This window comes from Pteronotus mesoamericanus, unplaced genomic scaffold (assembly GCF_021234165.1).
Source record: "Pteronotus mesoamericanus isolate MK-2021 breed Mesoamerican mustached bat unplaced genomic scaffold, CSHL_Meso_final scaffold_36, whole genome shotgun sequence".
In the NCBI taxonomy this organism is placed as follows: domain Eukaryota; kingdom Metazoa; phylum Chordata; class Mammalia; order Chiroptera; family Mormoopidae; genus Pteronotus; species Pteronotus mesoamericanus.
The window spans coordinates 15,705,632-15,777,720 of record NW_026555313.1 but is presented as its reverse complement, the minus strand read 5'-3'; the positions used below and the strand labels follow the sequence as shown (position 1 = coordinate 15,777,720).

The following is a 72,089-nucleotide window of genomic DNA, read 5'->3' as shown; positions in this document are numbered from 1 at the left end:
GTAGCAGCAATCTTCAGAGTGCATGTGTATGTGACAGACACGTGGAGTACAGGGCCAGTGGCGAGAGAAAGGCAACTGATGCTAATCAAACACTAGCCATTTGCAAATCACAGAATAAAACCCAGTGCTGGACACCATGGGGGAATTCTAGGAAGCCTTTGTCCTGTCCACAAGAAACTAACAATGGAATTATGGAAATAAACAAGAACACTGAAATGTTCATTGAAAATTCAAACAGTGTGTCACTATCAAAAAGTGAGGATGAAAAAGTCAACACTCTAAAAGGAGTACTAGGAGAAGTAGCTTCATGGAAGATGTGGGTCTTGGGCAAGGCTTTGAAGGATCCTGGGAAGCGGGTAGACAGACAGGCATGGGGAGGACAGCGTGGGGGGCAGGGCGGGGTCTGAGCAGCGGGCATTGTGGTGGGATCTGCATTTGTGGTTTGCATTTGTCCTGATTTTCAGGGAAAGTCGACTGAACCTCAGATGTAACAGAAGAAAGGACAGTAGCTTTTAGCAAAGAATAGAGGAGCAGTAAGTTTTTCCATCTTAATCAGTGGTTGCCTTTCTGCCGCACCCTCTGGAACTGCAGCAGAGGAGGAGCATGTGTGTTGACTTGGCTGGAAAGGCCTGTAGGGTTGATTTGGAAGACTTGAGGCGGGTGGGCAGAGGGGGGCCCTGGCACTGCCTCAGGGGAGTTCAATGGGTCTTCTGTAATTACTGGTCATGCCAGAATTCAGCAAGCTCTGGTTTTTAGAACATTATCTAGCGCCAAGGCAACTTTGAGAAGTTACATACAACAGAAGGGACCATTTCTAAAGTCACATTTACCAGGAGCCCCAACTCTGCCCCTTGGCACTGAGACAATCTGCTTGTGCAGAAGTTCAATTGTTTTGAAGGGTAGGCTTGGCTCTGAACTGCTCTCAAGTCCCAGGTACAAGTTGCCACTTGACAGCCACCGGCCACCACCCTGGGAAGCAGGTGGGGAGGGGAGTAAAGGGCAGAATGACTGAAACTGGACCCTGTAACTGCAACATCAGGTCTGGGCCAGACTCAGAGAAGACAGGCATAATCTGGCCGGAAAACAGTGGTTTGCAAGATGAACTGAACTGGGAATGTCATGGGCAGAGCATTTCTAACTGCTGGTGTTCTCTGGAGATGCTTGTGGGGCTGCCTGGATGGAGGGCCAGAGACTTGGAAGATAGCCTATGTGCCCCTCCCTGCTTTCACTGGAGTTGGTCCTCTTTTATCTGTTCTATATTTTGGGGGATCTACTTAATAATCATTTCAGAAAAAGGATTCTGATGGCAGAAATGAGTCGAAAATCTTTGTCAATAGAATGGCCTTTTCACAACATGCTGTGTTGGTCCCTGCTTGAGGAATTGTCCCCAAAATAGGGAAGAGACTTGTTGAGCACCCCGACTGTGTGACACCCACTGGGGTGGCAGCACTGAGCCCCAGGACCTCAGCATGTGCCAACCAGGTGGGGCTCTGCGGCAGGCGCCGGGGCCAGGGACGGGGAGCAAGAGCTCCAGAGATGCCAGTGCGGGAAGAACAATGGACTAGTGTGAGTGCTGCCTGAGGGGCCCAGCAGAGGCGACAGTCCACCAGGGCTGTGTGGCATGTTTGTCCAGGCAGGAAGTGACAGGGGATCCCAAGTCATCTTCCCCTGGCACACGTCCTGACTGCACCTGCAGCGGAGCCCCTGGGTACCTGGGAGATGGCTGGAGCAGTTGCTGGGAACCCTGTCCCAAACCACCTGTCCCAAGCCAGGCTAATTCTTTCCTTATTTCCTGGTTGTGTTTGAGGACTGTCCCCCTTCCCCCACCCCAGACGCAGCTCCTGGAAGGATTCTCCATTCTGTTCTGGTTGCTCAGCCTTCTCCCTTTGCCACTCATGGCCTCACTATCCAGACATCCCTTGAGCCGGCGGGATTAAGGCCTAATGAAACAACTTCCAGGGGGAAGGGTCCAATGGGGACAGGACACCTCACAGGCTCTCACTGACATTTTTGTGAAGTAAATAATTTTATGAGTGCTTCTTTCTGCAACCCTGCCCAGCTATCCCCCAAAGGTGGGAGTGACTAATGAGGCAATTCTAGGAGTCTAGTGGTGCATCCAATATTTAGAGCTAAAGTAGAAGATCTCCAAATATACAGTTCTCTAGGTGGCTGGTGTCCAGGGACCCACACTCAGGTACTTCTTGGTTTCAGCCATGGGGACTGAGATTCAGTTCACTGCTGATGTTGCCGAAGGCATTTGGAAGGTTGGGCAGGAGCAGGTGTTCAAAAGTTTGATATCTGTCATTTGCTTTAGTCAATCTAATCAGTCCAAGCTGGCATCACAGCCTCTGACAGGTGGGAGAATATAGCTGCCTAGATTAGATTATTTTACTCCCTGTTATTTATAAACGATGATTTAGTAACCTGGTTCTTGGGAAGTAACAGGAGAGCGCCGTGATAATGTGGACTTAGAGGAATCCTGGAGAGATGGAGATAGCACCAGCCCACAGCTATCTCTCTGCTCTAGCAATCTTTGTACTCGTGTATGAATTTAGATGACTATATTATGTAATCTATAATGACTCTGCCACTGTTCTCATATCTCTCTGGTCCAGACAGTACCACAGGACTTCCCTGAGGCCCAGGCACGAGCCAGTCCATGATATTATAATAGTAAAAGGTATCCCTTTTATATGCTATTTTCCAGGCACTGTTGTAGTGTTTCATATATATTAACAAATCTAATCCTTACAAAAATTTTATAATATATGCACTCTAACTTGCCCAAAGTTGATGGAGGCAGGATCAAACTCAGGCATTGTAGATCAGTCACCCAGCTATATAACATTACACTAGCTGGAATAGGCTGAAGTACTTATTCTCCCCAAATTTCAGAGCCAAGCGATGGGGTATAAAAGAGACAGGCCAGGCTCTGCTTCCTGAAAATGAAGCCTAGGTGTGGTGGAGGGAGGACTGGATGAGGTGGGAGTTCTCAAATGTGACCACCAGACCAGCGGTATCTGCGCCACCTCAGAACTTGTTACATATGCAAATTCTTCAGCCCAATCTCAGACCTACCAAGACAGAAATTCTGGGCGTCCTGATTCTGATGCATGATAAAGCTTGCAAATTGCTGGAATAGGGAATCAGGTAGCCAGGTTTTAGGCCTGTCTCTGTCCTGGCCTAAGTAGGTGACCATGCACAGGTAATTATATTTCTCTGATCCTGGTTTCCTAGCTCAAAAATGAAGGGCTGACACCAGGTTCATTCACTTTCCCTTAATCCAGCTAACATTCTTGAGTACTTACCATGTGACAGATCCTGAGAATAAAGACCCACTATGCCTTCTAAATGGAACACACTAATAGCCAGGTGGCTCAGTCATCCATGGTCACCACTTGAGGTTCTAGCCCTAATTCTTCCTGGGGTGGTTGTTAGAAAAACTCTCTCTCTACCACCTCTTTCTCCAAACTCCTGTTTCCAAAGCCACATGTAAGAGAAACATGACTCTGACCTTGTTGCTCCTCATTTAAAACCTTCCAATGCCTCCCTGTTGTGTGTGTTTTCCAAATGGAACACAGTGAAGGCGTAGCCTGCTTCTGATCCTTGGAAACGGCAGAGGCCTCAGACACAGCTCTGCTCACAGGCCTGTAGGATGGTTGGAAGGGAGGAGTTCTGGCCAGCAGAGGTCCTAGGTTCTGCAGAACATGAATCAGTGGCTGATAAAAGAAAACAGAGTAAGATTCTTGCGCAACATTAGGCAAAGTTCTACTCTTCCTTGGGGCTCGTGTGACATTTCCCTGGAAAAACCTGGTTAAATCTCCTGCTTGTATTTCAAAACCTACAAAAAGTTTGGACCAACAGAAAATGGATGTGTTAGCAAAGCTTGAGTCTGAGTCTATTGTGGTACTTGGAGCCATTATACACATCAGTTAGCATCCTGAATAATGTCGCTGGGGCTTAGTGACTGCAGTTAACCTGGATGGGCTAGGGAACTTGCTCCCAACTTCAGGTGCAGTCACTGATGTCTACATGGTTGTCTCACCCTGGAGAAAAAAAAAATAAGTGCCAGTCATTAATGGATCCATGAGACTTCATGGAGTCCATACACTGCAATTGGCATTGTGTCAAATTTTCTGGACATAAAAGAAACACGAGGTGCTTCCCTAAGGAACTCGCACCTCTTGCACCAGAAGAGGCCATCTGTCAATGTTTCTGCATTCTATGGCTTGGCATCATCTGTACATTGGACAATCCATACTCAAGCTGAGGTGGGTCTGAGACCACTTAACAATTACCTGGAACTTCCCTCTGGAGTCTGTGCATCTTCCTGTGGAGGCCACCTCTTTGGTGCAAAACAGTTGCTTCGTTTCAGAGAGTAAGTGGTCTAAGTTGAATCCTAAGCTATGCATACAAGACTGGAATCCTTTGGGAAAAGAGGGAAGGCAAGGATGTTCAGACTCCTATTTAGACTCTTAGCTTCTGTGCTCAGAGAACACCCAGATTGCCCAGGGTGGATCCCTGGGTGTTCTGATGAGTAAATGGTTAATGAGTAAATGGTTAAAAACCTCCTAGGCATCTGTGGCATAGTGAGAAGTCCACCAGAACCCTGGTCCCCATTTCCCACTATCTGAGTGGGCTGGGCCTCTCTGAGCTCAGTGTTTACTTTGCCAACACAGGGACAGTGGCTGATACTCAGCTGACGTTTGTTGAATTTATTAAATGTAGAATATCTAGGTTTAATGTCATTGATGGTTTTTATATTTTCCTTAGCTGCGGTTTTAGAAATGTTTTCCTGAATGTGCTCTGTGGAAATATAATATAAGGCTGGAGGCCTTGAGATGTTTATTTGGAGAGATATTTTTGATCCACTGCTTTTCTTCTTTTAGTGGAAAGGTGTTTGTGCTAGATGTCTTTCCTCCATTCCCTCACCCTGGCTCCCATTAGAATGTGAGCTCTTTGAAGTCAGGGACCTTACTTTGATTGTTCATTGCTATATTTTCAGTGCCAGAATCAGATAGTAGGATAATTGTCAACAAATATTTGCTGAGTGAATGGATAGATGAATGAATGAAATTAATGAGTAAATGGGCAAATGAATGAATGGCTGGATGGATAAAGAGATGAGTGGGGGCATGGATGGATGAATGATGGTGTGAAACTAACTCTCTTTTGGTGAGGTAGTGTTATATAGTGATAAGAGCTGTTCTTATTACAAGAAAAAAAATGTTAACTATGTGTGGTGATGGATGTTAACTACAGTTATTGTAGTGATCATTTGATATATATGATATACATACCAATTATTGTGTTGCACACCTGAAAATAATAAAATATGTCAATTATATCTCAATTAAAATTTTCAAAAAAGAAGAGAAAGAGCTTTACAATCAGATTGCCCAGGGTGGATCCCTGGGTGTTCTTAGGACCTATGTGTTTCAGACAAGTTTCTTAGCCTTGTTCTGTCTGTTTCCTCATCTATAAAATGAAGCTACTACTACATTGTTATAAGGATTAAATAAAATAATATGCACAAGTATTTAGAAGAGATTTTGGCATATAGTAATTGGCCAGAAATCTTGGCTATCATTGACTTTGCAAATGGGAGATGCCTGTGAAACTCCTGAAGTTGTTTGATCTCCACCTCCCTTCCCTCACTTCTTTTTTCCCCCGTGGTTTGACTGTGTCTCTCTGTGGAACATGCTAACTAATGGAGGTTTTGTTTTGTTTTGTTTTGTTTTGTTTTGTTTAGAAACAAGTACTCATGCCATTAATTTATACTTACTGTGTGTCTGTTACATCTCTGATCTGGTTTTTACATTTTTGGGATATTTTTTCCTATAGAGCACAGTAGTGACACTGGGTTCAAGTGTAAAGCTTTCATATTCCTTGTTAATAACAATAATGGCTACCATTTATAGAGTCTTTACTATGTACTGGGCATTTTATACGTTGGTGGCTAAGTCATTGCCTGGACCAGGAGATCATGGATACTCAGGTATTGATTGACTATTAGCGTCTGACTTTGTCTCTGGACTCACTGAAGCCAGGCTTAGCTCACTAGTCTCTCCCCGGTGTTACTGGGGTCACACGTATGTCACAGAGAGTTACTGCTTGATTGAATTAACTGCTTTGTCTTTGGAGGCAGATCTTCTTTTCTTTGAACCTTCAACATGTCTAGAATTCTGAGTGGTCTTTCTCCCTCTCTTGCCGTTGTCTTCTTCCTCCACTTACATTTCTATCTCCTTTTCATCTTCTCCATCTCTTCACTCATTCATTCAAGTTGCTCTCCCACTAAATTAGAGAAGTGGCAGTTCAAAAAAAGCAGCACAGCTGCCTGCCCAGCAGCTCCACCCGTGACTGAAACCTGCCCAGGAGCAGGGCACACATGCAAATAGACTTGTCTTGACGTGCTAGAGCTTTTCCCTTTTTGCAGTAAACTAAACTTTTGATTCATAAGGAAAAGGACTTTGACTTTATTGAAATACCTATTTCCATAGTGTTTGGAAAATCATGAACTCACCTGGTGAAAAACCTGAGTCACTGGAGGACTTTGTGTTTCAGAAAGAGGAAGAGGAGGAGGTTCTTTGTTGCATTTTCAAAAGGAAGGATGACTGACATGCATCACCTCAATCATTGTACAAACTCCCCTCACTGTACTTCTTAGAGCCTGTAGCTCAAGTGCAATAGGGACTGACAGCATCCTTGATATCTATTGCTTTGGTGGCTCTGGTCTCTTGGGGGTCTTTTAATGCTACAGAGAGAAGCAGTGAGGCTGAGTCATGGGCATGTAGAGTGGGTGCCAGGTCACAGAGTCCCCTGATCACCAAGGGTGGAGCGGGAAGACTACAGGAAAAGGATTGTGTCTGGGTGCAGAGCACTCACTGTGCTAAGCTCCTTTCTGTGTAGGGGGAGAAAATGGTTATGTGCTTAGCTAGACAAGAGATCTTTCACGCTACACTGAAGCTGGAGATTATTTTTCTTCTTAATCAGGGCTTTCTAGGAGCATTCCAAAGGATAAGAGTTTAAAGAAAATAAACAGAAAAGGAGATACTGAGAAAAAAAGAGATGACTAGTTTTTGATTGCCTGGGTTAGTGCTTCCTAAACCTCAAAGTGATGTTACCTGAAGTTTTTCTTTTTCTAATTTTTTTATTAAATTTACTAAAAACCGACCAACCACCCAAGTCTTGGGTTACTCCAGACCAACTGATTCAAGTTTTTTGAGAATAAGACTCAGGAATATTTCTTTATAATAATTATCTTGTGTAATTTGGATTGCAACTACTCTCTAGAAATTCCTGTGGGACTTTTTGTTAATTAAATAATTCACATCTTTCCTACCAGGATTGTGTCTTCCTCACCTCGGCATCCCTAACATCTAACTTAATTCCCAGCATTGAGCATTTGTAGATATACCATGGAATGTACTTCTCAAAGGTGGCCATCAACTGTGAAGGCTGTAGGGGAAGGTACTATTGGCAACATGAAGGTAAAACTATCAAATTAAGTCTATTATTCAGGGTGTGGTGCTAAATAATGGTAAAGCAAGAAAAGAGAAATTAAAAAAAAAAGCAAAAAAAAAAACCCCTTAAAATCCTTTTTGCCTCTTTGCCTTAGAAGGACTACATTGTGGATAAAATAGCCTAGAAATACTTTCTTTTGCAAAGGCTGTTTTCCAAAGCTCCATGGTGACAAGGGCACCAAAAGTAAAAACCATTAAGTTTTTTTTAAACTATTTTTCAGAATTATTTATGGAAGTTTTAGGCCATAGATAATAATTAAAGACACCTGGTCCTTGGTTTTCTCATCAGTCAAATAGGGGCATGGATGCTTCCAGCTGCCTGTGTCAAAGGGAGGTGGTCAGTGTGACTAGACTTTATCTGTCTAGTATCAGATGGCATTCAAAGATTGCCATAAAGAGAGGTGGGCATCCTCCAGCCAGCCCTAGGGGCCAGGCGGTTACATACAATAAAGCCCTAGCTTCTGAGCACTAGTGCCCATCCAGGCCACTCTGGCTTGGGTCTGTACAATCTCTAATTCATCAGAATAATGGGACTTCTTTTTTAATTGTTCCTAGTCATGACCTCTGAGGAAGATACAATAAAGCTGAAAATCTCAACCATTATGTCCATTCCTAATGGGGGAAAAATGGGAACAACTGTAACTGAACAACAGTAAAAAAAAGAAAGATAAATAAAAACAGGTAAGGTAGTTTAAAAAAAAAGAGTTGTGCAGTAATTATGTCATATCATTTGGAAGTAAAATTTATGCTGATATGTGTCGTGTTCAAATATAAATATTGAAAATGGTTTGTAACCAAAACACATACTTCTATAGTTCTTAACATCATCATGGCTTTTACACTAATCATGCTAATTCCCATAATTACTTGCTGTTCATTCTATGTGTTCAATGTGAGGGGTAACTTTTGAACAATAAATTCTTCCTCAATTCCCCCCAAAATGTCTATTCCTAGGTTAGGACCTGCCATGCAGCCATTAGCCATATTCGCAGACAGTGGTTGGGGACTGCAGATGGTGAGCTGTGGTCAGAGTCCTACCACTTCTTTGACAGGGGCAGCAAGACCTGCCCTTCTCTCCGAAAAGTACAAATTGACAAAGCTTGAAGGGGTAGGGACACTTGTGCCTGAATTTTGAGAAGAAAAACATGAAAGGGAATTTAGTTATGTACTTTCTTGGAGGAATGAAACAATGAAAATTAGTGTATGTAGAGGACTCTACACTAGACTATTGCATTTAATCATTGCAACAAGAGCAATAACAACAACTATTATTACTATTATTATTAAGTTTAAAATTTTTTTTTTATTGTTCAAATACATTTGTCTCCATTTTCCTGCCACCACTTTCTCTGTCCCACCCACCCCCACCTCCCACCCTCAATCCTTCCCCACTTTGGCTTTGTCCATGGGTCCTTTATACATGTTCCTTGATTTGACCCTTCCCATTATTATTACTGTTATTATTATTATTATTATTTTGATTTGGAAAAGGAGGAGACTAAAACTAGAAGAGTTTAAACAACTTATCCAAGATCACAGTGTTAGCAGGGCAGCCAGATTCCACACCAGGTTCTCTGACTCTAATCTAAGTAACCTCTTCACTATGCCCTGCTGCCTTGTCCAGAGGCAAATTCTAAAGAAGAATGAAATGATATTCATTTACTGGAGAGATGAGAAATGGGCTTAGATGACATAGTATGTGAAAGAAACATGGGAGATTGCCTGCAGGCAGTAGGAGAGTTTGATATTCTACCCACATTACTGGAAGCCTATTATTCCAGCAGTAATCATTTGTAAACATCTCATATAATTTATGTAAAAATTTGATATCATAGTATTTCTCTAAAATAAACAGTGGTTCTTAACCTTGAAATTCTCATGAACTCTGTGGACTATCTGCCAAGGAAAATGTGTATGTGCACACAGGACCCCACTTTAAAATTACCCAGGTTCTTCCCTCCTTCCTACCCCTCATCTCTGGCAAAGAAATCTTTCTCTAGATACTCTTCAAATTGCTCCAAATTTATGAGCCAGAGATAATTTTTGTAGTCTAGTGGTTGTTCAACCTGTAGGCCATCAATTTTTCTATGCTCTAGTCTGCCCATATCTGCATTTATGATAAATCATTCATGAAAAGGTCATATAGATTTTGTATCTACCGACATTGAATATTTGGCTATATCGATTGCCAACAATTTTTGTTTTTGTTTTATTTTTGTTGTATCCCTAAAGCCTAGAACTGAACTTGGCATAACTACATGATATAATCTATATGTTTTATTTTTTGTGTTTAATAAACGTTTCTGAAAATTATTGTGTGAAAAATGTTTAGAATTTAATCATATAAATGCAATAGAACAATTTGTTCTTAAAGGGAACTTATCTATAATTTCCCTATAATATACATCACTGTAGATTTTTGGTATATAAACTTTACCGAGCTAGAAAGTTTCCTTCCAGTCCTCTAATTTCCTAAGAGGTATTTTTTTTTAAATTACAAATAGTTGTTGGACTTTATCAAGTGTTTAAACATTGAGATAATTTCATAATTTCTCTCCTAGAGTTTAATATGGTGAATTGATAAAATTTCTAAGAATAAACCATCCCTTTATTCCTGGGTTAAATCTTACTTTATTGTAATGTATTGTTATTATTATTATTATATCATCTGATATTTTTTTCATGCAAATTATTTTATTTATTTTTTCTTTTCTTTTGATCATAGCTATTATAATGAGTATGAAGTGGTAAGTTTTGCATTTTTTATTGTTATTCAAGTACAGTTGTCTCCATTTTCCTGCCACCACTTTCCCCTGCCCCACCCACCCCTACCTCTCACCCTCAGTCCTTCCCCCTTTGGCTTTTTCCATTGGTCCTTTATACATGTTCCTTGAAGACTTTTCCCCTTCCTCTCCCCTATTTTCCGCCTCCCACCTCCCCTCTGATTACTGTCAGTTTGTTCTTTATTTCAATGTCGCTTGCTTGCTTGTTTTGTTGATTAGGTTCTACCTACTGGGGAGATCATATGGTATTTGTCTTTCACAACCTGGCTTATTTCACTTAGCATAATGCTCTATTATTTCCTTCCTTCTACTTGCTCTGGGCTTTGTTTGTTGTTGTTTCTCCAGTTCTTGTAGATGTAGGGTCAGGTTGCTTATTTGAAATGTTTCTATCTTTTTTAGGTAGATGTATATCACTATGAAATTCCCTCCCAGGACTTCTTTCTCTGTGTCCCATACGTTTTGGACTGCTGTGTGTTCATTTTCATTTTTCCAGGAATGTTTTGATTTCTTCCTTAATCTCATTACTGATCCTTGATCTCTTTCATTGTTTAATAGCATGCTATTCAGGCTCCATGAGTTTGAATGTTTTTGAGTTTTTTCCTTGAGGTTGGTTTCTACTTTCAAGCCCTTGTGGTCCCAGAAAATGTTTGCCGTGATTTCAATTTTCTTGAATTTGTTGAGGCTTGTTTTATGTCCTATCATGTGGCCTATCTTTGAAAATGTCCCATGTGCATTTGAAAAGAATGTATATTTTGCTTCTTTGGGATGAAAGTTTCTATATATGTATATCAGTTAGGTCCATTTGATCTAATGCATCATTCAGGTCCACAATATCCTTGTTGATATTTTGTTTGGAAGATCTATCGATAGTTGACAGTGGGGTTAAAATCCTCTACTATGATTGTGTTGCTGTCTATATCTTTCTTGAAGTCCTCCAAGATTTTCCTCATATATTTGGGTGCTCCTATGTTGGGTGCTTATAGGTTTACCATGTTTGTCTTCTTGATGGATTCTTCTTTTAAGTATTATATAGTGTCCTTCTGTGTTTCTTTTTATGGCCTTTGTTTTGAAGTCTGTTTTGTCTGATAAAAGTATTACTACCCAGGTGCTTCTTTTCCTGTCCATTTGCTTGAAACATTTTTTCCATCTCTTTACTTTCAGTCTGTATAGGTCTTTTGTTCTGAGGTGGGTCTCTTATAGGCAGCATATGCGCAGGTCATGTATTCTTATCCACTCAACTACCCTATGTCTTTTGATTCGAGCATTTAATCCATTTACATTTAAAGTTATTATTGATAGGTACTTATTCATTTTTCTCCCTTTGTACCTGTGATCCTCTCTCACTCTCTCTCACTCTTTTTCTTCATCTTCTTAAAGCAGTCCCTTTAGCATATTTTGCAATGCTGGTTGGATGGAGGTGTATTCTTTTAGCCTTCTTTTGTCTGGGAAACTCCTTATTTCACTTTCCATTTTAATTGAGAGCCTTGCTGGGGAGAGCAGTCTTGGTTGCCAGCCTTTGCTTTTCATTACTTGGAATATTTCTTGCCATTCCCTTCTGGCTTGTAGTGTTTCTGTTGAGAAGTCAGTTTCTAGCCTTATCAGAGCTCCCTTATATGTTACTAGCTGTTTCTCCCTTGCTGCCTTTAAGATTCTCTCTTTGTCTTTGAAATTTGCCATTTTAATTATGATGTGCCTTGGAGTGGGTTCCTCTTGATTGGGACCCTCTGTGCTTCCTAGACTTGTGTGACTTTTTCTCTCCTCAAATGAGGGAGGTTTTCCATCATTACTTTTTCAAATGAGTTTTCTATCCCTTGCTGCAGTTCTCTTTCTGGTATCCCTATTATAAGGATATTATTACATTTCATGTCATCCTGTATATCCCTTAACCCCTCTTCATTCTTTTTTAGTCTCTTTTCATCTTCTTGCTCTTTCTAATAGCTTTTTACCACCTTGTCCTCCAGCTTGGTGATTTGACCCTCTGCTTCACTAGCCTGCTTTTGATACCTCCTACTGTGTTCTTCAATTCAGAAATTGTATTCTTCATTTCCTCTTGCCTCTTATTGATAGTTTCTATGTTCTTTTTCATGCTGATATAGTTTGCAGTAAGTTTTTCGTGGTTTCCTTGTAGTTTTTGGTAATTCTCACTTAGCTCATTGAGCTTCCTTATAACCATTGTTTTAGACTCAGTATCTGATAGTTTACTTGCCTCTATTTCATTTTGCACTCTGAGGATTCTTCCTTTACTTTTGATTGGGGGTTGTTTCTTTGTCTTCTTATTATTTGTGAGACTTTTTTTTTGCTCCTGCTTCTTAAATTGTTCAGTTTTGACTCCCTGACTTTGTGGTGTGAACTTCTATGGTAGAAGACCTGTGAGATTCAGTGGTGCAGTCTCCTTGATCTACTAAACTTGACGCTCTTGGGATGTCTTTTATGCCATTTATGTTGGCTCGCTGGAAGCAATTGGGTTTTGATTGTTGTTTGATCATTCTTGGTGGGTCCTTCCCTCCAGCTGGTTGACTGAGGGTCACTCTGCCCACCACATTTTGTGTGTTGTTGTGCAGGTGCTGTCAGAACAAAACCACAAAGCCCAGGAAACAAACCCACATTCGCAGAAATAACTCCCCTCTGTAATCCCACTATCAACAGCAAATGAACCAGTATTAATAAGGCTGTAAAGAGATTAAGAGTATTATAAGAAAGGAGAGAAATAAACTATAGTATAAAATCTAGTGGCTTAATATGCACAAACTTGATGGACAAGAAACGAATGTTAAGAAGCTATGCAGGAAAAAAATATCACAAATAATGTAGAAGACTGCAGTGGATTTTGTTCTGATGGACTCTAGTATTTACCACTGTTTTTTCTTTCTGGATCTGCTTCTGATGATGTCAGATGTTGACCCTGTCTGACCTTAGGCAGTCTGTTGGAGACTTCCAGGAATCTACTGTTTGTGGCTTTCTTGTTCAGTTGTTAATCTAGTCACTCTGCCCTCAGCAGTCAGGCTTAACAGTGGGATAGAATCCCTCCTGGGGTTGGAGCTATTGTTTCCTCTCAGGCTGCTGCTGCTTGGAGAATAGTGATCTGCCAGAGCAGGATGGCTGCTGTCTATGGGGGATGACTCAGCACCAGGATCCTGGTGGCTACTCCCTCACTTTTCTCCCCAAAGCCTCCTTCCCCAGTCTCTCCTCAGGCGTCTCTAGCCCACTCTGTCCCTGCCTTTGCTGCAGCCCAGGGTAAATGGCTGCAAATGAAAATGTATGCGTTGGCCCTTCAAATGGCTCTTTGCATCTCCAGCCCCCCGTCTCTGGCAGAGAGCAACCCTGTCACTTTTCACAGCTGGCTGTTATGTGTGTACTTTTTGGACCCTGGCGCTGTAGGCTAGGGGTCTCTGTTTATGGTTTAGACTTCATTCTTCTCAAGGGGATCCAACTGGCTGTTTCAATATCCCTCAGGCACTGCCACCTGTGAGTGCCCAGCTCTCCTTCTCAAGTCTCTACTGCACTGCTTACCAGTCAGGTAGTGCTAAAGCTGATTCTTCTGCCTGTCCGAAGTTATAAGGCTCCTCTCTCACTATTGTTCAGTTGTTTGTTCCAGGTGATTTCTCCACAATTTAGTTGTAGTTCCAGGTTGGTTCTAGGAGGAGGTCAGTGTGACTTCCATTCACACCTCCAACATCTTGCTAATCTATCTGACAATTTTTTTAATACACCATTGATTTCAGCAAACTAATATTTTCTTCAGGATTTTTGAATCTATGTTCACAAATTAAATGGGCCTGAGATTTTCTTTTCTTGTGTTGACCTTATCTAGTTTTGAAATCAAGGATTATATTAGCCTTTTATTTGAAAATTGCCTGAAGGTTGTTTTTTGTTTGTTTGTTTGTTTGTTTTAACTCTATCTAAGAGTCAACATATTGTTGGAGCTTTTAAAAAATTTAAATTTAATCTAAGTATCTCTCAATTTGTAATTTTAAACTTTTTATGTTCATTATAGTTACAGAACTATTAAAACTTATCCAGTTATCTCATTTCTATTTTCCATTTATTATGTATTTTTTTAATACACCTTTACTGTTTCTCTATAGAAAGATCCAGTTTTCTTCAGCTGGTTTAAAAATTAAACATTCTATTTCTGTGCTTATTCTAAGAACAAAAGTGGCAGTTGCTCCTTACCTCATTCTTACATTTATTTTTCCCTATTTTGTTCTTAAATTTATCAACAGCTATGTTTCCCACTTATAAAACAAAAACCATTGCTATATTTTAATTTTCTTTGATCTTTTTAGGGCCACACATTACATGTCTGCAAAAAATAAAATAAAATAAAATAAAATAAAATAAAATAAAATAAAATGTGAAAGGTGTCCCTGGACTTGTGAAATCAATATTGATATTTTCTATACATTTAGTTATGAGTTCTTATACATTTATTTTCTCTTTTTTTCTTGTTTAAGAAAATTCATATAATAAACTTTATCCAGGTATTTGACCATCTTTTGTTCCCATATTTTTTGTAACATCCTTTCAAATGCCTTTTTTATTTGAGAGCTTCCTTCAAGAGCAATTTTACTGTGAGAATGTATATGTTTGAGAATAATTTTATTATGTTACAGTATTTAAATGACAGTTTTGCTGTACTTAAAATTATAGGGTCAGTGTTCTTGAGTACTTTCAAAACATTTCCTCATTGTCCGTTTACCTCTAGTTTAGCTATTGAGAAGAATATTATCAATGTGATTCTGTTCCTCAGCTATTATTAATATGCTTTCTTTCTCAATAAACTTTTAGAATTTCCTCTTTGTATTAGTTATTATTAAATTGCATTATAATATGTCCAGATGTTAGCTTTCTTTACCTCTATTGTTTGATTATTTATGAGCAGTTTTAATTTTATGTATTTCATATTTAAAAAAAATTTAGGTATTTATAATCATTGTATCTTCAAGACAAGGACAAGGCAAAATAACCACTATCATTATTGCAGGTGACTGGCAAAAACTGTAAGGAAAAGAAAGAAATAGAGGTGTAAGATTAGAAGGGAAAAGATAAAACTGCCATTGTTTTCCTAAGAGATATTCGTCTACCTAGAAAGACTATCATAACCAATAGACAGACCATTAGAACTAATAATAGAGTTCAACAAGTTTGCCAAAAAAGTAAGATACACTCACAAATATTAGAAATTTTCAATGCTGAGATCAAGATGGTGGAGGAGTGAGTGGAAGTCACACTGACCTCCTCCCAGGACCAACCTGGAATTACAACTAAATTGTGGAGAAACCTGGAACAAACAACTGAGCAATAGTGAGAGAGGAGCCTTGGAATCTTGGAGACAGAAGAATTAGCTTTAGTGCAATCTAACTGGTAAGGAGTGTGGTACAGACCCGAGAAGGCGGGTGGGGTGCCCATGGGCGGCAGCACCAGAAGGATATTGAAACGGCCAGTTGGATACCCCTGAGAAGAGCAGGTCTAAACCAAAAGCGGGGATCTCTAGCCCACAGCACCAGAGCCCAAAGAGTACACAGAAAACAGACAGCTGCGAAAAGCGGCAGGGTTGCTCTTTGTCAGAGACAGGCGGCTGGAGACACAAAGAGCCTACTAAAGGGCCAACGCAAAATTTTTATTTGCAGCCACTTACCCTGATCTCTGCAAAGGAAGGGGCAGAGTGGGCTAAAGACGCCTGAGGAGAGACTAGGGAAAGAGGCTTTGGGGAGAGAACTGAGAGAGTAGCTGGTGGGAACTCGGTGCTGACTCATCCCCCATGCGGCAGCAACAATTTTGCTCAGGAAGAGACCACTCCTCCTGAGTGGTTCCAGCGTCAAAGGACTCAATAGCCCTGCCCCCAGGTGGGATTCCACACTGCCCTGTGCTGTCTATGCCACTTGCTGAGTGCAGAGTGGCAGCCACAGACAGCAGAGCCCTGGCCAAAGGGGGTGCAGAGAGGTTTGGCAACACTTGAGGAGAGACTGGGGACGGAGGCTTTGGGGAGGGAATGGAGAGAGTAGCCAGTGGGATCCCAGTGTGGACTCCTCCCCTATATGGCAGCAGCGTGAGGAGACCCAATAACCCTGTCCCCAGGAGGGACTCTACCCTGCCCTGGGCTGTCTAGGGCACCCTGCTGAGTGCAGAGTGAATAGATTAACAGCTGAACGAGACAGCCACAAACAGTAGATTCCTGGAAGTCTCGAACAGACTGTCTAAGGTCAGACAGGGTCAACATCTGACATCATCAGAGGCAGATCCAGAAAGTAAAAACAGTGATCTCCAACCATAGAAGTTCACACCACAAGGTCAGGAGATCAAGACAGATCAACTTAAGAATCAGAAGCAAAAGAGAAGAGTCTCACAAATAATGGGAAGACAAAGAAATATGCCCCACTCTAAGGAAAAGGAGGAATCCCCAGAAAGAGAACTAAATGAAACAGGCAAGTAAACTATCAGATATTGAATTTCAAACAACGGTCCTAAGGAAGCTAAGTGAGCTCAGTGAGCTCAGAGAAAATTACCAAAAACTACAGGGAAACTACGAGGAACTTACTGAAAACTACATCAGCATGAAAGAGACATAGAAACTATCAATAAGAGACAAGAGGAAATGCGGAATATGATTTCTGAATTGAAGAACACAGTAGAAGGAATCAAAAGCAGGCTAGATGACACTGAGGACTGAATCAGCAAGCTGGAGGACAAGGTAGAAAAAAAGCTCCTAGAAAGAGCAAGAAAATGAAAAAAGACTCCAAAAGAATGAAGAGGCATTGAAGGAAAGGCAGGACAACCTGAAACTTAATAATATCCTTATAATAGGGATACCAGGAGCAGAAGAGGATGGGGAAGGGATAGAGAACTTGTTTGAAAAGGTAATGATGGAAAACTTCCCTAATTGGAGGAGAGAAAAAGTCACATAAATTCAGGTAGCACAGAGGATCCCATTCAAGAGGAACCCAATGAGGCCCACTCCAAGACACATCACCATTAAAATGGCAAATATCAAAGACAGAGAATCCTAAAGCAAGCAAGGGAGAAAGTGGTAGTAACATATAAGGGAGCCCCAATAGGCTAGCAGCTGACTTCTCAGCAGAAACACTGCAAGCCAGGAGGGAATGGCAAGCAATGTTCCAAGTCATGAAAAGCAAAGGCCTGCAACCAAGACTGCTCTACCCAGCAAGGCTCTCCATTAAAATGGAAGGCAAAATAAGGAGTTTTCCAGACAAAAAAAAGGCTAAAAGAATACACCTCCACCCAACCAGCGCTGCAAAGTATGCTAAAGGGATTGCTTTAAGATGCAGAAAAAGTTTCTATGAATACCCAGTTCTTTTCAGAGTTGGCAATACTTGATATTACCAATATTTTTAATACTCATTAATCTGATTGTGACAACTATGTTATTTTAATTGTTCCTTTACTATTTGTTGAAAGTAAACCTGTTTTAGTATATCTTGCCTATTTCTATTATTTTTCAAAAAAAGCTTTAAATGACTTTTTGGTATTCTTTATCCATGTATTGATTAAAGGTTTGTAGAACTTTTTTCCCTAAGAAAAAACAAAACAAAACTATTAACCATGTTTTAGATGTGTTGCAAATACTTTCCTATTCTATTCCTTGTCCTTTAACTTTTTAAATATGTATATTACTATATAGTTAAATGTTTAATGTAGTCATATTGTCAATATTTACTTTATAGCTTCTGGGTTTGAATATTTTACTTCAGGTCATGAAAAATATTAGTTCTATTTTCTTCTAAAACTCCTTAGATTCTACATGTTGATTTTTAACTCACCTGAATGTTTCTTGTGTAATGTGTGAAATAGGGCTCTATATTTGTTTTATTTCAAGTAATAGTGGTTCATGCACCTTATTTGTTAAATAAGCCTTATTTTACCCATTGATTTGAAATTTCAACTTAATCATATATTATATTGTTAGACAGATATATACATTTGTCTCTAAAATGCTCATTATATTTCATTGATCTATTTGATTATTTCTGTGCTGGTGTCATGTTGGTTTAATTGCTGAGACTTTATAATGGTTTTAAATTTTAAAAATTATTTTATAGTTAACTTTGACATTTAAAAAATAAATAAAATCAATCTGCATTTAAGAAAGAAAGAAAGAGAGATGGAACTCCTACCTTTTGTGACAACATGGATGGAACTGGAGACTATTAAGCTAAGTGAAAAAAGCCAGTTGATGAAAGACAAATACCATATGATTTCATGTATAAGTGGACTCTATTCAACAAAATAAACCACAGGCGCAGAAACATGGAGCAGACTGAAAGTGACCAGAGGGGAGGGGGAAAGAGGACAATGGTGGGAAGAAGGGGAAGGGACTAGATAAAGAACATGTATGAATGACCCATGGACATGGACAACAGAGTGGGAATTGACTGTCGGGGATGGTGGCAGGGTGGGATGGGTGGAGGAGGGCAAAGGGGGAAAAACAGACAACTGTAATAGAATAAACATGATTTATAAATTAAAAAAGAAATTTTCTATGCCAACAATAACCGACTAGAAAACACAATAAAAATGAGGTGCTATTCACAATGTCAGAAGAAACTATAAAGCAATTAAGAATTAACTTATCTAAGAATACACTAGACTTCTATGGAGATAATTTTTAAACTCATGATAAAGAAAAAGAATATTATCTCAATGGATGGAGAGCTATCCCATGCTTAAATGGGCCAAATTACTCTTATAATGATATTAACCCTCGTTAGAGCAATCAATGAGTTAAATGAAAACCAATCAAAATTCCAGTTGGATATTTTTGAGGAACTAGATTAATTTATTCTAAAATTTTAAGATACACTATAATAAATAATAATGAAACCTCTAAAGTGTTAGTAAAAAAACAGACAATGAGATCAATGAAGTAAAATAGAGTTCAAAGGCAGGCCCATATATAGAAAACATAAGTATATCTACTAAAAAAAAAGACACCATGAATTAAATTAACAGATGACAGATTAGGAGAAGAACTTTGCATTGAGTAAAACTGATACTATCTAGAATTTTACATGTAGAATATACGAAAATTCCTTCTAACCTAGAAGAAAAACACAGCAACCCCAGTTGTGAAGACATTAGGATATTGTCTACACAATGTAGACAAAGTAGACACATTGGCAAAGGAATGAACAGGAATTTTAGAGAAGAGGAAATTCAGATGGTTAGCAGATATGTGAAGCGATGCTCAAATTTATTGCTATTAGTAATGTAAAATGAAACCACAGTGAACTATCACTGCATCTATTAGGTTGGCAAAAATTAGAAAGCTGAATGATGCAAAGTCTGGTGGTGAGGGAAGCCTCATGAACTGCTGCAGGGAGCCTGGAGAGCAATGTGGTTGTATTTAGCCAACTCAAGTATATACCTCTGGGCATATAACCCCAAGAAATTTTCACATGCCTCTGTACAAGGATACATATTGGAATGTTTAGATGCTTGTTTTGTGAAGGGAGAGGTGGAAACAGTCTGGTTATTTTATGAGAACAGGCTGCAGATGTGTTTTATTTACAAAAAAATATCGACATCAACCGCATGAGAATAACTGCTTTAATTGGAACTATGTGACTGTTGTAGGTGAGTGGGGGCAGGAAAAAGAATATGCATAGAAGGAGGGGAGGAAAGTGAATGAATGAATCAATGATGAATGAACAAAAGAATGAATGAATAAATAGGTAACAGAGGGACCTTTTGTAGACCGATGATGATGGAGTGCCATGGATAAAGAATTAATACCCAAATGAAAAGAGAAAAATAAGGCCTAATATAGATGATAACACATAATGAGTATTTAATAAATATTTGTTGAATGAAGGAAGAAATGAAGTCTGTGGAGAATCCTCTTTGCAAAGCTAAGAATTCTGTTTACAATATAGATCAGTGCTCTTTACCAAATTATTTTAGGAACTTTAATTTTGGTATATAAAATTTTTTTAAAATGTGAAGACAACTATATTTGGAGACATCTGGATGGCATTAACAGAATCCTTTCTCTCTTCCTCTGCTTTCTCAGTTATTGCAGAAATATGAACACCTGCCCTCTTTTGAACTATGCTATGTAGTTTGATTTTTGATTCTGATTCACAGAAAATGTCTCTTCAGCAAGTATTTGCCATTTTGATCAAATCTTGTTTCCCAAATATCTGCCCATATGTGGTCATTGATATCCAGGGTCTTTGCTGGAAGCACTGAGCTGAAATCTGTTTTCTGAGTTTTAAGATTGTCAGAGGTGGCAGGGTTTATAGCTGGTCTTGATGGTGGACTTGCCAACTGACACTTTTTTCTCTGCCACTCCACAAGATTTGATTTGTCAGAGCACAGCTGAGTTTGTCCTCCTCCTCCTGTTTCTCCAGAGGACAAGGATTTATCCCAGGGGCTATAAACTTCTCTTGATCTGCTCCAGGTTTTAATATCAGTGATCCTGTACTACTATAATAAACATGGCTACCATTTGGCATTCATTGATTTCAACTTAGTGAATTAGTGTAGTTATTTAAAGCTCTGGCTCTAGTCCTATGAACTTGGGTCTGACACTCAGCCCACCTGTATCACTGGGTAAATCTAATTTCCTAAACTTATATTTTTTTTCTCTGATCTATAAGGACAGAAGTTTCTTTAAAGTTGCGATAACTAGATAATGTAGTTAAGGCTTAAACATGGAGCTTGGTGCATAGTAAGTAGTTTATTATTATTACTTCATGGAAATCATTATGCTATCTAGGCCTGTGAAGAGAAACAAAGATGAATTATTGAAAGTTTTTAATTTTATGGAACTTGGGGAGAATAAGATGCCAAAAATATAGAGCAATGTGAGGGGACCCATGAGGTCACATACCCTCCTAAGTATCTGGTAAAACGTTCTGAGAACTGCTTCTTCATTTGATAAACAAGGAAACTGAGACTCAGAAGAGTTACCTGGCTTGGTTAAGGGGGCACAGCCAATGAGTGGAAAAGCCTTGATGAGGGGGACCAGCATCTCTTATGACTGAGCCAGGCCTGATGGATGTGTCTATGTCTAGTGGACTCCTCTCAGGGTGGCCCAAGGCCTTATGACACTGCTACCTGCCAGGCTGCTGCCAGCATGGGGCCCTCCATGTTCTCAGGTCCAAAGGCTTTGGGGTGAGGGCTCAGAACTCAACCAGGAGATAGACTTCTCTGTTTTTGAGTGAGCTATATATGTGGACAACATTTTTCAAGATCTGCCCTCAAACCAACCCATTAGCAACAGTAATTTATTAAATCCATTACTTTATTAAATGAACATTTATGGAGGGTCACTTATGCCTCGGATCCTATGTGAGGCACTGAGGAGACAAAGATGAAACCTCCTTGAGGGACCCACAGAGCTATGAAACAATTTGCTGTCAGATAATGAACAGAGCGCTCCAAGAGCTAAGGAAAGAGGGACTAGTATTTTCTGTGCCAGGTGGTGTGGTGGGCCAGAACATTTTTCACCCAAAATGTTGCTATTTGAGCTGGATCTTGAAAAGTCAAGAGGTGATTTTCAGATAGGAACTGGGGGAAGAAGGAACCTGGCAAGAGACGATAGCAAGGCCAAAGGCGGGGAATTGCATGGGTGTGCAGAGTGGAGCTTAGAAGTCACTGGGGACCAGTGGCAGGGGCGGGCAGGTGATGGTGTTGGAAAGATAGACAAGGGCCAGTTCTGTGGCTGAAGGGAGTAGGTGAAAGCTTTTTAAGCTGGAGAATGGCATGATTCAATCTAGGTTGTATAAGATGGCTTTGGGGGGCAGCTGTGGGACAGATCGGCAAGGTCTGCCCTAGGGGCATCCTCGCTGGGTGGACATGACCCCAAACTGTGGGTCACTGGGGCCTGAGCACGTGGACTTCACACACACAGCGGCAGAAGGCTTCCAAATGGGGAGAGAGTCCGTAGCGTAACACCCCAAACAGTATCTGATGATGAATCCCATTATTTTCCCTTGAGAAGCTTCATGCTAACAGGTAGATGGGCACTGGGAGAGAGGCCCTGTTCATTTGTGCCTGAAAGTTCCCTCTGAGTAACCATCTCCAGTTAAAGAGCATGGGTGTCTTGTCCTTTCGTGAGTCAGTTGGCCTCTTTCTCCGTGGGCATATGGACCATCAAAACCAGTGCCCCCCATATTTAAGCATGATTAACCTTGCCATTTTGGTGGTGGCTGGGGGGCAAGGGGAGGGGCTATTGTGTTTTAAAATGGAATAAACAGAAAAGCAATATTTAAAAAAATGAGGAGGTTGCTTAGTGAGGCTTGAAGAGACTACAGGTGTTTCCTCCTGCAAGTGAGAACCAGTGACCCCTGGGAATAGCATTTCCCGTTGAGCAGGGCCCATGGCGGACTGAGTCCTGCTGACATCCTGGTGGTGCAGAAGCCTGAACTAGGACTACAGAAAACCCAATTTTCCACTGGACCTTTTGGATCTCATCGTTTGTGTGAGGAGGTACAAAACTTGACACACACGCTCACACAGTTCCCACTCAGACACACTTTCACGCTCATCCTACATCACATCACACTCTGTGGCCACGTTTGAAGGACCACGGCTTTGTGTGCTGTGTTGTTGTTCAGATCCAGCGAGCTGGCTCCTGGAGTGAAGTGGTCTGTAGCTGCTGGGTCTCTGAGGCTGAGGGTGTGCACGCTGGATGACAGGCAGCCTGCTGAAGACAAAGTGCGCGGGTGCCTGAGGTGGGAGGATGTGACGCCGCAGTGCCCTTGCGCAGCGGGAACTTGGGCCTTTAAAAAGCTGAGGAAACTGCCTCTGAGCAAGCAGTGGCTACACTGGAGGCAAGCACACCCAGGTCTCACATTAAAGAAGCCAAACTGTCTGCTTCAAAGAAAAAAGGCAACATCCTGTCACAGGCCATGCTCTGGCAAAAATGTAAGTGATTTGGCCGTGGCTGTCAGAACCGTACCTGCATGGGTAGGGGCTGGGAGCTCACCAGTGTGCCTGTCATTAGAGATGTGGTGGTGGTGACGGGGGCTACAGGAGTCTGTGTTCCCAGGTAGGAGAACAGGGAGGAGTGAGGTGAGTGAGACAGAGCCTCGTGGAGAAACCAGCCTGTCAGGGGTGATGCTGATTTTCCAGGTTGGAGGGGAACGAACTAGTGTTCCAAGGAGGGACAGCTCATTGTAACTTCGCTGCTGTGCATGAATCACTGTGGTGAAGAAAGGGCAACTTATGATTCACAAACAAAAGTCAAATGTGATATAGGTTTGGGGTTGGGAGGGGAAAGCCGTGTAGTTCTTTTTATGACTTTAGTTTATAAACAGCTACTTTTCAGCCCCTGGTTCAATTCCTTGGGTATGTTTCTCTCTGAGTTACTGAACTTTCTCTTTTTTCTTTCTTAATTCTCACTTGAGAACTTGCTCATTGATTTTAGGAGAGGAGAAGGGAGGGAGAGAGAGAGAGAAAATCGATGTGAGAGAGAAATAGTGATCGGTTGCCCCTTCTAAGCACCCTGACCAGGGACCGAACCCGCAACCTAGGCATATGCCCTGACCAGGGATGGAACTGCAACCTCTCAGTTTATGGGGTGATGTTGAGTTACTTTCTGCCTGCCAAAGATGTGATTTGTTTCAGATGGAACAATTTGGAAAGTTATCTTTGTCAAGGATGTCTTTACCTGCTTCAGTGTCTTGCCTCTTGTCAGTGTTCTCATTCTGTGGCAAAGCTTGTATGTTCCAGTGCAAAAGGGCAGCATGTTTATCTTGAATCTTAATGTTTATTCCTGGATTAGATGGAACAACTGTGAACTTTATTTTCCATTATGTGGGACTGAACAGAAACTCCTGTTATTAATAATTGAAATCATACAGAGATTATCTACAACAATCCTTTCTCAAAATAACAAAGTTGACTCAGTGGCTTCATGATTGTTGAACCTTATTGGGGCTCAGTTCTGTACTTCCTCAAAAAAAGAAATATTACCAAAAAATTGCTCTATCGGTCTTTTTAAAGTTGCTTAGGTCTTTAAAATGCCTTTTAATGAATTCAGATACGCCCTACATCAAGCAAACTTAATATAAGAGAATCTAGATTTACAGAAAAAGATAGGTTAGGGAGTGTATTTATTTTACAAAAAGATATTTTATTGGAGCCTTAAAGTTCTAAAAATATACTTTCATTGATTAAAACATAACTTACAGTCACTTTATCACCAATTCATTGTTTCTTTATTTCTTGTGTAAACTCTCTGGAATTGAGCTGGTTAATGTGTAATATGAGGAATGATTTCAAAATTTCTCAGATTGTGAAGTCTCATCATGTTGGCAAGATGCAATTTTTAAAAAAATAAAAAAATGAATTGTAACTTTGATTTGAGAGTTATGGAATCCTTCCAAGATAATCCTTCTAGTGTGGGTGGTGTGCAACTGCAACCTGAAGGAACAAAGAGCAGAACCCTAATTTTTGGGGACAAAGGAACCCAGCTCCGTGGGGACTGCCATGTGGCCAAGGGCAAGTGGGCATCTATATCTTTACTGGGAGCTGCTATGTGTTTCTATGCCATTGCACTTAGCACTGAATCAGTGGGTTTTATGTGAGCTCCTGAAGGGATTTCTGCTTTGGTTCCTATCTACTCAGAGCAAGTCACTCTCCTTTTACTCTTAATTTTTATGTTTCTCACATGTAAAATGGAGTAAAGATAATACCCATTCTGCAGAGCTGTCCTCAGGACACTGAGATACCACCAAAATAATGTTGATTGCTCTGGTTTTGCTTCAGTATCTGAGACAGGGGTTGCTTCCGTGTGTTCACATTCTCTCCCCTTGGTTACACACTACATTTTCCTTCTCTAATTTCTCCTAAGAGACTAGAAATTTTATAAAAGGGGATGCTGGAGGAATGTTTCCTGCTCATACCCTGAAGGTCAAATCAGGGGCCACAAAACTTCATCCTTACGAAGACCACACTGAAAACTTGTCAGTGGAATAACTGAGTGAACATTCTCAGTGTCAGATGCACACAATTAAAATGCTCCTAAATTGTCCTTTGGAACCTCAAAGGACCTTAAGAAGGGTCCTGGGCACTGGACCCCTCCTCTTACCCTGGATGCAAGTAAGGCCCTTGTCTAGGGCACCGAGGGCACCTGGGTGACTAAACCCTGTGTGAAAACCAGTAAAAACAGGGCACCATTTGTCAGCCCACTTAGAATCACCTGATGAAAGGGCAGGGTTTGAAATCAGACACCAAGAGTGCTGAAAGGGCACTTTCTTTTTTCAGAAAACACCCTCGAGGCATGAGCTGAAATGACTGTACTATGAGGTTCTGGAAAGGGTTAAGAAAACATTCACTTTGTAATTGTTGCGTCCTCCCTAACTGGCCCATGGCCCTCGTATATGAACTAAATGTGAACCTGAGCTTTCGTTCAGATCAGCTCAGAACTGCTGGCACACAGAAGTGGAAATCTTCAAGCCCCATCCATGGACTTAAGATTTGCTTGGCTCATCAATTAGATAAAGAAAATCACTCCACTTGCAAATTCTCCCCCTGGCTTTTGCACTTGGTCCTGCAGATCTCTCTCGGATGTGAAGCAGTAACATCCACCCCAACAAGAAACCCTTGTAAGACTGCCAACTGACAGTGCAGCAGAGACAGCAGGAGTGGCAGAGAGAGAGGAGTCTGGGTTTGAAAGTTGGCTCTGCAACTGAAATATTTAGTCTTATATTCTTAAAAACCTAGAAAATGGGGGGATCTAATCCCTTCTTTACAAGGTTTTTATCAGAGCTAAATTAGAGTATGTAGAGAGAGTCATCAGGTCTCCTGATAGGTAATAATAGTGACGAGAGAGCATCTCTCCCCTGCAACACCTCCCAGGGGGATGAGTGATCAGGGTTATGGCAAATTCCTTCATGTCTATCCTTTCCACACTTTGATTAGAATAGTTCAAAATGCACAGTCAGAATATCCTTGAATGATAGGCTCTTACAAACTGTTTTCCAAGGGCCTATCTAAATTGGGGGTCTGCACACAATGGCCGGGGTGCCAAATCAGTCTTGATACCTGGTTTTGTAAATACAATTTTACAGAAGCACAGATGCGTCTATTCATTTATGTCTTATCTGGGGCTGTTTTTTGCTGTAACAGGAGAGTAGTCGCCACAGAGACCCTAAGGCCTGCAAAGCCTAAAATATTTACTATCTAGCCCTTTACAGAAAAGGTTTGCTGACCTGGGGTCTACACTGATTTGGGTAGTTGCTTTGGTATTCATTTCCTTAGGTCACTCGGTATCCTGGGATTGCACAATACCCACATGAATGGAGATAAAACTTGCAGTCAATTGAGTAAATGATTTGCACAATGCCTAAATTGGATTTGGTTGACTTCTTCTTTAAAAGCAATGAAACTGTGTATAATGAACTCAATACCACCAGTTAGAAAATGAACAGTTTTTTCTTGTTGTTACTTCTGTTAGGGAAAGGTCTACGTGATGACGAAAGGGAGGCCTGACTGATCTTCTCTTAATTGGCTGGTTGTCTTGATGCCACACTCTTAGCCTTGGCATTTCTTTGCTGTACTGCCCAAGGAGAGACCTTAGGAACAGAGAATAGTTATTATCAAATTGTTATGGTATGGATGTACCTGTGCTTTCAGACAGCTTGAACAGGGCAGAGGTTGACCAGGTAGGTAAATTAGGGTCTCAAAATTTTCATTAACCCAGACCTCTGGATTTACTCCAGGATTCCACTAAATGACCAACTAATTTGAGGCAGTTGAAAATGCAGTGAAAGATAAGGAAAACCTGTAATATATATATACAATTTTTGGAACTCTATCTCCTGCATAAATTCAGGCAACTGTACAAATAGAAGTAATTTAAGTCAGTGGCGTGCTGCTTAATATTTCTATTCTGTTACCACCTTTGCTTACTTAAGAAGTCTAGTAAGTGCCTTTATTTCTTACCAAGTGTATTTCTTGATTCAGTGGTTTTTGTTGATAAGGAAAAGTAGGATCCAAAAGACACACAGGGATTCCCAGGCACAGAAGGAGGTAATATAAGTGACACACATCTACTAAGCACACAGATTAATTGGTAAAAGAGCAGACGATTTTCAAGGTGGGTACTTTACTTCCTTTTCCCTATTATTTACTAGAGAAAAATGCCAGCTTTGTCTCCTTCTACCCCCAGAAATTTCCTGAGTCAGAGATTTTGAAATCTCTCTTTAAGTTCAAAGCTACCAATCTGCTCTGTTGTGAGGAACAAAAAGAACCAAGGTCATCTACAATTGTTAGCTAAATAGCTGAACTCTTAATTCACATCATTAGAAGCCCTGTAAATTTTTGCTTTTAAACTTTTTCAAAGTAAAGGTATTAGGTTTTATTTTTTCCCTCTGACTTATTACTAAAGTTTAGGTTTCTGTAAAATAAGGGTGTCCATCAATTTTTCACTTTGAACCAACCAAACCAAAGTTGGCCAATTAATTATGTCATTAACATAATTTTCACCTTTATGAAATATTTAGCAACACCTCAGCTTTCTCACTTTTGTTGAACAACAGCTTGAGAAGAGTGGGTCTGCCTGGGATGGAGAGGCCTTCTCTGAAACCCTGTGGGCCTGTTTTGCGAGGCTATGGACAAAGCATTGTCCCTGTAGGCAGAACACATGGATTGTACTTTCCAGTTGTATGAGTCATAGGCAAACCACCTAATTGCTCTGGGTTTCAAGTGTTCTCCCAGTAAAATGGAACTTGCCTTTTCCTGGCTCAGGGCAAGGAGACTACACTTCACTGAACTTCTTTACCAGCTCAAACTACTGAGCTTTCATGAGTGCTTATAAAAAATAAATACATGTTTTCAAACACAAGTCCTTAGTTTGACAAAAGTGATTTTTGCATGTGCTTAGAGCACTACTTTTCAACCTTGGCCACCTATTGGAATGCTCTGGGACATTTAAGAAGTGCTGATGCCCAGGTCCCAACCCAGAGGTTCTCTTTAAATTCCCCTGGGCATTAAATTTGCAAATGCTTCCCAGGTGATTGTACTGTGTAGTCACTGTGAGGACTTCTGACTTGGAGGTTGAAGTAGATGGCTTCTAATACACTTTTGAACATTGTGCTACTGTGAGCAGAAAATGTTCAATCCTCTTCATAGGGTTACATACCAGCTACCGGGCATTGAGTACTTCTTTGATGCTGTGCAGTGTATCAAATATTCTTTTGGATCAGTCTGGATTATATTTGGTTGCTAGTGAAGAGACTGGAAACAACATGGATTTAAATAAGACTGTGATATACCTTCTCTCATAAAAAGAATTTTGTAGTAGGCTGTGAGGGACTGTATGGAGTCTCCATAGTGCCCACAACATTCCAGGCTACTTATGCCTTTCTGGTCTGCTGTTCTTGGCATGTGGCTTTTGTCCTCAGGGTTGCTTCATAGTTGCCACTGTAGCTCCACCCATCACATCTGTATTTCGGACAACTGAGAAGAAGAAGAGGGAAAGGCAAAAAGATCAGGCCTCTCCATCACTGCCTCTTCCCCCAACATGCCACTTCTGCTGACATCTAATGGCCCGTTCTATCTGCGAGGGAGAATAGTGTAATATTTTAGCTGGACACATTGCCACCCTCCACAATGCAGTGGTTGTTAGTAAAGAAGGGGAGGGCTGATGTTGGGTGTAGCAACTGTTGGTTTTTGCCACACTTTGAATGCATTATCTCATTTAAACCTAATAAAAACTCTATGAGGTAGGTTCTGTTTTAAGCCCCATTTCGAGATGAGAAAACTGAAGCTTAAAGATTGGGTTAGTAATTCACTCATACAGCTAAAACCATCTGAACCAGACCACGAATATTGTCTTGCTAAGCTGCCCTGACTCCCTGCCACAGTTTCTGACTCACATGCAGGGTTCAGGAGGGTGGTTTTGGTAAAAGTGCAGGCTTTCCATGTTAGATAAGAAACCAATGACAAAAGAAAATGCATCAGCTGACTGATGTCCGTTCATACCTTAAAAACATTATTTTGGGGTGGGGGAAGATGTTTTCATTATACATAAACAAAAAAAGAGCTGCTATCAAGATATGTAAAGAACTTTTTCAAATCAATGAGAAATTTAGGTTACAATCAATTATGAATCAGTAAGATGATTAATAAAACAACTGCAAGAAATTTGAAAAAGAACATAAAATGGACAATAATTATATAAAGTCATATTAGTATCAGTAAAATAGAAAATAAAACAATAGTGGGATGCCACTTCACATTCACCAAAATGTTTAAAAATAAAAATTTTGATAAATTTAGTAAGAATGTGGATCAAAATATTGCTTCAAACATTTTAGAACACATGTTGGCATTATTAACTAAATTTGAACACAACATATATCTGCAATATCTAGCAGAATTGCAATATCTAGCAGAATTCTTAGTGTATATAAGAATATTTATAGCATTATTAATCACAACAGCTACAAACCAGTAGCCACACACCAATAGCTATCTACTCCAAATAATAAATCAATGAAGTACTATACAACAATGAAAATATTGTACTACAACTATGTGTAAAAAGATAAATGAATCCAACGATTGCAGCCAAATAACAAAAATATAAGAATTACTTACTGGATTATTCTCTTTATGTAAAATTTAAAAATCAAAATGTCAGAAGCCATTATACATGTAAACTTTGGAGAAGGGAGAGAGGAATGTTTGAGAGGGAATGTGAGAGAAACTTCTGGGGTTTTCAATATTCTGTTCCTTGAATTATTTAGCTAATTAATAATAATTTATTGAACTCCATATATATTTTGATGTACTCTTCTGTGTATATGTTTATATTAATATGATACAAATGTAAAAGGATATTTGATGTTGTTTAGAATAAAGAAAATGGAAACAGATGTAAATGCCCCTCAGTGTACTGAACACTTATTTTTGATGCGTGTGTTTCAGTTCACTTACTGAAGGAGATAAGATCATTCCCCTGCTGCTACACCTCCTCTATGGGGCTCTTTGCAGATGTCGTGGCTGCAATGCAGGGACCAAGTCGGAGAGAGGGACCTAGAATCTCCCCAAAATAACCCAGTTCACCTGTTTTCTGGGCAGCACGAAAGGAGAGTCTTGTGTGGCAGCTTGTGCTGGGAGCCAAGGCTTCTGTCTCCTTGGCACTTCCTTCCTTCCTAAACTGCCTAGACTTCAGAAGAGTCAGGCTATCCCTTTGTGTCTGTGTTTGCACACATGTGTGCGTGCGTGTGGAAGAGGGGGTATGGAAAGCAAGGTGTAGAGAATAGGATTTAACTCTGAATGAGATAGTGACATCTCTATTCTTTGCCTTTAGTGGTTTAAAGTTAGCCTCTGGGACAGGCAGACCTACCTGAGTTTGAATCCTAGGTTTATGCCTCACCGATTGTATGATGCTGGCAAGTCCATTGACCTCACTCTGCTGCCATTTCCTTATATGTACAATGGGAATGCAGTTCTTTACAGGATTGTGGTAGGTGTTTTAATGTGCTCGGCATTAAGTCAATACTCAATAAATATTAATTAGTATTGTTATTTTCCCATTCTTTCTCACTTTTACCTCTGAGAACAAAGGTTATGCAGCTAATTCTAGATTATAATTTGTGTGGCTTCTGAATTCCGTGTTTCTTGTGCAATAGCAGGAAACATATTTCCTGTCTTGTAATTTGGGGTGAGGCTAGTGATCAGGGCTCATGCTGACAGTTAAACTGGTCATTCTGTGACTAAGCTTGGAACTTGGGCCACAGTGTCCTACCAGCCTCATAAGGAGCGATGGCAGAAGGCTCGTATTGATTGGCACCTTTGTATGTTTTTTTAATTTTATGAGACCGAACTGAGGTGTTTATAATCTATCTGCGAGGAGTAGGACACTTGAGTATGCAAAAAATAGCACAGATGATACCGAAAACTGAAACAGCAATGTGCTGGCTCTTTTCTTAGTAATTGTTTCATTAGTATCACTTTCTGGGAAGAGCAAGTAGCCAAAACATTATAAACCTGAGTCATTCTCACACCAGGTGTTGGGACCAGAAAGGATTTGACCACACTTAAGAGAAGCCAAATTACCTTTTAATCCTCTGGAAAGAACCATACATTTAACTGAAGGGAGAAAGAGTCCAAAGAATGTTATAATTTTCCAGAACTGAGAAATGCTGGGGCGAGAGGAAAGGAAGTAAAAAAGAGAGGCAAGAGGGTTGAAAATAGGAGCAAGTTTCAATGCTGAATGAAAGCAACACCAATTCAAGAAAGAAAGGCATACAAGGAAAATCAACCATCCATTTATCTGCATGCACGCATCCACCCGGTAACAGAGTTACCTTCAATAGGAGGGAAGCAAAGATGGAATTAAGGAAAGTGTCCTAGAGCATATGGCACTGGATATAACGCCTCAAGAATAAATGATAATCAGGCTTTTTGCATAGATACTGGGAGTGAAGAGACACCTTAGGACATAAAATATGAGTGCTGGGAAGAAAATACAAGGATAACTAGGTTAACATCTACTATATATTTGTCATAAATTGCTTTATTCAAACAATATCTACTGCAGAGCTCACACACAAAAATAAAAATGGAGCGGTTTTGGGGCCATATCAGAGCTTGAGTTGCTCATTCACTCCTCTGTTTTCTTTTCTTTATTGGCAACTGCAGGCACATTTGCTGTATTCCCAGTTTCTTTAGGTTACACAGATTGACAGCCCTGACTTGGACCAATCCTCCATTCCTTCAGCAAGATCCCTAACAGCTAGTTACAGGTCCTTGGTTACCTCTAGGGTAAGGACCTCATTCCTAGAGAAAAGTGAGTCACTGTGAAGCATGTTAAATTGATCTCCATGGAGCTTTGAGGTTGTGGAGATCATGTTTTCAGTCTATGCAGGTATCTTGTGAATTAGGAGGGCGACAGATTTTTAAAAGACCGAACCAGTGATTTCTTTCCCAGACCTCACATTTGAACAACTTCTCCAGTGTCTTTCACAAGTGAATCCCCTCCTCCCACATCATGGAGACATTGGTTAGTAAACCAGAGACCTAGCAAAAAAGTTCATTTTGACTGGCAGTTATATCTCACATCATGAGTCAATGATCAGGGCTACTCTCACTTACATAGGCTATACACCAGACTATCACAAGCCTTGGGACTCGGGTAGCTGGGTCTGACCCAAAATGCACAGTTGATGTTGGGTTTAAAGAGTTCTTCTTCCAGAGAAGTGATCCGTTTCTGAGGGTCTAGGGAGAAGTTTATTTCTTTTGTAAAAATCTCTTCAGTCTTGAAAATTCCAAACTAGGTATTATTTAAATTAAGGAACAAACGATTGAATTTCCTCTCCTTCAGCTGCCTAAGTTTTTTCTGTTCTATATGAGACTGGCAATGCTAGATTCAGGACACAACTCTTAATCTAATAAAGAAAGAAGAATCAGTCTCCTCTATTCCACTTCCTCACTCATGTGTTGCCTTGCCATAGAATTTGGGTAAGTACCCTGGGTTGGTTCACCCCCTGATATGGGTCGTATGGTCTCAGTGTGGGTCCTTCCTTCCCTTTTGTCACCCCTGCTGCTCTAAATAAAGTTGAGACAATGACAGATATGTCAGTTAGAGGTCTGCCTTACCCAAATGGATGCTAAAAGTTCCCTCTCTGTCCACCGAAGAGCCCTATGAAGAAGTATCCATGACTATGCTTAATCATGGCTACATTCCTGTCCTTTCGGAGATAGAGACAGGTTCCTTGAGGGGCCACACCTGATGTCAGGACAAAGGCATGTCACCTTACTTTGTTTGCCACTCAAAAATCTCCAACACGCTCCTTGTTGGGGTCATCCTTTAAAAACTCAAGTCTGCCAGGAACATAATCCGCTGGTAGCTTCTGAAGAAAGGAACCCTTCTGCTTAGCTTATGGTATCTTCAATAGAGGCCAATGTCAGGATTTTGATGCCTCCTGTCCAGGCTTGTTCTGTTTGCAAGGTTTTTGTGGTTTTTGACCAGTCTCTTTGCAGCATTGTTGGCTTCCTTGTATCCTAAACAGGGCTGTCCTCCTGCTGGGGAAACCAGGTCCATGTATCTGAGGGATGACTTCCCAGAGAACAATGAGGGCAGCCTGAGACAGGCCTGGCTGGCAGCAGAGGGCCATGACTGTATTAAGGAGAGAAATATTCAGTATCAGGATGTAGCAGGACAGGGCAAAGTTAAGGCTACTGCACCAGGGCTACTTCTCTGATGAATGAAGGGCCAAGGATTATTGGCTGAGATCAAAGGAGAATCAGCCACTTATTGAGCAGCTATTATGTACTGGGTGTTTAACTGTGTTAATTTTATACTTTCCTCATGATAATCCAATGAGATGGATATTATCTCATTTTGCAAATAGGGAAACTGAGGCACATACAGGTTATGTGATTTGCCGAGAATCACACAGTGATAAGCTACGTAGTAGTTGTTTCAAGCAAGGTCTTCTTGAGCCCTAAACTATACCATACCACTTCTCAATGCCAATGATTTTAGGATTGCATTAGATGCTTATTTCCCAACTGAAATACGTCCACCCTTAAATGGAGGTGGGCTCTGATTTCATCAAGGGTAGTCTGAGTCAAAAGCTCCTGAAAATTTGATTTTCAGGATGTTGTATTTGAGACTCAGTATAGAACCTCTGGAGCCAGCTGATTTTCACGTTAGAATCTGAGTTCCTATGACTGATCTTCCCCAGTGGGCAAATCAACCAGGAGAGGATAGGGCCATCTAGAGGGAAACATCTTTGGGTTTATCCAGGATCCCGAGGCTGGGGAAGGACTCTAGACATCTGGGGCTATTTTGTGTATCTTGATGTGGGCTGAGCCTGGCCCCAGAGCAGTCTCTCTGCATTGGAGACAGAATGATCATGGCTCTTTTCTCTTTGCACAACTCCCATAGACTGGGGCCCACAGCTTGCTGATCATGCATACCCTACTGAAGCAAGTGTAGGTGGAAACCAGCCGGACTAGCTGAACAGGCCAGAACACTTCAACTCTGAGGCAGATGCAGTTCTCTCACAGTTTGTAATTCTAGGCTTGCTTGTGCAATTATTTGATTAGGTCTATATACCCTCATAGACTAGAAAATAAGCTCCATGATGGCAAGGACGTGGTTTATTCTGCTCAGCAAATGCTTGTTCAATGAATGCTCTGCCAGGGGTCTCCTGGTTTTGACCCTACCCTGGGGCAAGATGCATCTGAGATGGGAGCCCTTTCTGCTCTGGTGACCCCAGTTTCTGTAAAAGGCAGGCAGATGCAGCTGGTTTCTCAGGTGGACCTATCCACTGTCATTTCAGTCAAAAATACCAAAAATAAAACTTTGCGGGGAATTGTTTGGGTCTCTCAGTTCTCGTCACTCATGTGAGAAGACTGCTGGTAAGCTTCTCATGGACTTTTCTCTTCTCTTTTGATTTGTAAACACCATTTCTTGGGGAAATTGGCCATCAAGGCAGACTGAATCAGGGTGGTCCAAACCCAGACTCCAACTGGAGGAAGGAGGGTTAGAATAGCACAGGAGACCACTCAATGGCTGACTTCCACTGTTACCTAGAGAAATAAATGTGACTTGCCTGAGTAGGGAGGAAGCAGAAAGCAAAGCAGAAATGGACTGTGCTTGGAATTGGAGGTCCTGGGTTTTGTTGACCACTGTTGTTTACAAGTGTAGCACTTGGGCAAGTCACTTAATACCTCTGAGCATCACTTTCCTCATCAGTGAAAAAAAGGGTAAGAAGAAGACTTCCCTGGCCTATTTCAGAAGCTGTGGTGAGGCCTCACATGAAATCATTTGTGTTAAAAATTTTGTGAGGCACAGAACATCACAAAGGTGAGTGTGGTTATTTCTGAGTTCCTGGGAGTTAAGGTTGTAAGTGAGAAAACACGTGGCCCCTTGGCATGTATTCATTCAACATACTTGAGTCTCCACACAGAAGATACGTTACACTGACACTGTCTCTGGGAGTAGAAAGCAGAATGCAGCAGCCTTGCCTGTCTTCCTGGCCTGCAGGAAGCTTAGATGGATGGATGTGTGGTGTGAAAGGTGCTGAGAGCTCCCCAGGAGGAAGGATGCCTCAGGAGCAGTGTGTGTGAGGAGTCTGAAGGCTCTGGCACTACAGTCCTTTTGATTGATTCTACGCAAGGTTATGTGTGGGGTGGGACATTCAGAACATTTGGGACAATCTGTGTAATCGTGAGGCTGCTGAGCAGGGACATCTTGGGCAGGAGTTTGGTAGATGAGAATGGGCTGTGGATAAACAGACTTTCTGCTTAAGCCTAATGGAATTTAGGAGGGGTGCAATCACCTTGGGTGTCCATTCCTGGCTGGCTGTGCCTTCTTTTGTGTAGGGATCACTTGGCTCCTAGACCCTTTTGGTGTGGAGTTGTCTTGTTCTAGAACTGAACAATTCTCAGCAGTTACCCTAAATGTACTTTGGGAGCTTCCCCTGGCTCCTCTTTATCGGGGTGTTCTGGTAGATCTTCTTGGCATGGTTAAAGTTCTGGGGAAGCTCTAAGTGCCTATGGTTGACCAGTAAGATCTTTGAAGGCTGATGGGAATATGCTTTTTAGAATAGGGACATGGCAGGGGGGTGAGTGTGGCGATGCACAAATGCCCTTCCTTTCTCCAATCAGACCAGAGAAATGGAGTCATCCACTGTCTTTGGTCTTTGAGATCTTTAGATAAGGACATCAAGACGTGGAGACTCACGCCACTTGGACTGTCTCAGCAATCTGACAAGCAAGGACAAACTGTAATTTAGTAGACGTTACGTTTTCTCGTATCTTTGGAACATCTTCTTTAAAACCACCCTTTCCCCATCTGCCTGGGTGTTATCCAAATTGCTAGAGTATATAGTGTTGATATTTCCTGGCTGCAGGGGTCTTTTCGTTTAAACATTGGCGAATAGAAAGCCTACATTGACATGCATATGGGCTCTCTGTTGGCTTGCATTTAAAAAAAAAAAATTAACTACAATCTAGTATAAATTGGTCAGGGAAACTTTTTTTGTCGTGTGTCAAGTCCACTTTTGGCCCAAGCCCAAGTTCTTTCTTCCTGTTTGGAAAAAAATCAGCCATTGTCCATGAATGGAAAGAACAAATTTGAAAACTTTGACACTCAGACCTTCATTATAGGAAGAATACTTGCATTAGTGTTTAAATCAAGGATCTCAATAATCCTTTAGTCAATTTGAGCTAAACTTTCCCAGGAGGCCTCAGCTATTATAGGCCTAGAACACAAACAAGCTTCTTCACATTAAAGGGAAAAGTGTCAGCAATGGTTTTTGGTTTTTGGTTTTTTGTTGTTTTTTGAGGGTTTTTTTTCATTTAGAAACTGGGGAAGTTTGTTAGCCCTAGACTTGAATTCCTATTGTTCAATTATTTGTTTTTGGTTTTGTTACAAGAGAAAATTATTGGTACTTCTTGTTAATGGGTCTTTTTATAAAAATAATACTGAAGATTCAGCAGCAAAAGAGAAAAATATTTACTGTGGTTACTTGGAATGATTAATAGTCTATCATGTGTCCTTCTGGATTGGGAAGGTTTTGTTTTTCAAAATGGCCCTGTATGGCTGCACTTTTGAGGTTCAAGCAGTCAGTTGTAAATGGAACCTGGTTTCAGAGAGCTAGATAGCCAAGATGAGAGGGAGAGGTTTGTCTTAGTGGTACCCTGGTGAGGAAAGTGTAGGCTTATTCTGAATCCCACCTAGCCCTTAGAGCAGCAGCCCCAGCTGATGTCCAAATTACTGCCTGGCTCTGGTGGCTCTTTGGAAATCTGAAGCAGGACAGTGGTTGGGAGGAGAGTCTTCTTCCAAGAGCATCTTAATGGCTGTTCTAGGGAACACCTATCTGGAAAGGGCTCTCTTAAAGCCTCCCAGAGTAGAAGTTCCAGTGACCAATGCCTGCATGTCAGCTCTGCTAAGAAAGCAGCTTCCTCACTTTGGCATGAATGTGGTTTTGCATGGGGTCACTAGATAAATAAGTGCTGACAATTTTGCATATTTTCTCAGTGATATTTATCATGCCTTCATCAAGGCACTGGAGGGCCATGTTTATTTAAATCAGTAGAATTCACATATTCCCTAAGCTTGGTACAAAGCAAGCACAGTGTCTACATGTAGCCAGAGCACTGTCTGAGGTGACCAGTTGACTGGCTTGAAGCTGTCATGGTCTGTGCTCTCAGCAGAACAGCAGCTGCAGGACTCTTATTTTTGTGATGTGGAGCATGTCTGGGTGTGTGGCATGGGGAACCGAAATGTCTTCTGCTGACTTTTTATACCTTCAGATTTTCTCGTTGCTCTTTTTGGAAAAGAGAAGCCCTTGTTGGGGCTGAATTCATAGGTTTTTCTGTAAATGAGTTGTTTTTCCCCCAAACTCCACTGGTGTGTGATTTCCAGTGGCGGAAAGACTATATGGCAGAGCTTGTCTGCCTGAAAAAGGAGATACCCAATGGGGACCAAGAAGCTTGTGTTTAGGTGAAAAGGTTTTTCTCAGTGACGGATACTTCGATGCCGACAGGAGACTTACAGGGCTATCAGAACACAGGATAAATGGTGAGAAAGCTTCAGGCTTTGGGGCGGGGTACTACCTGGAGCTGCAATTTGATCAGGGGGCCTATTCAATTCTCTGGTCAACTCTACTTTGGGAAATTGAATTTTCATCTTGTAATATTATTTAAATCTCCTGTTTTATTTTCTTTGCCTCCTCTTTTATTTATTATTATTACTTGAAGAAATTATTTAATAATCTTAAATTTTTTCTTTTAAATATTCTAGTTTATTTGCTTTGAAGCTAGCTTGATGCAAGAATCCAGAAGCTTTATGGCAAAGCAATCATGATTTCAGGACAACCTTCTTTTCCTTTTCCAAATTTGTATCTGTGGGCTCATTTCTCATGCTGGTGACAGTAGGAGTACAGCGTTTATTGTAGAATTAGAAACGTTTATTGTTGCTTCACAAAGGCAGGTGTGAAATGCACCGACCTCAAGTTTTCACCTTGTAAATACACTTGGCTGTTGGGCTCCTGTGAGAATAGTCTTGAGGCTTCAGATTCTGATATTTCCCAGTCACTTTGCAAAGCCAGTGTCAGAAGCACCCTCACTGTTGCTCACTCACTGGAGTCAGTTACCGGATTCTGTGGCAGCTGGTGGTGGACTCACGGGTGGGCAGTCAGGAGATCCTGAGGAGCTGTGGGAGTTCTGTGACTGCACTAGGCACTGCTCTCCATATGGTGGTTGTGCCAGGGCACACCTGTTGACACTGTGGGTTTCAAGGAACCCCAGACATCAGAGGGTAATGCCCTCTGCTATAGCACCTCCCCAAGCCCTCTTTGTTCATTGATTCAAAAACAACAGAAGGCAGGAAGTCTGTGCTTGACAAGATCTTGGAAATGCCTGGCTGGCCACTTTGCAGCCAAGTGTTAGAAGTGTCTATTCCTGGGAGGGAGTGGGATCAGGCATGTTCTCAATCCTTCCCCAGAAGTGTACATGCAAATAGGGTGAGGGTAGGGGCTAAGCTGTATACCTTCCTTTGATCTGATCTGAGATGTGTGCATGTGAGATTGAGCCTCTCTTGTCCCCAAAAGAAATATGAGCATGATCACAGTGCTTAGACCCCCAAATAACTCTGTGCCCTGAGTTTCCTGAGTGCAGAATACCACAGGCTGTACTTTGTGCCTAAGAACAGCTAGAAACCCAATTGGAGACAAGCTTGGGTGAGTGATATGGGTATGAACAAAGCTGATGTGGCTGTGGGTGACTGAGAATGAGTAAGCAGAGTGTGGGAGGGCAGGTGTCCCTATTCTCTGCCATGTCAGGCCACACCTGGGGTCTGTGGTCAGCACTGGGCATAACGCACCATAAGGGGAAATGGTAAGTGGAACTTGTGCAGGAGTGATGCATGTAGAAGGAAGGTTGGAGGGATTCAAAACATCTCATTAAGAAATGGCTGAAGGAAAGGGATATTCTTTCACTCTTTAGGGGAGCTAATCTCTGTCTACAGATGCTGGAAAGAGCTGCTACTATTACTGCTAGTAAGGAATATACAGGGTGGGGAAAAAAGTAGGTTTACAGTTGTGAGTATGGAAAATAATACAATAATTAATAAAAGATAATACAAGAATAAACTCTGTGTTTTGCATACTCACAACTGTAAACCTACTTTCCCCCCACCCTGTATTAGCTCACATTGATTCGATGCTTACTTGGTGCAGACTCTATCCTAAGTGTTTTCTCGTAATTCTCAAATCAGCCTACAAGGTACATACCACAATGATCATCTTCTTATAGATGAGGAAGCTATTAATGGATTATGAATTGTGAGTTTCATTGGAAGGTAATGCAAGGGATAGTGGTGCTTTGTCACCATGAGGCAGGCATGGTAGAGAATGAGATATTGTCCCTCTCCAGAACAGGGTGGGAGCAGGTGGAGGGAGGGGAAGAAAAAGAACATGTATTGAACATCTACCGTATGCTGGACTTGGCTTGAGAGCGTCCAATGCATTATTTCAGTTAATCCTCACAACTATTGTGTGAGACAGGAATTATTATCTCCATTTCACAGATGAGAATATTGAGGCCCAGGGATGTGAAAGAAATCATCTGGACAGAGGTATTTTTGAGCTTTCAAGTCCATTGTCACTGCTACTTAGAACAAAGGTGATGGCACACAGGTGGTCCTGGGCCACAGGTAACAACAGGCTGGCTCCTTTTGCTATACACTCCCATTTCAGCCTGAATTCACAAGTTGCAAATGTTTTATTTATGCTTTTCTCTCCCGCTGGACTGCAAGGTGTGTGTGGGCGAGGGCCACAACTATTTTGTTCAGGGCTGTATTCCTAGTGCCGAAGGATATCTGAAAGAATGAATGAATACTAGTAGCGGTCCCTTGTTATGACAGGGGAAGTTAAAAAGAAGAAATTAATCTATTAGATATTGGAGAAAGTTTCTTACATTAGATCAAGGATGAATTATTAGTGGTTCTCATCTCAGCACAGCTTCCAAAATCACCTGAGGGATTTTTATAAAATCCTGAGATTCCTAGGCCCATATTGGGTCCCCAGAATTGGACTTTCCAGGTGCAGGGCCCAGGTGTCTGTATCTTGTATTGCTACTTGGCCAGGTTAAGAAGCCCTCATGAATGCATCCGAGTATGGGGTGCTCTGACTTCACACTGTGTGTTCCTGGGGCTCTTGGATACCCCGTCCCACGTCCTGCCACCTTGTCTGCCTTCTGAGCTTCAAGGCGAGGCCATGTGTATGTCGGGAGCACAGATGGAGGCTTGGACTGAGTCAGGCATGGGATCTTATCAGCTGGGTATTTACGAAGCAAAGTTCAGCCAGGGCAGTGCTGCGGATCCGGGTTTTATAGATACCCAGGCTTCCGGGCCCTTATCGGTGGATGATAATGAATTCCCACGTGTGAGTCCTATGGGCCAGCGCTGTGTGCCACTCTAGGCTGTGGACTCTCTGGGTCGTCAGACTGTCACTGCCCAACGATGGCTGCTTTTGTCTTGCTCCGCCAGAACAGTAAGAACCCTATGCTCCAGCTCCATGTTTTGGTTTCCTGGCTTTGATGATAAAAGGCAAAGGGAACCTTCTCTCAGCAGCAAGGCTGGACGCCCCAGGGCACATGGATCATCACTGGGTATTTGTCCTGTGTCCTGGCAGCCATGGAGAGTGTGGGAACCATTTACTCCAGCCCATTCCAAAGGTCCAGGAGACATGAAGGGAAGAGGAATGGCAGATAGCACATTTTAAATTATCATCTACCCAATTAACAAATAACTTATTAAGCTTATTATGAACATACTACTTGGGAACACATAGAGAAATAAAGTACAATACCTGACCTTGAAAAGTTTATAATCTAGTTAGGGGCATCAGAAATTTATACCAAAAAAGATAACTAATTATTAAACAGCAGACTAAAAATTAATTGAATGCTTACTGTGTATCTGATTTTATACTAAGCATATACTATGCTACCCATTTACTACGTCGGTGACTCCTTATAACATTCGTTTAATAAGACATTGCAGATTAAGAAGCACAGAGAGGTGTAGTAAGTTGCCCAGGATCTCACAGCTGCAATGTTGCAGAGGAAGGTTTAGAGGCCTGTGCTATCTGACTCAGAGTTCCTGCTCTGACTGTCGCCCTCTACTGCCCCCTATGATGAATACTAACCAGGTCTGGAAGTGTCTGAGAGACAGTAGGATGAAACAAATTTCTGTGGGTTGCAGGGTCAGGCCAGGAAGGTTGCACTAGCCTTGGGTTAGGAAGAGTTAAGGGGTTAAGAAAAGTGAGAGGAAATCCTGACCATGGGAAATCCCAGGTAAAAATGAGGAGGTGAGACAGGCAAAGAACATGTGAGGAAGTCTAGACAGACCTTCTGGCTGGAGTCAGGGTTCCTGTCATAGTTAGTGTGCAAAGTGGTTGGAAAAATGGGTTGAGATCACCCTGTGGGGTACTTTCAATTCTAGATGAAGGAGCTTGGCCTTAATCACCTGAGTAGAGGGGAGCCATAGAGGGTTGGTGGCAGGAGGAGGGACAATACTGGGAGAAATATTCTAGGAAGTCTCATGTGCTCCTCTGCATTTGGACACAGCTTAGGTGAGCAGGCAGCACCTTGAGGCGAGGGGGCATTTTGAGGTGGGGACTTGTCTGAGAAGGGAGATGAGCCGCAGTGACACTGCTCTCCACAGCCACAGCTCCAGAACAAGCCCCGGCCCCACCCCGGCCGTACCAGGGCGTCCGTGTGAAGGAGCCAGTGAAGGAGCTGCTGAGGAGGAAACGTGGCCATGCCAGCAGCGGGGCGGCGGTCACACCTACAGCGGTGAGAGGTCCACTGTGGCCAGAGAGAGAGTGCGTGTGCGTCGCGTGGGTGGGGGGTAGGGAGGGTGTTGGGGAAGAATGAACTTCCTCGCCCTATGGGATGTTCTCTGGGGCAATAAGGCCACACGTTGCTGTGGTTATGGCCACTGCTGAATGGCCTTGGGGTAGAACACGTTGGTGGTTCCTTGAAGTAGTGGGATGAGGGCTGTGGGCTGGCATGGCCCACTGAGCAAAGCCATTGCCAGGGCCTGAGTGAATGAATGACTCGCACATCCTGGCCTGAGTTGGGGCCCCCTGGAAGAGGACAAAACCAGTCCCCTAAGTGCATAGCCTGCTCACTAAGTGGAAGCAGGAATCCCTCAAAAGTGGGAGTGGCGGTGGTTGGGATGGGGGTGGGTGTTTTGTTCTAACAAGGCAGATTCCCCCCATTCTTTCCTGCTCTGGGGCCCTCTGGGCAAATTTCCTGCAGGAGGCTAGTTGGAGATGGCTGAACACTGACCCTGGTCTTCTTCTCCCCCCGCAGGTGGTGCTGCCCCATCAGCCCCTGGCCACATATACCACAGTGGGTAAGAGGTCCCCGCAGCCCTGGCCTCCCCCAAGCCCCTTGACTGGCTGACGCCTGCAGCTCTGTGATTTCCTTCTTTCTACAGGTCCTTCGTGCCTTGACATGGAGGTCTCTGCCTCTACAGTGACGGAGGAGGGGGCCCTGTGTGCTGGCTGGCTCTCTCAGCCTGCCCCTGCCACCCTCCAGCCCCTGGCTCCGTGGACACCCTACACTGAATATGTGTCCCATGAAGCTGTCAGCTGCCCTTACTCAGCTGACATGTATGTGCAGCCAGTGTGCCCCAGTTACACCGTTGTGGGGCCCTCGTCCGTGCTGACGTATGCCTCCCAGCCACTGATCACTAATGTCACGGTATGTCACACAAAGGCAGAGCTGCACCAACTCATGCCTAGGGCACCCTTTTAGAACATGGGCTGGCTTCCTGACTCCCAATCTTTCTTGCTCTTCATTCCCAGGATAATTAGGTCATCTAAGCTCTCCGCATCCTCCTGGAAGGCCTGCTGTTATTCCCATTGACCTAAAATATCTTCCACAAAGAAGGCTTATGACCTCCCTTGCCATACCTAATGCTCCCTGGGATTGGGACATTCTGCCTCTCTGTCCAAAACCATTCCTCCTGCCTTGTGAGCAGTGAATCTTGGTTACAAGTCTAAGTTTTTAGTAAGTGGAGTACCATGTGAGATTTCATGGGGTCTCCTGCCAGATCTAGACTTTTCTTTCTATTTATATGAGTTAACAGGTGATCATTCACTTAAGAATGGGATTTGCCAGAGACATCTAGGCTGAGCAACAGCCTATACACACTTTTAAAAATCTGTACTTTTGATGGAGTCTGACCTACATGCAGGGTTATTTTTTGAGTTATGCCTCTAGTATCAGATTGCTTGGGTTCAAATTCCTGCCTCTTCACTTACTAGCTGTGTGACCCTGGGCTAAATGACTTAATTTCTCTGAGCCTTGTTGTCCTCATCTATAAAATGGGAATACTAACAAGAGAGTTGATGTCAGGATGGAATGATGCATGTAGAGGTCTCAGCATAGTTCCTGGCATAGAGAAAGCACTCAATAAGTGCTAGTTATTATAATGGTCTCAAAGTCAACTAACAATGTTAACCAAGGGCTGCAGTCAAGTGCCAGATTGGAAAGAAATGGCCTGCTCCCCAAGGAATGAGGAAGAGAAATAGTTTGATGTGAATGGTATCTATTTGATTAAAGAAATGGGAATTTCCTGAATGTTCAGAGGACAAAAGGCCCATGGTTATAGTTGTGTCCAGCTTTAGTCCAAGGAAAACTGGGAGGTGGGCCTGGGGCCTCAAGAGCAGTCGCAGAGCCCAGCCTTGATGGTGGATCTTGCTTTGGTTCTCTAAGACCCCTTCCTTTCCTTCAAGGGCTCAGTGTTATCCTGATGTTCCCCTGCCCTTCAAGCATCACCCAGGCATGGCCTGCAGGGACCCTCCCACCCCATGCCCACATGGCCACCCAAAAAATTGTGGGGCCTGTATGATGCTGGATAGAAAAGAGTTAATTCAATACCTCTCCCAGGCAATTAATTCATTTCCATAACAAAGGGCCTGGGGTGGGAATGGGAGTGGTGGACTTAATGGCTTCCAACCATTTCATGACCAAGGATTCCTTTCATTATTTATCCTTTCATCATTCCCACCTCCTGCTTTGAAAGTTTCTATGTATCAAACAAACTGTATTTATTAAGTAATAACTTATTTGTTTTGCCATTTTATAAATTGATTCATTAAAGCTGGTTAGAGCTACCTTGTGGGCACTCCTGATCAGTAAGAGATAAGATGAATTATGGCCCTGGGTTGATGTAATTCTATCCCTGAGCAAAGAAACCTGCAGTTGCAGTTCACCTGCACAGGTGTAAAACTAAAAACTGAAGGGTTTCCATTTGGATTTTTGAAATATTGGAAATAATCAGGCATTGTCAGGAAGATGCAAGGCCTCTGAGACCCTTTCCAGCTCCATCGTTCCATAGGAAAAACCCTTAAGCTTTGCTGCTTAATCTGTGGTCCCGGGACCAGCCACATTGGCATCATCTGAGATCTGATTAGACATGTAGAATCTGGGCACCACCTCTGACCTCCTATACTGGGAACTTTGTTGTAACAAGATCCCCAGGTCATTGAAAGAAGCTCTTCCTAAATAACTGTAATAGTTCAGTCTCAAGACATAGTGGCAACTGGAGAGAAACATGACAGGGGAGGCAGGGGTGGTAGGGGCACACCTGGGCCACCATGCATCATTCCGTGTGGAGACTTTCCTTTTCTATCTGTTTCCTCTAAGATGGGAGATAGTAAGTATGCAGGCCCCATCTCTCTCGGAGGCTTGACCTGGGCTTTGCAGGGTGGTCGCTGTGCTGGGGAGAGGTATTGTTTGAGCGTACCTGGGAGCATGGCTCTGACCACTGGAGGTCTCTGCAGTGGCTGTAGGGGCCCAGCTCAGAGACAGAGGGTGATGAAGTCATAGAAGGTGAGTGGAGCTGTGTTGGCCCACGGGGGCCTCAGAGTGCTGAAGCTACTGTGTGGAGCCAGGATAGTCTTTGTCTCTGGGCAGGACTATGGCCCCCTTTGTGACACAGCTACTATGCTATGTGGTAGTCTTATTGTTAGTATTTCCATTGATTTTAAGATGCACATCCCCATTCTTAGCATTTTAATATCTCTGAAGTTGGGAAGAATTTTATTCAATGAAATTAGCTTCAGATGTGGAAGTGGCATGAGCAAAGACGTAGAGCCAGTGAGTCATAGAGGCAGGGGCACAGAAGTGTGCCTGGCTTTTCCCTTCAGGGAGACCTTGAGTAGGTGGAGCTGCACCCCCCTAGAGTGAGACAGCAAGAAAGAGCCCAGTTAGGGGAAATAGAGATCCTGGAGAGGAAAAGGGTGGCAGTGAATGCTCCAGGGATGCTAACCCTCAGTTCTGTGTGTCCCCCACCACAGACCAGAAGCGCCACCACACCCACAGTGGGGCCCCAGCTGGAGGGCCCAGAGCACCAAGCACCTCTCACCTACTTCCCATGGCCTCAGCCCTTGTCCACGCTGCCCACGTCCACCCTGCAGTACCAGCCTCCGGCCCCAGCTCTGCCTGGGCCCCAGTTTGTCCAGCTCCCCATCTCGATCCCTGAGCCAGTCCTTCAGGACATGGAAGACCCCAGGAGAGCCATCAGTTCCCTGACCATCGACAAGCTGCTTTTGGAGGAAGAGGATGGTGATGGGTACGCGCTCAACCACACGCTCTCCGTGGAAGGCTTTTAAGGCTGGTCCCACCTGAGAATCCTGGTTGCTGAAATTGGGATTGAACCTCAGATTTATGTCTATATGAAGATATCATTTCAAAACCACACTTTTTACCCCAAACTAGAATTGTAGACTAACATAACTTCCGTCCTTCCTCCCTCCCTTGCTCCCTTTCCTTTGTTTCCCTCCCTCCCTTCCTTTCTCACACCTCCCTCAATTTATTTTCCTTTTGGGAAAAGAGTTCTAGAAATTTTAGAGATAATATTTGATAGCAAGTGCAGCATATGATCCAGGTGTTTTCATTTATGCCTTGTTTCATTCCCAGAAAAGGCCTCTTCCCTGGAGTGCCTGCTGCTTCACTGGAGCAGCAGCCCTGTGAACCTCTCTTCATTTGGGCCAGTGAGGCCCTGCCCTCTGTCATTTTGAGATGTATGGGGTGTCCTGTGGGCCCTGCCAGCACCTTCAAGGATAGACTCAATGCCACAGTTCTTGAACTGTCAGTTCTCACAGTTGCTCCTTTGTTTGCCATTCTATGTTGGCCAGATTTACGGCCTAGACAGCAGAGTCTCAAGGCCTTGGGCTCAGGCGGCTGGGGGAGAAAAAGGAACACCAGAGTGGGTTGGGCATGGTCAAAGGGACAGAGAAGGCATGGGTACATGTGTGTGTATATGAGGGTGTGTTTATATGGTGGGAGGGGTCTGTAAGGGAAAGGGAAGGTTGCATTTTACAGGATTGTAGGAAAGCAGAGGAATGGTTTAGCTCCAGAGTAGTTGATTATTAAGGAGAATAAACTTAAGAAAAATTGCCTTAGTAGGTGGTTTTGCTACTCTCTTGGACGATCCTTGCAAAGAAAGCTAAGCTCTTATTAAGAGGTTGAGGGGTGTGTCTGCTGTTTCTTGCCATGTCCAGACCCTCTGTGGTGCTCTGCATAAGCCAAGACCCACTGAAGCTCCCTGTGCCTGAGTCCTTGCTCAGTGCTGTCACATGTGCTTCTGTTGTGTCTTAAAAGCCTTCATAAGCTACCATTATGTGGAGCCAAACCTTCTTCCCCAAGCACCGTACTTCCTGGGAGCCTTAGGAGCCTCAGTCAGAAGTACAATTAGATTTCTTTTTCTCCCTTCCTTCCTTCCTTCCTTCCTTCCTTCCTTCCTTCCTACATTCCTTCCTTTTTCTTTTTCTTTTTTCCTTGAGAAATATAAGACTTGCAGAAGGACTTGTCTGGGAACAGTTGTCACTGGGTGTGCTTAGCTCCTGACAGTGGCTGTGTGCTTTGGGAACTGGCACATCCATCTCCTAATAGCATCATTGTCACTATTAGGCAGACACACTAGTTGGTGGAATATGTGGAGAAGTAATGGCCTTTTGTGGGAAATGATGGTTCTTTGATACTTTTTTTTTTTTTGCCATTTAAAATAAAAACTCTGGAGAAAATTGCACTAAAACTTCTTTTTTTCTGGTTTGGGTTTATTTTGACCCAAGTTTCTCAGTATTAGACTAAAATCCTAATACAAATATCTTGAATTATTTTTATTCAGACTTAATTTTTGGATGTAAAAGCTTAAGACAGCATTTTAGATAAATGATTTCCATCTTTGTTGCTAGTGATGGTGAGAAAGCTCTAGTTATGATTAAAAGCCCTTGTTTCATCCTAGCCAGGTGGCTCAATTGGTCGGAGTGTCAGTCCATTTGCCAGTAGGTTTCAGGTTTGATTCCAGGTCAAGGCACATAGCTAGAGTGCAGGTTAATCCCTGGTTGGGTGTGTATGGGAGGCAACCAATTGGTTGATGTTTCCCTGCCACATCAATGTTTCTCTCTGTCTCTTCCTGTCTCTCTGAAATCGACACACATATCCTCAGGTGAAGATTAACCAAAACAAAATCCTGGTTTCTTAGGAAAAACACTATGTAAAATTTCTCATCTTACTGTTTGATGATTTGATAGGGTACAGAAACAATCTCCACGAGAGTGTGCAAGTTGGCAAAAACTGGCAAAGAAATAAAGTATTTTATGTATTTGCTAATATTTAAATGATGTCTTTTTTTCTTATTATCTTGAGGTAAAACATTTTGGTTGCAGTAGTCACCTAGGCTTCTTCCTGGTGTTTTTGTTGTTGTTGTTGTTGTTTTTGCTAAGATAGGAACATTTTTGATGAAGACTTGGTCAGACTTTTCTGTGCTGAAGTGTTTTGTCTCTTATCAAATTAATTTCTTTTAGCTTGCAGTTCCATGTCTGGCAGTGTCATTATAGGAATGAGTTTACATCGGTCTTGTTGATTTGGCAGTTAGATCTGCTGCAAGGGAAGATAAAATCAGCCTAATTGTTTCTGTATCCCCTTTCTCCCAAGCTGAACAATGGATGAGGCAAGTAGATGGATCTCCATGAAAGCATGGCTCAGAGGAGAGGAAAAAAAATTTTTAACCCTATTGCTCTTCCTGTTAGTCATGTACATGGGTGACTTCTCATGATGCTGGGTGTCCGGGAATAAGTTCAACCATTGGCATTTCCATAACAGGCTGTTAAAGTCCATCAGTCAGAACCCAAAGGCATGTGATAGGATGCAGAACACTATGCCCAAAGGAAGCCGTGTCTTAGGGCCAGACATCACAATGGAGTGAAAATTCAAGAAGCCAGCCAGTACCCTCTAACACCAATCCTTGGACTGAATAATGATCTGGAAGGGCCTCTTTTCCTGGTGATTTTCTGAGTTTACTAAGAGCCTCTGAGCTCACTGCTTTCATTGTTAATCTTCAGTACATTATTATTATTATTTTTAAAATTCCATCTTATTCTTCCATAGCTCTTGTTTTCAGATTTTTGGGGTCAATATTACATCTAGTTATTTAGCTCGCTTGAGATGATCAGAATTGTCTTTTTTTGCTTATTCCCCATATTGATTGTAATCCAGAAAAAAAGACATGGAAGGAAAAGGGATTGGGGATTCCCCTTCCCACCCCCAGCTTTGTTGAGGCTCACCTGTAAGACCTTTGAAAAATGTGAAAGAAGTGTGAATCACTTCATCAGCAATGTGAGGAGGGTGACTGGTTTGACATAGATTGTGCTTTGCCAGGTGCTGACCTCTGGGTCTGCATTTCCAGCATGAAATAGGGGAGCAGGAAGGAGATGAGCATGTGGTGAGATGGAGAAGCTGGACATCTGCTGAAGAATGAAATCACCCCAAGGGACTCAAATTCTCTGAACATTAGTTGGCACGCATCTCCAAGTGGAAGTTTTAGGACATGTGCTAAAGCTAAACATGATTTTTCTTAGAATCATAAATCATAGATAACTTATTTCATATTGACATACTTCATTTGTGAGTCAAACATGAGGCACTCAATAATTCCTCATTGAATTGAATTGATTTAAGAGGTTCTCTATTACATTCCATTTAGGAAATACTGATACAGATGATTGCAATTGATTATAGTGATGTCTCCTTTACTAGACTTATAGATACATGATGCTTCTCAGTTCTTTTTTTCCTGAATGTTTGTTTGGGTAGAAAACTTTTGTGAATGGATGTTCTTAGTCTACTTGTCAGTTCTTTCATTTATAGCTATGACTGCTGTGTAAGAGCTTTAATTTTTTTAATTAAAAAAATTTTAAATTAAAAATTGTTTAAATGGTAAGAACACAAGAGATTTACTTTCTTAACACATTTTTAAGTGTACAATATAGTATTGGTATCTATAGGCACAATGTTGTACATCAGATTTCTAGAACTTACTCATCTTGCATAATTGGAATTTTATACCTGTTGCCTAGTACCCTTTACTCCCAGCCTGAGGTAACCACCATTCTATTCTTTGCTTCTATGAGTTTGACTATTTCAGATGCCTCATATAATTAGAATCATGTAGTTTTTGTCCTTCTGTGAATAGCTTATTTCACAGAATGTCCTCATTAAATACAGAAAAAATATGGTATATACATACAATGAAATATTATTCAGTCTTAAAAAGGAAATTCTTCAATATGTGACAACATCTAGGAACCTTAAGAAGAAGTTCATTTTTTTATTGAACATATATTATTGAGCACCAACTCTGGGCCAGACAGGCATCATGAATTATTACAGATTTCTGCTTTAAAATAGTTTTCTGTCTCAGTAATCTATTTTTTTAGTATATGTTAATTCTTACATATGTATACTTATTTACTTATAAATTGTATCCCTGAACTACTATATGAATAAATATCCATTATAAAACAGTCACAATAATAGACATTTAAAAATATGAAGGGTAAGATAGATAATATTTTAACCATTTCACTTATTAATGATAGAAAAATCCTTTGATGTTATTATCTATATATAATATTTAGAAGGAGGAGTGTTATCAAATATATCTAATTGCATTAAGAAATGTTTGTGATATACCACTTTGAAAATTGGGTTTAAGTTCAATTGATATCAGTACTCTAAATTGTTGTCATAACTGAAAAAGATACAACACAAAACCATTTAGATATAAATTAATGGATTGTGCTAAATATTATAAAACTCATTTTAAAATGTCTTCCATCAATTATGCAAAGGTTGTATTTTAAAATCTGGCTAATAAGTTTGTGTCTTAGCTGATGTCACCTATTCTTGCAACTAATTGAATGTGTTGCCTTTTCATATTTTTAACACATTGAGTTAAAGTCACTCAAATTATTTATTTAGAAAATTTTTAAGCAAGCTAAAAAAGTATTGTACTACTTTTTAAGAAAACAGTGTGAATATATGAGAGTTTTTATAGGTGACACACACCTATATTGTTTTCAGGAAAATATCACAGAATAACAGAAACATTCCCGAACATCCACTAAACTACTTTTTAAATGTTTTCTACATTGCATGGGTTTCTAAAAGCGTTATTAAAATGTTGTCTTTATCTTGATGAGTCAGATTAAATGTAAATTATGTTTATTATTTTAAAAATATCTGGAGCCCTCCCTGACCAGTGTCAGAACCCAAGAACATGTGAGTTGTCTGAGTGTCATCCCTCAAAGCTAAAGACCACCAGGTTGATTCCCTATCAGGGCACATGACTGGGTTGTGGGTCTGGTCAGGGACAGGGGACGGGGCATGTACGAGAGGCAACAGTTTGATGTTTCTCTCTTACATTGATATTTCTCTCCCTCTCTTTCTTCTTCCTTTCCCCTCTCTCTAAAAAAAAAATAAATAAAATGTTTTAAAAAATACCTGGAGCCCTGGCCAGGTGGCTCAGTTGGTTGAAGCATTGTCCTGTACATCAGGAGGGAACTGGGTTTGATCCCCGATCATGGCACGCACAGGAGGCAGCTGATAGATGTCTCTCGCTCACTCTCTCCTACCCCCTTTCTCTCTCTCTCAAATTAATAACCAAATAAACATATTCTCAGGGAAGGGTTTAAAAAACATATATCTGGAGGTAACATTTTTGGATAGTCAACTTATCAAACAAAAAAGATCAGCAAATGTGATATAATTATATTTGTATTTTTAAAAAATATATAATTTATATTTAAGTTTGATAGTTCTTTGAGGTCGTTTACCATGAGAAAGTGAGTGATTCTTTATTATAAAGATGGTATCATTCAAAGGTATTATACCTATAAAATTAATCACACTTAAAATCATCCTGTAAACCTCAGTATATTGGAAGTCAATGAATTGACAGAGCACATCACCATCATCCTCCCTCCTCTGCGAATAACTTTTCTCTTGTCCCTGGGGACACTCTCCGAACCATGGACTGTACATGACCAAGTTAGTCTACATTAGTGTGACCAATTGTCCTGGTTTGCCTGGGACTTTCCTGGATTTGGCATTAAAAGTCCTGCATTCCAGGAAGTCCTTCAGTCAGGGGCCAGTGGGGACATTTGGTCAACTCAGTCTACATATGAAATACAAATAGATCTTAATTTCTTTTTTTTCTTATAAATTAGTAGCTTATTTCTGCACCCCAATGGATTGTGCCTTGTGATCCCTAAGACACATGCAGCCCATGTTAAGCATGTATTAGAGAATCTTGCTCTCCAGAGCTTTACTAAAAGCTTCTCTGGGGCCCTACCGAGGAGGGCTGGCTCTGGGCTGAAGAACCTGACATGATGAGGGGTCCCGAGGCAGTGCTAGGTCTAGGTTCCCCAAGTGTGTGATCCTGGTACTTCTCATTTGAGACGAGGAGTGGTAGTGGCATGGGATACACAGTCATTACATGCCTCCCCAGAATTAAAATCAAGTTTTCACAAATGGTTGTCTTTCTCTAACCTGGTTCTAAAGCGACACCTATATTAATATGATAATGTCAACTCATCTGGGAAAATCTTAAGAGAAAACAAATACAGTTTTTAATATATATATATTTTTAGCTTTACTAAGATATAATTGGCATATATTTTCATTTAAATTTAAGGGGTACAATGTGTTGATTTGATACATTTATATATTACAAAATGAGTACTGCCATTCCTAGCTAACAGCTCCATCACATCACATAATTATCATTTATTTTGTGTGTGTGTGTGTGTGGACAATATTTAAGATCTACTCTTTTAGCAACTGTGAAGTGTGTAATGCAGCATTATTAACTATAATCACCACGCTGTACATTAATTAGATTTCCCAGAACTTATTTGTCTCATAACTGGAAGTTTGTATGCTTTGTCTACACTGCTAACCACCATTCTGGTCTCTGTTTCTGTGAGTTTGGCTTTTTTTAGATTTCACGCATAAGTGATAGCATGCAGCACTCAAACTCTTTTCATAAAGTCAAAGTGCTGTCTTCTCCCACCCAATTCAATTAGGTGAGAAACTATAACAGCAGTTCTGAACCTTGACTGCACATTAAAATCACTTGGGGAGCTTTAAGTATCCCTGTGTCCAGATCATGCCTTAGATCAATTAAAACAAAATTGCTGGGAGTGAGAACCAGGCAGCAAGAGCCTTTAAAGCTCTCCAGATGCCTTTAAAGTGCAACCAAAGCTGAGAAGCAGGGCTCATTTCCCCTTTCTCCTCCAGTGACATTGGGATTGTTGTCCAGTCTGAATGCTGAAAAAGAGATCTCAGATGCAACTTGTGTGTGGCATGTAGAATTGATGCTGTTCTATTTAATGATAGTTGTTTTCCTATCAAACCAGAGTTATAATATTGGCATAATCTCATCATTACAAAGTGAAAGCCCAGTGACCCTAGCAGTCACTAGAGGCAGACTCTAGGGTGGATACCCTCAGCTGAGAGATAGCAGGTAAAGTTATTTTAAACGCTTATTATCTGACAGCACGAGGATTTTCTTTTAATGTGTGTACACTCATAAGCAAATGCAAGAATGAAACATAAAGGAAGTAGTAGAATATTTAAGCTTTTCTCCCTTGTTTCACCTAAGTTCTTTCAAACTTTAGCAATGAACTGGTGTACCAAATATGGAGCAAGGTGGGTCAGCTGAAAAGATAATGGAGACGAGAAACTATGGTGGAATCCTCCATTTAATTCTTTGTTGTGATCAACTCTTGGGCCTCTCTGGGCAGAGGGCTTTGTGATCTCCAAGACAAATCAAACTGTAAAGAATGAAGAATGTAGGACCGACAAATCTGCTTATTCTAATAATAGGGATTAACTATTATTAGAATATCTGTCATAACTGATGTCCTTATTCTAATAATAGGGATTAACTATTATTAGAATATCAGTCATAACTGATGACCTTATTTGGTGTCCGTATTTCAGTGGAGAAAGATTTTGATGTCTGGAAGGCTGAGAGAGCTGAAAGGCTTGGCTCCCAAGAGCCTAAGGAAGGTTGTTACCAATGTCTGGTAAATAAGACTGGAAACCCATGCTTCTTTTACCATGTGCAATAGCGTTTAGTGTTGGGCACTGTCAGGGAGTTCAAAGAAAAGTCAAGGAAAGCCCTGATCACAAGAAATTAAGAGTTAGTAGGGAAAATGGAGGATTACAATACAGTGAAATAAGTAGATTCATAGATATAAACACAGGTGCTTTACCTAGCTCACATTTGCTAATGAAGATGTTACCACTATCTCAGTTAATCCTCACAAAAAGCAAAGAAGCAATGCACCATTTAAATTCCCGTTCCTAAGTGGAAGAAATAGTTAATGGCCATACTGGTGTTCAAATTTTTTTTCAATTACAGTTGACATTGAATATTATATTAGCTTCTGGTGTATAGCATGGTGGTTAGACATTTATATAACTTATGATAAGTCTAGTACCCACACAACACCATACATAGTTATTACAGTAATATTGACTGTATGTCCTATGCTGTACGATACATCCCTGTGACTGTTTTGTAACTGCCAATATACTTAACCTCTTTACATTTTTCACCCTGCGCTCTGGCAACTTTCAGTTTGTGCTCTGTTATCTATGAGTTTGTTTCTGCTTTGTTTGTTTGTTTCGTTCTTTAGATTCCTCATATAAGTGAAGTCATAGTATGTGTCTTTCCCTATCTGACTTATTTCACTTAGCATAATACCTTCTCGGTTTATCCATGTTTAAAATCTTATTCTTTTTCATGGCTGAAAAATATTTCATTATATATATACGTACCACACCTTCTTTATCCATTTGCCTTTTGATTGGCGCATTTAATCCATTTACATTTAATTACTGAACACCACTCTGGCCACTGCAGAATAATTTAGATTGTTCTTTTAACAAGCAAGGCTTTCTCTCTGGAGCAAGTCACTTTCTGGGCCAGTGGAACTAAGTGACACAGAGCATGTCTTTCATCCTGAATGTGGAAGATGTTCTGCCTGAGTTTTCAACGTCTTCTCCTTATTTTTATCACTGATCTTGAAATTGTATTTATAATTTTAAACATCTACAAAAGGCTACATTTTAATTTTAAAATAGCTTCTTGTTCCTTTCCTTATATTGAGTTTTCTTCTTTTTTATTCTGTTCAGGAGGAACAATTTAGATCAAGTGCACACTTGAAATCTGCTGACTTTGCTCCTTTAGCAGTGCTCACGGAGGGTTAGTTGAGGAAAAAACTTCATTCTCAGGAAAAGACTTGAATGATCATGTAACCTCAACATGTTTCAGTGTTGTGACAGCTGTGTGATTAGGGGAACAACAATGTTGTGTCATACATGAGATGCCTGGTTTGTTTTCTATTGTGGAAAGTAGAGACTAAAATATATACATTTCTCTGATTGAATTGTTTAGAGGAAGAACTGATATCTCATATCATGTATTTACTTATTTTAAAAAGAGAATAGGAATGAGATGTCCCTGAACTGTACTTTTCTATCATTATAGGGTATATAGGGTATCACTGTTCCTTTGAGTTATCAACATTGTCTCAAATGTTTTTTACTGTAATTTATGTTCTTATATTAATGTATATCTGTCAAAACTAAAAACAATTTACTCTGGCTGGTGTAGCTCAGTGAATTGAGCACTGGCCTGCAAGCCAAAGTGTCACCAGTTCGATTCCCAGTCAGGGTACGTGCCTGGGCTGCGAGCCAGATCCCCCGTAGGCGGCGCATGTGAGGCAACCACACATTGATGTTTCTCTCCTCTGCCTCTATCCACCCCCTCTCTAAAAATAAATAAATAAAATCTTAAAAAACATAAACATGTAAGAATAAACACACAATTAAAAAAATTTACAGAATCTTCCTCCTTATCTGTGCAAGACATATGTATAGCTCAAAACTACTTGTGACCTGCTGTTTGCATGTATGAGACTAAGATAAGTAACTCATATTTTAAGTGTACATAATATTGTATTCAAAAACAAGTTAAGTGTACACATATTGTATTCAAAAACAGGTTATTGAAAAAATTAAATAAAGTAATTAGTGATAGGTATGTAGTCATTACCATTTTATTCATGATTTTCTGATTGTTTTTGTACTTCTCTGTTCCTTTCTTATTCTCTAACTCTCCTTTCTTGCATGTTGATGACTTTCTGGAGTGCTGTGCTTGAATTCCTTTCTCTTTATTCCCTGGCTAGTGTGGCTCAGTGGATTGAGTGCCAGGCCCTGAACTAAAGCGTTGCCAGCTTGATTCCCAATCAGGGCACATGCCTGGGGTTGATGGCCAGGTGCCCAGTAGGGGGCGCATGAAAGGCAACCACGTATTGATGTTTCTCTCCCTCTCTCCTTCCCTTCCCCTCTCTCTAAAAATAAATAATTTTTTTAAAAAAAGAATTCCTTTTTCTTTATTTCTTATATATTCCTTGTAGATTTTTGAGTTGTGATTACATCTGCTTCATATATATCACACTATGTTTATGGCAGCCAGATATTGGGCCACTTAGCAAGGTATAGGGTATGCTGAGGCCAGCTGCTGTTTGGTTAGGGTTGGTTTAGAGAGATTTTAGGAAAGTGCAGCATGATCCCAGGCTTGCTGCTTGTGTAGATTAACTTCTGAAAGAGGTTCACGCCAAGCACACGAATTGGGCAGCAAGAAGTCTAAGAGAATCACCTGGGTAAGGAGAGAGCAGTGTTAGCCAGATTAATGAAATCTTAGATTTGGGCCCACTGGTGCCTGCAGGCTGGATGTGTTGCAGCCTCTCTAGGCTGAACAGGTCCGCTTGGGGCTCAGGTAGTTGGAAGAATATGCATGGAGCCTTGGGGATGCCTAACATGCCTTTATTCGGGAGAGTCACACAGGCACAAGCCCGGTCTGGGGAAATCACACAGGCCACAGAACCTTTTTCTGCGCTGCACACAGGCCACAAGCCTGTGTGGAGGGAGTCACACAGGCCACAAAGCGCATGTCCAAGTCAGCGCTCCGACTCCCCACCCTGTCCAAAGCTCCTATCCTTTAAATACTAGCTCCAAACAAAGCAAGCGATCAGGACAGAAGGTGAAGTAACTATCATGAACTGCGCATGTGATACTACTCAAGGCTACAGGGCAGTTTATTGCACCCAGGTCTCAAGGCCGCGAGACCAGGGCAAAAGCCTGTGGGAACACTGCTTTATCAGACTCCTCCGAGGTTATTGGGAGTTGCTCCCTCCGGTTACCCACGGATCTGGGTGAGGGAGCCAGACCGCCTCCATATACCCTGCACTGGGTATAGGGAGGTCTCAACAAAGGAGCAATGATACCTACTAGCCCATTAGTCCTGGAGAGAGCTGGCCCTCCAGCCTTTGCCCTGAGCTAGACTATTCAGTTCCTCCCTGGATGTCCCTGGCATTTTTTGGGTTGCTGTCTCTTCTCTGGAGCTTACAGCCAGTGTTTGTGAGTGAGTGGGCCTGTGCTACGGCCCTTTAAGAGCACACTTGGGTCTATGGCAGCCCTCCATCTCACCCGGACTGAGGCCCTGCTCCTTTTCACAGCCAGCTGTTATGAGGACTCCTCTCCCTAGAACTAGTGCCTGGGATTGGGAAGCCCAGTGGAGCTGAGACCCCTTGCTCCTTGGTCGGAACTTCTGCAGCCGAGATAGTCCTCCCAATTCTTAGCTATCACATGTGGGTATGAGACCAATTTCCCCAACCCCTCCAACTAGTCTCGACATGCCTTCTTCTTTATATCCTTAGTTATAAGAGTTCTGTTCAGCTAGTCTTCTTGAATTTTCCAGATGGTTGTTCAACAATTTAGTTGTAGTTTTAATGTGGTCATGGGAGGAGGAGAGCATCACCTTCACCTATGTAATCATCTTAATCCAAAGTGAAAGTTCATTCTTTTAATAATTTTGTCATATAGCTAGCAATGCTCTTGGCAATATCTGGGTGACTTCTACTTTTGTTTTTAAGTCTTTACCCCGGTTCACCCCAACTGATCAAGCAAATATTTATTGTCTACCCTGTGTCAGGCATTATGGGTGAAGATACCTTGGTAATTGGAACGTCCCCACCTGGAGTGCCTCAGATTGCAGTAACACAGGGCATCTGCATATTGCAGAATCCATTCCAAAAGGAGCATGGAGGGAAAGGTGGCTGTGAAAGTTTAATGCATGTGCTGCAGGGCGCTCAGTCAGCCCTGGATCCAGAGTGGATGAGCAGTGAGAAGAGCAGCTGTTTAGGCCAGCCTGCTGGTTGCTCAGTGACCATGAGATCTAGAATCCAGATAGTTAGTGGTGTTTCTTCTCAAAATCATAGTATGTTCTCTACTAGCCCCGTGGTATCTCAAACTTTCATCTTATGGTGCCGATTATTTATGTACTAATTTCTAAACCCTGTGTTTGTTACTACTAGATGACATAATACCATTTTGGACCCACAGCATACCCATAATATAGATAAAATAGATGAAGGGGCACAATTACATATGCTAAATGGACTACACAGATTGTAGCTAGAATTCTCACCATTTCGAACTTTTGTAGTGTCTATGAAGCTTTGACCTCAGGTGACCTATAGCCAATGGGTGAGTTGGCAGAGGCAGCAGCACGTGTGCCGAGGCTGTTCTTCAAGTACATGGATCCTGAAAGTTGCCATTAAGATTCTGAGCCTGCCTTGCCACCTGTGGGCTCAGATTTTTATTTTTCTCTATCAATCAGAGGGAGTATCATTTGACCATGTCTTAGGGTAAGGCATTTTGAGGATTAGTAGATTGTGGTTGCAGAGCATTCAACGCAGGCTGATGCTTGGGTGCTTTTCAAAATGGAGGGACATGATGGTGGTAGCTTTATTTCCATCATGCTTCTTTTTTGCATTCCTTTGGTATTTTATTTACCCATTTGACAAATGCTTTAGTGAGTTAAATTCTGCAACTGTGTCCTGACACTGTTTACCTGGTGATAGCATCAGATCCCATAGATTAAGGCTCAGTCCCAGGAGACAACCCCTACTCCCTCTTCAGATGCGAGTTGCAAGTTCAGGTTGTCGCCTGTGCTTCTGACTGACTGGCTGTAGATTGGAGGTTCCAATGACCTCTTCCTTGGGTTTAACTTGCTAGCACAGCTCAAAGAACTCAGAGGAACATTTTACTTAACAGCCAGATGGAAGAGAAGCATAGGAGAGAGGTATGGGAAAGGCCCTGGAGCTTCCATGCGTGCTAGACAGTGTGCTGCCACACCCGAAATCTCTGTTTGCAGTGACCAAGAAGCTCTCTGAAATCTGCGTCCCCTTCCTTTTGAGTTTTCATTGCAGTTTCATTACATCTGTACAATTGACTAAATCCTGTTCAGAGGTGAGAGGTTCATCCCTCAGCCCCTGTCCTCCCTTCTTCTCCCCGTGCCCTGAGGTGAAGGAGAGGTGGGACGGACAGCTCCAACCTTCTAATCACAGAGCTGATTTCCCTGGCAACCAGCCTCCATCTTCCGGTTAGTTTGGGGCTTTCCGAAAGTCACCTCATTAACATAACAAAAGATACCTTTCCACTCTTAGCTCTTTTCACTTGGGAAATTCCAAGGGTTTTAGGAACTCCTTGCCAGTAATTGGAGGAAGACCAAATATATATATTTTCTTATTATTAATCATACTACTAGAGTGAGCAGCTATTATGCCAGCCCTGGTACTAGAACACTTTTCAAATAAAGAATTTGTTGCCTTACGTATCCTGACATATTTAATACAAATCAGAATATTTGAGGGGTTCAAATAAAATGTATTAAACATTTTGGTCAATTTCAGCCCAATATTTTGTTTTGGTAAATTACTTATTAAAGTCTCCAAATTTGTATTCTTGTTTAGAAATGCTTTCCAGAAGAAGGAAAAATGTGATCAGTCTGAAGTGTTTGTAGAGATAATTTGAACTAGGTATTTCTCTCTATTGAGAAAGGAATTCATTTTTTGTTTTCCAAATGATTTAGACATGTCACAGGTGGGCACAGGTAACCAGGTTCTTGGTGATCGCGGACAAGAAATTGAACCCGACACACAAAATTTATAGCAGAAAGCAAGAGAAAGCAGATTTATTAAGCCACACAGAATATGGGAGCAGGCCAACTCAGAGGAGAGCAGAGCCAAGCCGAGCAGAGCTGAGCCGAGCTGAGCAGAGCCTAACAGCTCTGACCTCAGGGGCGAAGGGGCTTTTATACTTTTAGGGTGGATCCTTTCTGGCTAGTTTTGGCGGGCTTTTATTGTGCATGTACAAGTAGTTATATTATTTTAAAGTTACTGTGCACCTGGCCTCCCAGGATTTCCTTGATTGGCTACTGGGAAGGGGGTCCCACAATGCTAATTTATTATAATGTTATTATAATGAAGCAGAAGTCAGGTGGTATCTTCTGTGTAGGTGCATTCCTGATTCACTAGGATTCAGTGCTTTTCCAGAAAGCAGGAACTACCAGTCTTAGAACAGGGTCTCTGCCCTTTATTGATGTTCTTTATCTTTGCCCTGGGGCACCTGGAGTTTCTTCCTTCCTTCCCATCTCCTGCCTCAGACATACACGTCCATGTTCCCCTTTAAACAGAGGTCTGCAAGCCATTTTACTTAAAAAGGGTCCATTCTGCACAAACCCATAGAGTCCAAGGGGGCGTGCACAAAAAAAAAAAAAAAGCCTAAATGCTATGACTGACCTGAATTTCTAGAGGTGTGTGTTCTTTCTGCCTAGGGAAATAAGTCAGGATCTTTCAGAGTCACAGCATTTGGTCCTCTTTACCTCTGGGGAATAGAGATGCTGGTCTCTGTGCTTGAAGACAAGGAGGCAGAGAGGGGACTCTCATGATACTGAAGGGGCTTTTGAGCAGAACTGTCAAATCCCAGGGACAAGTTCAGGCTGCTGTGCATTTGCTGCTATGTTCCGAGTCCAAGTCTTGATTAGATGCACGTTTACAATGGAGTGTCATGAGCAAGAGACCGTCCCTGAAAGGAGTCACTCACACACATTTGCTTCTTTCCACGATGCCAGATTAATTAGGGAACACCTCCCCAGTAAGCCAACAGAGTCACATGCAGGTTACACATGGAGAGGGGGAGCTGACACCACAGAAGCGAGCAGAGCGAGCATCCTCCTGGAAGCTGTGTCACTGGGGGCATCCACAGATGGAGAGGTGGGCATCGGTCTCAAGCCAGGTGGCTGCAGCGGTGGCACACGTCTGGTGGAGTGCAAGTCCTGCAGGGCTCTGAGCATGACCCATGGTACAGCCAAGCTTGAAAGCTCCAACATGGGATGGTCGGAGGTCTGAGTTCTTAGAGCCCATAGTGGGCAGAGGTCCCACTCACATCCAGATAAAGTCCTTATCCCAATGTCCAATTTGGGGTTTTGGGCATTCCAACCCCCTCCCAAGGGCTTTCCCCTTTCACCCCATTACCTCAGTCTTGACATAACACCTGACATAATTGTCATGGCTGGAAGTGACTCTATATTGGATTGCCGAAAGTGTTCAAAAAGTCTGCTCTGCTCTTGCTCTACGTCTTGAGTAACAGCCTCTTCCACACATCAAAATCCTTGGTACTTCATCTAAGGCACTGCAGCGGAATGGAAAGGACAGTTTGGTGCAAACAAAACTAGGTTTGAATAGGGATAATATATGCGATAATATAATTAAAATGCCCACTGTAATGTTTCACATATCATGTCTTCCATAAATATTAGTTCCTCTTAAATACACAGTTAAAAGCTCTTCTTGCCTCTTAAGATTTTAAAATTTAAAAACTGCTTACAGGTATGCTACAAACCCTTTATAAACAAGATTTAAAGACAAATTAGTTTTCTTATAGCTAATATTGAAGTAGAATATCCTGTCTAGAAAATAATTTACCCTCCTGTTTATAGCAGTCATTCTTCACCAGTTTTAGGTCTGAATAAGAGTAACTTTTATATGCTAAAATAATGTAGTTGTCATAGACTTTATCATACCAGTAACCACAGTTATTAAAATTAGAATCTACAAGCAGACTTACTGAAAATGCTGCATATTCCTCTTCTGGGAAAATTTCATGCAATGACCTGGGTTTATGAGAAGCCTGTCCACGGTGCAGGTGGGCTGGTGGGCTGATACGCCGTAGGGAGAGGAGAAACCCATCTACCAGAGGCTGAATTCCTCAGGGTGATGCCCTGAGGTTACCAGGGAGAGTTTTGATATTTTGCACCAGTATTACGTTTTTTGTACCCACCTTTCATTATGAAAAATTTTGAACATGCACAAAAACTTAAGGAATGTATAGTGAACACTCATATACTCACCACATAGATTCTACAATTAACATTTATCTCTATTTTATCACAAATCTGTCCAATCCATCTACCGACCATCTATTACTTTATTAATCTCTCTTATGTCTAGATACATTTCAACGTGAGTTGTAGACATCAGTACACTTACTCCTAAATACTTTAGGATGTTTATAGTAAACTGATAACAGATTAGAATTCTTTCTTTTTATTGTGAGGCCCAATTTACATGTAATGAAACATAAATTCAATGAATACACCCCTGTAACTTAAATCTCTAGAAAGATACAAAACATTACCATTAACTCCAAAATTCCCTCATGCCCCTCGTCAGTCATTCTTCACTTCTACCTTCTTAGAGGCAAACATCAATTTTTTTCTTGCGACATAGATTAGTGTTACCTGTTGCAGAATTAGCATGAATGGAACCACACACTATGCACTCTCTTGTGTAACTTTTCTTGCACTCAGCATAATGTTTTGTATTCATTCATGTTGTTGCATATTAAGTAATTCGTTCTTTTTTATTGCTAAGTAGTATTCCATTGTATGAATATACCACAGTTTGTTTATCCATTTTCTTATTGATTGTTTTCAGTTTTTTGGCTATTATAAATAGAGTTGTTAAGAATATTCTTGTACAAGTTGGTTTACTTTGTGTGTATGTATGTGTATGTACATATGTTTTTATTTTTCTTGGGTAAATACCTAAGAATAAATTATTGGATCTCATAGAAGGTATGTTTAGTTGCATACGAAAACTGCCAGATCATTTCCCAAAGTGGTTTTTGCCATTTCACTCTCCCACTAACAGTGTGTAAGAGTCCTATTAGTCCACATCCCTGCCAACGTTTGATTTATTGCACTTTGGTTTTAATTTGCATTTCTTTGATGACTAATGATATTGGACACTTTATTCTGAACTTATTTATTGTTTGTTTATGGTCTTTGTGAAATGTTTGTTCAACTCTTTAGCTTATTTTTAAAAAATAGGCTAATTTGCCTTTGTTTTTTTCATTGAGTTATGGAAGTTTTTTATATATTCTGAAGACGATTCCTTTGTCAGGTATATGTTTTGTAAATATTTTTGTCCAGGCTGGAGCTTGACTATTATTTTTCTCTTTTTAAAGATTTTATTTATTTATATTTAGAGAGGAGGGAGGGAAAAAGAGAGGGAGAGAAACATCAATGTGTGGCTGCCTCTCGTGCGCCCTCTACTGGGGACTTTGCCCACAACTCCAAGCATGTGCCCTCACTGGGACTCAATCAACAACCCTTTGGTTCACAAGCCAGCACTCAATGCACTGAGCCACACCAGCCAGGGCTATTTTTCTCATAGCACCTTTCAATGAGGATAAACTTTTAAATGTGATGCTCTGCAATTTATTGGCTTTTCCTTTATGGGTGCTTATTTCTGTGTCTTATCTAAGAAATCTTTTCATATTTTCTTCTAGGAGGTTGGCAGTTTTTGTTATCTTGAGAACTGAGGTCCAATTTTTTTGTTGTCATTGAAATAAAATGACTATATAAATGTAATTCTGTTTCTGGACTTTCTCTTCTTATTTATTAATAGATTTATCTATTCTTATGCCAGTATCATACTGTCTTAATTAATGTAGCTAACCTTGTTTTCCCCTTTTCAAGATTGCTTTGAATATTTTAGGTCCTTTTCATTTCCATGAGAATTTTAGAATCAGGTTGTCAATTCCTATAAAAAACAAAACAAAACAAAACACTGGTGAGATTATAAGGATTGCACTAGACTGGTAGATCAATTTGGAGATAACTGATACCTTGAAACATTGCATCTTCTAATCCGTGAACATGGTATCTCTCCATACATTTGGATCTTTTAAATTTTTTGTCACTGAGGTTTTTAGTTTTCAGTGTGCAAGTCCTACACATGTTTTTAAAATAAGAATTTTGATGTTATAAAAGAAATTATATTTTAAGTTTTATTTTCTAATGCTACTAATATATGCAAATGCAGTTAATATTTGTGGGTTGATGACTTATTCTGCAATCTTGCTAAACATATGTATTGTTTCTGGTAGCCATTTTCTTGTAGATTCTTTAGGATCTTATATGCAATCATTCGTAGTTGAGCAGAGGTTTTACTTCTTTTTTCCCAATTTGTTTAGATTATTTTTTTCTTGTTTTATTGCATGGGAAAGAACCTTTAATAAACTGTTGAATAAAAGCAGAGGGAGGCAACTTGTTTTATCTCTGATCTTAGAGAGAAACCATTCAATATTTCACTATTGTGTATGATACTAGTTGTAGGTTTTTTACGGATGCCCTTTGTTCAATTCAGGAAATATCCTTTTATTTCTAATTTGCTGACTTAAAAAAAGGCAATGTTGCTTTATTTGTAATATGATTTCTTTCTTGATCCATCGAGTTACTCATGCAGCTTTTTTCTCTTCATTCTGTTAATATGGTGAATTACATTAGCAGGTTTTATTTGAAAGTTAAATTAACCTTGTATTCTTAGGACCAGTCTCACTTGGATACAATGTAAATTTTGGTGTAATTTACTTTTGTCTATATTCATGAGGGCTATTGGTCTATAATTTTCTTTACATGTATTGTCTTTATCAGATTTTGTTATCAGATTACTCTAGCCTCACAAAATGTTTTGAAAGTGTTCTTTCTCCATTTTTTGTATAAGATTGGTGTTAATTTTTCCCTGAAATATTTGATATAATTTACCAGTGAAATCATATGGGTCTATAGTTTTCCTGTGGGAATGTTTTTAATGACATATTTAATCAGGGTCTTGAATTTTCACTACTGACATTTTTGACTGGATGATTCTTTGTTGTGGGAGGCTGTCCTGTGCACTGCAGAACATTTAGGACCAAACTTGGCCTCTACCCACCAGATGCTAGTTGCTCTCCCTCACCCATCTATGACAACAAAAATATCTCTAGACATTGTCAAATGTCCCCTGAGGAGCAAAATCACTCCTGGTTAGAATTATATTTGATCTATATTTAGAGATCTATCTTAAGGTCATTGATTTTTCTTTTAATACCTTTTCTATACACACACACATATGTACATATATACACACATATATACATGTAAAACGTCCTTCTGAAAATAGAATACCCATTGTTAATATAATGAGAATGGTTTGCGTGACATCAATGTATCCTGGAAGCCAAAGAGAGTGGACTGGAATGCGTGTGCATGAACAATAACAACTTCACTGTACTAGTCAGTGGGGGTGGTAGTGTTGAGTGAGCATGTGTACTGTGGGGCCCTTGCATTCAAAATGACTGAGTGAGTAGAGAGCAATGAATCTGCATCAAATTTTGCATTAAACTTGAATGTTCCTCCGCGGAAAATATTCAGATGATTCAGAAGGCTGCAGCCATGGTCAGCTGGTGATTGGCGGCTTCATCACAACAATGCTCCCGCTCAAGCATCACTCCTGGTGCAGAGTATTTTGGTGAAATATCAAATCACCCAGGTGACTCAGCCCTGCTACAGCCCAGATTTGGTGCCCTGCAACTTCTGGCTTTTCCCAGAACTAAAATCACCTTTGAAAGGGAAGAGAATGGGACTGTCAATGAGATTCAGAAAAATACCATGGGGCAGCTGATGGAGATTGGGAGAACTGTGTAAGGTCCCAAGGTACATACTTTTGAAGGGGACCAAGGTGTCATTGTGCTACATTCAATGTTTCCTGTATCTTCTCCAATAAATGTCTATTTTGCATAGTACATGGCTGGATACCTTCTGAACAGACTATATATATTCATATACATAGTTAATATTCAGTTAAAAATATTTTCTAACATCCCTTGTAACCTCCTCTTTGGGCCGTGGATTATTTAGATGTGTTTTGCTTAGTTTCCAAATATTTTGTTATTTTCTAGATGTCATAATATTACAGGTTTGCAATTTAATTTCATTGTGAGAGAATATACTCTATAAGATAGCAATCTTTTTAAGTGTATTAAGATTTGTTTTATGGACCAACATTTGATCTTTTTTTGTGAACATATGTTCTCTTTAAAAGAAGCAATTCTTTAATGTTTGGATGAACTATTCTATAAACGTTAATTCAGTTAAGGTGGTTGATAGTGTTGTAATGATTGTTTTTACCTACCTATTCTATTAATTACTGATAGAAGGGTGTTAAAATCTCCAATTATGATTGTGAGTTTATTTCTTCATTTAATTCTGTTGATTTTGACACCTGTATGTTGAATCTCTGTAGTTTGGTAAATACACATTTACGATTATTATGCCCTCCTTATAAATTGATGTTTTCACCTTTATGCAATGTACCTCCTTATCTGTGGTCATGTTTATTTGATATTAATATAGCCACTTAAGCCTTATTATGCTTACTGTTTGTTCAGTGGTATTGGTGTTCCTTTGTAAGTAAAATATTACCATAATATTTTACATTTATACTGCATTATTTATGAAGAGATTTAGCTTCTATGGTCTTTGATCTTCACATCAATCTTACAGAAAAATGATGCTGTTGTCTCCATTTTACAGAGATTAAACTGAGTCCGCAGGATTTAAGGGACCTTGCCAAGAGCACAATAGTGAGTACTAGAGCCTGTTTTCTGATTTACTCCAATGCCTGGCTTCTGGCCACTATGAAATACGTTTCTTTACAGGTTATGTGGAAGGAGAATTTGAGAAATCCAGTTTGACATGTTAAATGGTAAGTGGTTCATTTTCTATCATCTAAAGACATGAATGCTCAAAGTTCTACTCCAGGGCTCAAGGTTGACTTTAAAGAAAAAACTTTTTGTTACAAAGGTGGCATTCCTTTGTTACAAAGGTGGAAAGGAGACATTCACTAGAGGGTGAATGAAATCACTAAGGGCTCTATCAAAGGAAGAGCTGGTCTGCGAACATCAGTGACACAAAACACATTTGATGAGCATCAGATATTTATCTTCATTAGGCTGTATGTACTATAGTTTGGCCTAGAAGCAGAGGGAATGATAAGATGATCTCTGGTTGGTTGCCTGCCCTAAGATTTCATAATTCCTTCTTACGGAGACCACAAGAAAAGCTGATGCACCAAGCTGCCACTCACTTGGAGAAACCGACCATCCTTGCTTCTCACCTGGTAGTCTAAGTCCCAGCTGGCCAAGCTGTTGGTCCTCCTGGGGCATAGCTGCTACAGCTGGATCCAGGAGCTCAACTATGCAAATATCAATTGCCAGTTTGTATTTGTGCAGACCTTACCTTCTGGTTTTAAACCTCTGATGCCCACCAGAAGGGAATCTGGCTAGGGAAGTTTTTTCTTCTTCTTTGTTATCCAAGTGGTCGTTTTATCACTTGTAGACATGAACTAATGGTTTTATTAAATATTCTTAGCTTTGTTAGGGTGATTTTTCTAACAAAAAAAATGATCTTTGCCTTTATTTGCCATCTAGTCCACTTTATTTTAATCACTTGCTGTTCCTCCGATAAGCTGTGGATTTTTCTGCCTCTGTGTCCTTGACCTGCCCTTTCTTTCCTTGTTGTCTCACCTCCAGTGCCCAAGTCAAATACTGCCTTCTCTGAGAAACCCTCATGCCCTGGTCAGTCCGAGTAAATGAGTCGAGGCTCCCAATGTCCACTGAAGGCCTTTTCACCTCCAGTGAGCCCTAAGGATCCCCTGGAAGGAATTGATTCCCCTTCAGGAGGTACAGGCAGGCAGGGCTGGGGCTTCAAACCCACTGTAAGGACAAACCCACCAGATGAGTTGTGTGCCTGCCACACCAGCCCCAAGCAGTCTTACCCTCTGTTCGTCAGGTTGTTGTGTCCTGGAAACCCGTTTGCATTGATCAGCAGAGTCTGATTTTGCTCTATAGCTGAGTAGAAAGGGTTAAGCAGTTAAGCAATTCCCCTGTGGCCTGGCAATTTCTGGAGAATCCTGGCATAAGTGATTTGCATAATGCACACTTATCTCCTGCAACCCCAGTGCCAACAAACTCCAGCTGTATTACCTCTTAGGCTTAGGGCACTGATTGGTCTATTCCTGGGAGCCCTTGCAGAATATCAGCCTTCCTCTCTCTGGCCCCAAGGACAGGAAAAGTACAGAGAGAACTTCTTATGGCTGGGGTGAGAATTATGCTGGAGATGACTCTCACCTCCTTCTCACCACATGGGATTAGGAGTAAGGCTAGGATTTTGAAAGGGACAGGGAGGGCTGAGAGGCTCTTCAGCCTGGCCCCACTGCACTCCTTCATTTGTAGGCTTCATCATGGCCACACAGATGTTCAAGGTCATCTTCTCCTTTGGTCCCACAACGTTTTTTATTATTTAATAAACACTCACATATTGCTTACTATGTGGTAGGCTCTGCTCTAAGTACTTCACAGTATTAACTCATTTCATTCTATAGGAACCTCAGCAGTTCAGCTCTGGAGTCTGTGACTGGCTGAGAGGATCACTTGTGAGGTCAAACAGATCTAGTTTCAAATCCTGATTCTATCACTCAGTAGTCAAGTGATGAGGGGCAAGTGGCTCGGTGCCCCTCTGCTCTGGTTTCTCCATCTATTCAATATAAAATGGGTTTTCAAAGGCCTGCCATGAAGATTCTATGAAATAATATAAGTAAAGCACTTAGCCTACAGCCTGGCATTTTTAGTGATTGTGGCTGGGATGTCAAGTAGGAAGAAAGCCTGTCCTGTCAGAGACTCCTTCCTGGAGGCTCTGAGATCCAATGTCTGAACGTTCTTGCCTAAACAGAAGACCATCTGCAGTGTTCCACAGACATGTGGCCCCCTCTCCCTGAACTCTGGGACGCCATCAGAGAATGACCAGGGGTCCCACCTGTGGGGGATCCCAATCCCCGAAGACAATCTGCTGACTGTTGAGGGTCATAAGGGAACAAGGGATGACACCGACTCAGAGAATCTATCAGAAAAGTCTAGGACACTGCGCAAATAGACACACGTGCCTTTGTGTTGTGATCAGATTCACTTCTCTGCCAGGGGAACGGAAATCTGTCTCACAGCTGCAGAGCCGGTCTCCCTTACCCCATCCTCAAGGGAGTTATAGGAGCCTCAGATTCCACTTACCTTAGCTGCCGTGATCCCTGCCATCTGAAGCCCACGTGTGGAGGAAGACCCTGATGGCCTCTGTCTACAAGGAGACCTAGAATGTGGGACCACCCACTCCTCATCTCCTCCCCAAGGAGATAATTGTATGCTAATCCTGCCCCTTTCAGCAAGGGGTAAGGGCTAGGACAGGGGTCTTGCTCAAGGACTGGGTTGTTCCCAAAAGAAGACACAACAAGAAGCTGGGGTCCTGGATGGCATAGGCAGTCTGACGGCCCAGTGTGATGATAATTGAGCAAGCTGGGCTGAGGATAATCTTTGTCTCTCTAAAATTTCACTTCAGGTTTGTTTTTTCCTTTAGGCTGGGTACTTTTGGACTCCCTCAGGGCAGCAGGCCCCACTGACCCCTGGGATAGAAGGACCTGAATTTAGTGAGCAGCCTCAGGCATAGGGGCCTGTTCCCAGCCCTTCACCTCTTTCCAACCCCCACTCTCCTGCATCTGCAAGGCAGAACGTTAATGAGTGAATTATTAAGTCCCATAGGTGATATTCCTGCTCTTTGCCCCAGAACGCAGATGGCTGAAGAAGACTTATTTTAGGGCTTAAGAGTTTGGAAAACTTACTTTACTGAGAAGTGTGGATTGGATTTCATGTATCTTAGAGCAGTTTCTTTGCAGTGATGGCTCATGAGGGCATGTGGTGTGGGAGGTAAATTCTGCCCTGCACAGCTCCTCAGGGAAGGGGTTTCCACCAAATCAAGATAAGGCTGGTAGAACTCTTGTCAATATTTAATCAGGATACATGGGATTTGGCTCCATAAAGGCAGCACTCAGGAGCTATGTTTGCAGACTCTGGCTAAACGCCAAGGGAAGTACTTGTCCCTCCCACCTTTTAAGGTCAAGATTACAGAGTTATTTTCCCCCAAATTCAGCCACAGGCGTTCAGATGAATATTCCACGCCGTAGAGACCGCGGGACCCCCACAGCTCTAACAACCAAACTGGAGTTTTGTGTCTGAGCTGGGAGGGGCAGGGTCTGGGGCTTCAGCTCTTGCTTTCTGTGAAGAGGTCCCCTGTCCTCACCTGACATTGCCCCCATTTGTTCTGTCCACCTTGTCTGCTCAGCCAGCATTAAGCAGGGTCAACCAAGCAGTGGCCTTAGAGAAAGGAAGAATGTTCTGTTTAAGTTCTTATATGTACTTCTTTCTATTTCTAAATGACTCTTTCTAGGAATTTGGTAAGGGGTTCTGCCCCATCGAGGATAGGACATCAGATGCTCTAGGTCGAGTCCTGGGTCCCGGCCCTGCTTCCATACTCTGAGCTCAGCAGACAAGTGCTGTCACTCTTGCTCTCCACCCAGCTCTTCTCCTGGGTGTCATGGCCCTTTTATTTCCTCTCCCATGGTGTGTGTGTTTGTTTGCAGGGGTGGCAGGGCACAAGCTCTCAGTATCTTCCTTACAGAAATCCTGGAGCTGTGATGGATATTTAGCATGCCTGCCAGCTTCATAGATCACAGTTCCTCAGAGGTTCTCAGGAGCAATAAAAGTTGCCAACAATTATTGATTACTATTTATGCTCTAGGCACAGGGCTAAGAGCTTTATCTATTGCTTTATATAATTATTCATTACACTCTCTGAGCTAAGTGTTATTATCAGGTTCATTTTACAGATGGGGCTAAAAGGACACAGAGAACTTAAGCAACTTATTTAAGGTTGCACAGCTAGTGAGTGGTCAAGCCAGGATGAAAGCCAAGGTCTAAGTGTACACTACATCCTTTACTACCACATGCTAGCATTTCTCTAATGTAGATAATTAAAGTAACTTTATTTTAAATTTATTATAATTGTACAAGTAGCACATGGATATATTATTTTTGTGAAAAAAATGGAAACTTCTCAGATGAGGCTTCAATTCCTTTTGATGAACATCCCCTATTTCCTGTCACTTTCCCCTCACTCAATGGGTAAGAGTTTAGCTAATATAATTTCAGAACTTTTCTTATACACTTACATACATGTAAACATATGCACAGAAAACGTGAGCATCTTGTGCTTTTCATTAATGCGTGGAATCATGCTGTCAGCATCATTCCACGCTGCTTCTTTCACCTCACAATGTGCCTGGACCCCCGCCCCCATGTAAGCGTAAGCAGGTTCACTCCTCCCTTTGTACTGCTGTCTAGATTTTCATACTATGTGTATGTACTTTGGTTTTATGTTTTTCTTTTTTTGTCATTCCCCAGTTGGTGAACATTTAAGTTATTATCAAATTTTCATCATCATGATGTTCAACCAAGATCTTTGAACATGGCTGCTGTGTAACTTTTTTTAGGGCAGAAGTGGAGTTGCTGTGTGATAGAGTAGGCACATTTAAAATTGTAATAGATACTGACAAATGATCCTTCTAAGTGGCTGCACCAATAAGTGCATAACTTTTTAGTAAGTATTACACACGTGTTGCAGAAAAGAAGGCTCTCTGCAGGGAGGACAGCACAAGAGAAGAAGGGCTTATGTAGCAATAGGACACACATGCAGGCCACAGGCAGAAAGTGATGTGAGCTGTGGCTTCACAGCCTTCTACTTGGGCATGGGAAGACCTCTCTGAGACTCAGTGTTCATATCTGCAATATGGAAACAAAAATATCACTAACTCTGATGGTTGTGAGGATCAGTTTAGATGGTACATGGAAAGCTCACAGCATATGACTATGTATTTACATTACACAGCACTTGATGACAGTCATCTTCAGCTATACAAGAAGGCAAGAGGACAGGAGAAGTTCAGGGATGTCTTTCCTGGAAAACGTTTAGGGACAGCAAACCGGCACCTGGACTGGGCTCAGATGCCATCTCCTGGAGGCAGAAGACTGGATAATACTGCTGTCCAGCCAACTTAAAAGCAGAGCTATAAGCCAAAAAAAACTATGGCCTGACATGGCCTCGAGTTTGACAGGCCAGCCTAGGAGAGGTAGAAAACCTTACAGCATAGGCATTTATCACCTTTATATGAAAATTACAAATTCACAGGAAATACTCTTTTTTTAACAAGATTTTATTTATTTATTTTTAGAGAGGGGAAGGGAGGAAGAAAGAGAGGGAGAGAAACATCAATGCGTGGTTAACCCTAACTTCTTTAGCATTTTGTGT

General features: G+C 41.4%; 1 protein-coding gene across 1 annotated transcript; it reads left to right on the top strand.

Moving 5' to 3' along the window:
• Positions 1-21,401: 21,401 nt before the first annotated feature.
• Positions 21,402-46,029, top strand: POU2AF1 (POU class 2 homeobox associating factor 1). Its single transcript, XM_054592609.1, is given in 7 exon segments — positions 21,402-21,439; positions 22,885-23,074; positions 23,077-23,194; positions 41,967-42,097; positions 42,620-42,662; positions 42,747-43,012; positions 45,616-46,029. Coding segments are annotated over 7 exon segments (1,101 nt in total). The 3' UTR covers positions 45,931-46,029.
• Positions 46,030-72,089: the final 26,060 nt, after the last annotated feature.